Here is a 72,089-nt window from a genome sequence, read left to right as displayed (position 1 = left end):
GAACATTTTGTATTCACAATCTTCAAAGGGAAAGAATCGAATGCAGGTCTAGGATCTTTTCTCGAATATAGTGTACTTTGTAAAGCCTTCTTAAAATTCTCAGGAAAAGAGAAGAAATAATTTATAACAAAGAACATAATGTCTTGGATGAAATTCCAACTTGAATCCCTGATCTTTCCATATTGTCCTTTCATGTTTCTGCTAGTTGGGTTCATCCTCTAGTGGAGTCCTTGGATCTGATCTCGAAACTGATTTAGAGTCGCCAGGTGAATGATTTCAGCCTTCTAGTGTCTGATCGTTGTCCACCATCAAAAATAAAATCTAGATATGAACTTGATACATTTTGCTGAGGAACATAAAACTACGTCCCCGGTATGGTCGCCACTATGATATCACCTAGATTTGACCTCAGGCTGAAGGGAGGCAATTCTGGGGTAACCACAAACCAAGCTCAGCCTAGTAGCTAGCCCTACTAGGTCAGGAGAGGGTTCTCTCCACAAGGATCTCAATCAAGATGACTAGATCAGGTAAATTATTTTAGGCTAGGTATAGTAGCTTGAAAGTTTTGATTGAAATTTGTTGGTGTTTTGCCGGATCAGGAGGAGCTGGGCAGTTTAGGTCTGGGAAATTAGGTCAGAAATGCAGGGTGTTCTATGGGGAAAGGTAGGCATAGGATTTAGCACTTTAGGCTTGATGATGTGAGGTGTTTAAGACTGATGAGGAGCTAAGAAGGGCATGTGACAATCATGGATCCTTCTTAAACAGTAGAAAACGTGAAATGTTGAATGATTTCCCAAAGCAGAGCACTGATACAATGGATTCTACCTATCAAACTTGAAAACATTCAACTAGAAGCAATGGAATGAATGATGGCATACATAAAACATGTAAAAAAATGATCACAAAATAAGAAACTGTACTAAAACTCCATACCATAGGGATCCCATAAAAATAGCTGCAAATCTTATTAATCTCCTTGCCAAATTGCTTACAATGATGTACAATCAAGCTCTGAGCATCCAACTGAGTCCAACCCCTCACAAAGAGAAAGAAGAAGAAGATATAGACAAGCTTTCAACCTCCTCCCATCTTCAGGGGTCGAATCCCTAAGATGAGGAGTTGATCTAATTGATACTAAACAAGGAACAAGAATCTAGGCATCATCAACAACTTGCCTCTAAAAGTGAAAAACTGATTCATTTGACTTCAAACTAACTCCTAAAGCAATGAATATACCCTCTACAACTTTTTAACCATTATATTTACAAGCCATGACATAATTTACAATAGTAAATCATCTACCATGAGAGAGAATCTATGATCCTAGTAAAAAACTAGAAAAATAGGCATCCTGAGCAAAATTTTCACTACGCGCAGCGCCACTTTCAAGTCCCTTTTGAAGGCCTTCCCGGCATCCAAATTGAACCCAATATAGCTCATTTGAGAGGTCTTCAAGTATACTTTCCATAATACCTATAATATCTGCATTTAGAGCTCATTAGACCCCCAAAAACGTGATTCTCTCAATACTACTTCTGTGTGTCCAAAAAGTGGCAGAAAGGTCATTTTTAGGATTTTTTTTTACCTTTTGGTGGCCCAGTTCTACTTCAAAAACTTTGAAACTTGCTAGGGTGGTGCATATCCTCACTGCCTTGAATCTAAAAATGTAAGCCATTTGTCCATTGGGTTCCGCTAGGAAAAGCATTAGGCCATTTTTCTGTGTGTCAAATTTCCAAAAATTGCAAATGTTAAAATTTGCTCAAAATTTCCCCAAAATTTGTGTGAAGCCTCACCATAATGTGCTTTGTTGAGCCAAGAAGGCTTCAGAAAGAATTATAATTCTATCCTCCTCTTTCTTTCCTTTCAAGGCCCGCCTTAGCTTAGCTTTCTTTCTCTTGACCCTCACATTTCAAATCTTGTTTCGGGTCCTATAATGATAGGCCATGTGTCTAATCATCTGATTATCTCTGTTGGCCTTCCATAGTAGCTTCTCAAGGTGCAAGTTGACTCTCTCAAGCCAAGTCTCCCTATCATTTTCAATTTCCTGCTCAATAGGGGTCAAAGTAACTTGCACCTCTTCACCATTTTGTCGTTTCATCTTGATCATTTCTAGCTCCATGAGGACTTGTTTGTCACTCAATTGCTTGTTTTCTTGCTCCAAATATGCGATGACATATTTGGCCCTCTCCAAATTGTCCGCCAAAGCTTTCACTTGAGCTTCCCTTTCCCGTATGATGATGTATTTGATGGTTTCTTGATCTTGAGTCTCTAAATCAATGGTCTGAGTATCATGCTGCTCAAACTCATCATGCTCTGCTAGATCAAAGTCTCTTTCCTCCTCATCATCAAGGTCTTCCTCCTACACCTTTTCCTTCCCTTTATGTAGCTGTTGTACCTGTACCTGCTATGTCGATGAAGAAGGCAAGGCCCCTTCCACATCCTGTGGAGAAAACACTTGCCTAGCTGCTGCAAATAATCTCCTTTTGCCCCTCTGATAGGTCAAGTAAACTGGCACCTCAGCAGTTCTTGTCTCCTTAGCCTCCTCACCCGTTTTCACTTGACTAGAAGGTCCCCCTACTTCTTGAGACACTGGTGGAGGAATTTGAGGACCCCTGAATATGTCATGAGCAATAAATGTCTCCCAAGGGATGTTGAGGAGACTGAGATGATGAAGAACAAGGATTTTGATCAAGGAGTAGTGATAGAGGTTGCTCATCTGGCGGGGTATGGCTTCTTCTAGAAAAAATGAGCCATCTTCTCAATATTCTTGAACAAAAATTATGGGAGGTTTAACATCTTCACCCTAGTAAAATGAATGAGGAGCCTGATGTGATAAGTGTACGACCTGGAGAATTTGCCCTCACAAGTGAAATATTTGATGATGATTCTCATCAAGGGAACATACTTGTTCTCAAGAAACTTGAAAGGAAAAATCCTCTTGACCTAATTTCTGTATTGGTGTTTAATGTAAGGCTCATAATAGTGTTCATCAAGATCCCAGGCCTTATACCACTTCTCACCAACATTAGGAATCCTAGTGGCATCTGAAATGATGGATGGTGAAACTGTGAAAGTTACCCCAGCAAGAGTTACTTTGTTGTTTTGAAGATGAGCTACAAAGAGTCTGGTGAGCTCTGGGTGATATTGGACTCTCTCTACTTGTTCACAAAACTCATAGCAGCCAAGATATCTAAAACATGACATGACCAACTGAGAAGCCTGCAATTCCCTGAGGTTTGATGGCTCTTCTCTTATAATCCTGCCTCCCTTATGAGGTTTTCTCTGTTGCCTAGCTCTATCTACTGAGCTATCACTAGCTATGTTTTCCTCCTCATAATCATGGTCTTCTCTATCCATGTTTGCAAGGTTTTTTTTTTTTGGTGGCACACTCCTAGAAAGGGATAAAGGGAATGAGTGGGAGTCTTTTAGGAGTGAAGGGATGTACTAGGGTAGATTAGACAATGAAGGGTAAGATGTGAATTATGAGAGTGAGGGAGGGAGGTTTTGAGTTCTAATGATAAGTGATGGGAAGAAAAAAAGGGGTTTAGGTAAAAAAGGGGTTTAGGTGTTTTTTTAGAATGAATAGAGTCAAACTAGGGTTTGATTTTAATCATGAAGAATGGCGCTTATGACTTTCATATGCAAACAAAAAATGAAGGATAGGAGGGTAACTTACTTGGAAAGAGGGAAAAAGAGAGCAATTTGAAGATATTTTTTTTAAGGTTTTGAGGGTTTGTAGCCTTTCTCTTCAACGCACAACACCTTTGCCCAAACGCACAGTGCCACTCAGCCAACGCGCAACGCCAAGCTTCTTTCACCCAAACTCACTCAAATTCACCTCTTCTTCTTACTTTTAGACTCCTTGCTTGCTAAATGAACATAATGATTTTTTAAAATGAAATATGAGAGCTTAAATAGGAGTGCATTTTGATTTTTCACTTTGAAAAACCCACTTTCTAATGTTTCTTGTCTTTCTTCAAAACCCTGTTTTTAATGCCTTTTCTTGTTGTATCTTTGCAAGTGGATAAATGCTTAGTTTGACTCGATTTCTTTTGCAGTGTTTCTTTGTCATGCAACAAGGAGAGGTGCTTAGGTGTAGCTGGGATCCATTATTACATATAGAAACTTAAAATTACATAAGAAATACAAATAAATTCAAAATACTCTGTTTTCACCTCAAAACCATGTTTTTGAGGTGAAAATTACATTAGGTTAAAAAGATAATATTTTCAGTAGGTTGTGACTTTTCAAGCCATCATGCTTGATTTATTAATCATCCTCATATCCTTGCTGACCTTTATTTACATTTTGAAATAAGTTTCTTGACCTTGGTGATGAAACCCTAGACCTAATGAAATCATACCCTATGACCTAATGAAATGAACTGCAGATTAATTAAAAAAAACATAACTAAAGACTATCTGAAGAAGGATCAACAAGTATAGTCTATGAGGGAAGAGCTGAAGAGAGAACAACCATCAGTGGAACATGTTGTCATGACCTAATGGGATGATGCAAAAAATTTCAGTATGGGACTCCTAAAATGAAAATACAAAGAGTGAATTTTGATCCCTGATGGATGTATGCAGATACTGACACTAACAGATGGTGGAGTTGGGAGAAAATCCAAGCCCTAGATTCAGGATCAAACTTTGCCTTAGTATCCCCAAGACTAGTACCTCATAGGATCAAATCAGCACCTTCAAGTGAGAATTATTTTCTTTTATATTTTCCCCACTGTGTCTAGGATAAGAACATCATTGGTTGTTATACTTATCCCCCCTATCCTAAACTAGGTCCACTTGGTCCCGTGTAGTCCTGTTCCTTCGAAAACACAATTCTTCAAGAACCATCTAGGATACCAATTACAATAATGATTTTAGGGATTGGGAAGTTCCTTCACAAGTCATATCCCATCAACCCAACCCTTAAATCCCCCCTTTCTTTCCCTATAAGATGTTGCACTTTGCTTCGAAGGCAAGAAAGACTTATCTTTCTAACTCTTCTGGGAAATGGTTATTTGGGTCACTCCACATCATTTCATTCACTTATCCTTCGTTGGTGACTCCATAGTATAACGAGTCTCCTCCCATCGGTGAAATTCCGTAAATAGAAGGGAGCCTTAGTTGAGGTGACAATGGGATAAGTCTTTATTTGTTTCCCTTGGCCTAACATTTTCTCTTTAGGGATCAACTTTTGATCCCCTGCTGGTTTGAGCAGTAACATTTTGGCCCCATTTCTGTGGAGGAAGCAGGTCTTCCTCCCTAGTGAATCATTTAGGAATTGATTCATTGATGACATTCATAAAATATTCATTTGGTGACTCCATTCATTGTCCAATCCCCTAGTTTACTTGAAGGCAACAACATTCCTCCTTTAACTAGTGTTACTGCAATACGGTGAGAGCAAACTTCATCACCCGTTGGAACTACCCTTTTCCTTGAATTTGAGAAGGTCAATGATACATATCCAAAGATACCATCTAGTTCAAGCACTGACTCCGAAAAGGATCAACCCAAGATGACCAAGAGTGAAAGACATTTGTTTAGTGTCTTTTCCCCTTTGAAGTTGAGTAATGATCCCAAGCCATTACCTAAAAAATACAACTGATGGTTGCCCAAATTCAAAGAGGATTCTACTTTGATTTCCATGGTTTTATTGAAGAATTTTACTGGCAGATGTCCCCTAGAATGATATTTGATGAAGATAGGATCATGATGCTTTTTTCCTTATCATTTGAGGGACGAGCAAGAGATTGGTACCTTAGCCTTCCCCCTGGATGCATAAAATAATCCGATGAATTTGAGGACCTATTCATGAAAAGGTGGTCATGCAATGCCCAAGGGACCTTCAACATTGAAAATTTTACCAAATAACCAAGGGAAGGGAAGATGTGTGAGAGTTCATTTAAATGTTTGATAGGGTATTCAAAGATATACCTGACCATTTGAAGCCATCTCAAGCCAACATCCTTGACAAATTCATAAAATCAGTAGGTGGTCACCTCACCTATGTGTTGAGGGATAAGAAACCATCCACTTTGGTCGAGGCTAAAGAAATGGAAATGGAAGTTGAAGAAAACATATGAATCTCAAAGGTTGATATCAACGATCACCCTAGAGCCAAAGTTGAAACCAAGAAGGATAATTCCAAAGATCCGCACAAAGAAACTCTCCTTTCCATTCTCAAAAGGATGGAAATCTCCACCAACGAAGCCAATGCATGTGACAGGGTTATCATGAACAAAATCACCGCCTTAGAAAAGGCCCAAAAATCAAGCTACATCCCTAAAGGAAAGCCTTTTCTCAAAAAGAAAAGTGAAGAAGATAGGTCGAGCTCTTCTCAAATCCCAAACACATTGGCTCCAACTAATTTCGTTGAGCCAGACTCTTCATCTGAGGATGAGGAAAGTGAAGGAGATGAAATTGAAGGTGAAAAAACTGATGAGAAAGCCGATCTTGTTGAATCATTCAACATTTTGCTAAGGGGGTCATACAAACATCCTCCCATTAGTGAGGTCACCCTTAAGGAAGAGAAGGAAGAATCCATTTTTAATTCTGATAGCCAGGGAAGATTCAAAGGGGTCCAATATTCCTGAAAGGAAAAAGGAAAATACCCCTCACCTCCTAAGGAATCACCCAAGGAAGATACATGACCTAAGAAAGCCCCTCCTAAAGAATCCATCCCCAAAATTCCTCCCTGATCCAAAATGGATTTTGGATAGATTCCTAAGTCAAGATGTTCCTCACAGAGGAAAAATGAAAGTCCAAGGAAGTTCCTGGAACTAGCCCCATTGCAGAGATCGTCTCATTCTGAATCTGCTACAACTCAAATGGGAAAAAATAGACTTAGGATGCAAAAGTTATTGCAGAAAGAAGATGCCTTGTTCTTTGGGAAAAGAGGCAAAAATCCTTTAAAAATGGGAAAAAGACCCTTATAAGGGAAAATCGCATCGCATGAGGCAAAGAGGAGGACTTAAGGTTGGGTGGAAGGCACCCCCGATCAGCGACCTCCGATGATCGGATCGGCGGGTTGGATCGGAGGCAGGCGGTGTATACCCAAGGCAAAGGTCCCGGGCGATGCGATATTGTGATATGCCGATCACTGAAATCGGCCGATCGACATCGGCAGTGGCCATGACATGAGGCAAAGGCGGGACCCCCACGCCGAGCGATGTTGCGATCACCGATATCGGCGGATCGCAATCGGTGATGCCACGAGGCAAAGGCGGGACCTCGGGCCAAGCGATATCACGATCGCCGATATCGGCATCAACGGATCGTGTTGGCATAGGCCACGCCATATGGCTTACCCTAGGTCCACGCAATATTGCAACTTGCAATACATATCTAGACCTGACAGGTTTATGAATGCAAATATATAATACGTCAAGTCCACCATAAGGTCCTCTGATAGGATTTTGCAATGTTTAATGTATTTTTAAAAATACAAAAGAAAACCATGGAATGCACCTATGCGACTTGCGATGGCGATTTAAAAGGCAGACCCGATAAAAGATAAGGTGGAATTCATAATATTTGAAGTCTAAAAAAATGGCAGATTGACGATTTTTCCTGTGTTTTAGCGTTTTTCTCTGTGTAAACAGAGAACACTATTTTGGGGGATTTCAAAGGCCCAAAGGTCCTTTCCATTGTGGAACAGGTGGCCACCTCCCCTAAAGACGTTATGTAGTGATTGCTAATGCTCAGAAGAGGGATTCGAGCGGACAGAGGCCGAAAGCCAGAGAGCCCGAGAGGGAAAATGAACAGACAACGCCGATTGGCTAAAAGCCACAGAATGACAGAAAAAGAAAATAATAAGCAACGCTGAGACAGGAGCACAAAAAAAAATCTAAGCCAAAGCAGGAAGCTAGGGAAATTGAGAGAGAGAGAGCTCAATTGAGCAGAGGGAACGAAAACAAGCAGTGCAGAAAGTAAAAGCTGAAGCGCAGAGCAGCCAAGGGAGTCACTTGGAGTTCAAGTGAAAAGCCAGAGAGCTATAAATTGCAGAGAGCCAAAGAAGCCAGAGTCGAAGAGCCAGAGCCAGAGCCAAGAGCTAGAGCCAGAGCCGAGAGCCAAAAAGCCGAGAGCTTCAAGAGCTAGGGAGAGATGGTGTTCTGAGCCCATTGTTCCTGTGTAAAATAGTGGAGTTGAGCCAAGAGCTTGTAAAAGGACCTGCCATAATCCCAGAGAGCCTAGTCAAGTTGACTAGAGCTCAAGGAGACGTAGCCCAAGAGTTTTGGGTGAACTCCAAGTTAAATTGTTGTCTTATGTGTTTGTTTTACTGCTACATTATTTACTGTTATATGTATTTATATATCAGTTTCAGCACATTAATTTACAGCACCTGAACAGTTTAAAACAAATACCAGCATACACCTTAATATTAAGCACTTATTAATTCCGCATTGGTTAATCAATAAGACTTGGGAATATTTAAAGCTTTGGGAGTGGGAGAGGTTCTTGTAAGTTGGAAAAGAAGCCTAAGTGCCCCATTTTTAGATCAGGTGGTATTAGAGCTTAAGTTTAGTTAACCCCACCTTCAAGGAAGGTTATATCAGAATGCTTGATTGACAAAGCAAAGACTGCTTGTCTGAAAGATGTTTGAACATCAAGAGGCTGATTGTATGCTTATTTTATAGACTGACTATTTTTTGAGTTTGAAAAGGTAAAGGGAAAGCTACTGCTAGCTTAGTCCAAGAAGGACAAGAAGGAAGAAGGGCTGAAGGCATTCTTTTATCCCAAAGGACCTCAAGGAAATCCTTGAAGCACAAGAGGTTTGTTGCAAAAGGTTTCTTACATAAGCTCTTTATTAATCTTGTTTGAAGTTCTTTGTTCATTGGCATAATGACAACTTCCTCAAGTGTATCCTCAAATTCCTTCTCCATCACAAGACTCTTTGATGGAGACTTGAAGCAAGACTTGTTCATCATGATGGAAAAGGTGAGAGAAATGTATGAGGATGGAAGAAAGGGTAGCATACTTAGAGAGCAACCGAATTCCATGAGGGAAGAGAAGCAGTTGCTTTCCAACAGACTGTAGGAAATGGAGAGGCAACTTCGTATTGCAAATATGAACCTGAAGAGAATGCATGAGTTGGAGTCACAACTCTTTGTTGCTAAAGAATCCTTGGTCAAGTATTAACTTGAAGAAGAGGTAAACCATTCCAGTTTGTCTTCAAATTCTTCTAAGAATGCTTATATTGGTTCTTTTGAAAAACATACTAGAGGCATAGGTTCCCAGCTAATGTCCAAGATGGGCTATGAAGTAAAGGGATTGGGAAAGCATGCACAAGGTATTGTTGAGCCAATAATAATTGAGGAAATGCCTAAGTATTTGGGTCTTGTCTATGGACAAGCTTATGGAGAAAGTTCCAAAGCTGCCATGAAGACCATTAAAACAGCGCCAAGAAGGAGTTTCATTATAGGTCTGCAAGAGTGTGAAGATTGTGTTCAGGAGGAATGCAATAGCTTGAAACATCACCTGCAAGATGTAGGTGTACCAAAGCACACACTTGAACCAGAGAGTTGTGGAAACTCTAACAGCCTTGAAGAGATTGATGGTGTTCCAAACGGAGCCACTTCTTCATTTGCTTCACCTCATCTTGAAGGCAATAAAGGTGAAAGAGGCAGGCATAAATCTAGTTCTAAACACATCCCTTTTGATTTTGCAAAGCATGATAAATTTCCACATAGATATGGGAAAATAATTGCATGTTCCTTTTGTGGTTTGGATCACCATAATGTTTCTAGATGTTGGAAGAGAATGGCCACATACAAGAAACTTTTGAAGGAAAAGAAGCAAAAAGCCAAAGGTCCATTGGAAAAGGAGAATCATGTTGTCAAGAGGATGCACATGTGTTGCACTTACTGCCATAAGCAAGGGCATCTTGCTGAAAGGTGTTGGACTCTGAATCCAACAATGCTTCCACCAAAACCAAAGAAAGTGGAAAGAGAAGATGGCGGAAATGGAAAGGAAGTTTCCATAAATAATGTGTTTCAAAATGATTCACATGTTGATGCTGATGTGCAGACAAAGGAAAAACCTTTGAACTGGATTGGTAAGAAATGGTTAGAGTTCTTTTCCAATTAAGGATTGCATGTCTATTGATGCATCTATTTTCATTTCTTTGTTGATGAGATGCAAGTTGCAGGTTTCTACCAAGATGGTGAATGGAAAAGATTGAGTGGGAGACTCACTTTGTTGTTGCAACATTATATTTCATTTCAGCTTCAAAAGTATAGTGTGCTTAAGTGAAAGTTGAAGGATGAAATGCATGCATAAGCATGATGTGCATGAACACAGGGATGTTGATGTTTTCCTTGTTTTGAACATGTATGTGTAATTAACTTGAAGGGCCGATTGCTTTAAACATACATGTAATGTTGACTTGAAATAAGTTAACTTGGTCTCCAAGATGGAGATAGTGATGAAATGTTTTATCTTTTGAAAAGATTCCTAATGGTCTTTTTCTACATGCTTGAATTGAAGGGTCATTTGTTTTTAAAGGCTTGTTTTGTGGGCTTGTTGTCTAGTCCATGATTTGTATGCATATACAAGACATGGAGGTGTTCACAAGATGTGAAATCTGTTTGTTTTGTTGAAGCAGGAGGTTATTCCATCCAGTTGTTGTCTGTATGCCTGTTGTTGTTAACATTTGTTGTTGGCAACCTTTCAAACAGGTACAAATGAATGTTTTGTGGAGCAGATGAAATTCACATTTTTTTGAGCCACCTTGGATCAATGATCAATGCAGGGAAATTCAAACTACCTTCTGTGACCATTTCAGTAGAAATTCTATAGGAAAGAAAGGAGGAAGACAGTTCTTCCAGGGAAGACCAGCCCATCCAAGAAGGGAAGTGGTTAGAAACTTTGATTCGGAGGCATTATGCAAGGCAAGTGTAGGGAGGATGAAAGAAGAGGGTGAGTCACTCTCATTTACTATTCAGATTAGTATATCAGTCTTTTGGAGACCAAAAGTTCTTTTAGTGGGAAGGTGTGATCCAAAATGGATTTTGGATAGATTCCTAAGTCAAGGTGTTCCTCACAGAGGAAAAATGAAAGTCCAAGGAAGTTCCTGGAACTAGCCCCATTGCAGAGATTGTCTCATTCTGAATCTGCTGCAACTCGAATGGGCAAAAATAGACTTAGGATGCAAATGTTATTACAAAAAGAATATGCCTTGTTCTTTGGGAAAAGAGGCAAAAATCATTTAAAAATGGGCAAAAGACCCTTATAAGGGAAAATCGCATCGTATGAGGCAAACATGAGGACTTAAGGTCGGGAGGAAGGCACCCCCGATCAACGACCTCCGATGATCGGATCGACGGTTCAGATTGGAGGTAAGCAGTGTATATGATCCAGGTAGATGTTGGTGGCCACCCACCTATCCCACTTGGACCCCCACGACTGTCTCTTTCAATTTTTCAGTTTCTGTAATTGTAGCACAATTTACTATTTTTAGCAGTTTTTCGGGTCTTGAACTTCCGGAGCCATTTTGAGGCCCTAAACGATGTTTTTGGGGAAATCTGGGAGCAACATGGGTCCATGGACCGATGTTGCTCTTCCCAAAGTTCTAGTTCTCAGATAGATCTTTCTAACGAGCTATTGTATGTGTCAAAAGGAGATCAGGTGCCAAAGTTACGACCCCAGGAAACTGATGTACCAATTTACCCAAATGAGGCCCACAATTTGGCATTTCATCTTCTAGGGTTAGGTTTTGGGATGTGAAGGGTTTTCCATTGTTTCTCAACAATAAATAGGCCTTCGAGCTTCATTGTAACACAGTTCAGAGGCATGTAGCTGCCACATCTCTTCTCAGAGATAAGCTACCATCGCCCTAGCTGGTTTATTTTCAATTATGTTTGTAAGCATATTTTAGTATTTTACATTAATGAAATGAAGTATTATTTCTGCTGCATCTCTGTGTTTATGATTATCTCTGTAATTTTTTGCATTCTTGCTTAAATCTGGATCAGTGGTATCAGAGCGGTCTACTTTTTCTTTGTTTTTCTTTGCATGTCCCCAACGAGGTCGGGATATAAGGAGTTAGGGCTTGAACTGGTTGAACATTTGCAAGACTAGCCTCACAAATCCCGACGGCCTCCCATGGTGGATGAAAAGAAAGACGAGGGGGCAGGATATCCTATCAAAATCCTGCTCGAAGAAGCCCTCAAGTGACTGAGGAACGCGATGATGGATAGCTTTGCGCAGATCCTTCAGTGGCTACCCAGAGGTGACACATCGGCTTCCAACAGCTACTCTGGAAACACCACACCATTTAAGGTACAAGTTAATTTTGAAATCCCCATATTTGAGGGTCAAATAGATGCAGATGCTGTAGATAAATGGTTAAATCTGCTAGAAGGGTATTTTTTTGTTCATGAATTTTCGATTCGGGAAAAGATTGTTTTCGCTCTTCTCAAAGCAGCCCCCCATGTCAAGGACTGGTGGGAAACCTACTGCGAGTAGAAGAATGAAAGCACAGGCTCACTATTTTCAGCCGCACCCACTTGGGATTCATTCTAGTATGCCATCAAGGAGTAGTACCACCCTGTCAAAAGCTACGAGGACAAATACATAAAGTGGACCACGCTGCGACAGGGAAGGGACCAAGATGTGCCAAAGTTCACAAAAAAATTTCATACCCTTCGCACACAGTTGGGTATCAAGGACTCTAAGCTGCATTTGGTAGTTAAGTACCGCGGCTACTTACATAGATACATCCAGGAAGAGATGGAGTTCCTGAACATCTCCTCGCTCGGCATGACGTACCATTATGCTGTCAAAATCGAACAAAAGTTCAAACAGAAGAAGCGAGACTTTGGATCTGCAAATCCGAAGCCCAAAGGACAAAGCCAAGGCAGGGTGACCCAAGACAACCCGTCGAAGCTGCAAGAAAAGAACAACACCACGAAGCTGAGGAAGGACACAAGAAAGTGGTGTGAGTTCCACAAGAGTCCCACTCATAACACAAGTGAGTTTCGAACCAAACAGTCGCTGCTGGCCGAGTTGAAGGCTTCAAAATCAGATGCGTGTTCTGAACCTAATCCAAAACCCGACAAGGGGAATGGCAAAGGGGAGCATATCATTGATGCGGATCCCGGTGCCATTGTTGCCACCACCAAGATCCAAAAGAATGAGCCCGAAGACCCAGAGGAGGGGGAGCGTCTTTTCCACTCACAAATGTGGGTGAAGGGTTCGCCGCTGCAATTCATTGTCGACAGTGGCAGCCAAAAGAACCTCATTTCACCAGAGGTCGTGAAGCGGTTGGGCCTACCGACTACACCACACCCGCAGCCGTACAGTATCGGGTGGCTTGATGAAGGACGAGATCTCAAATTTCGCCAGCAGTGCCGCCTTCCCTACAGCATCAAGCCCTTCACAGACGAGGTATTGTGTGATGTTACACATTTGGATGTTTGTGGTGTATTATTAGGCCAGCCATACTTGTGGAGGCAACATGCTGTGTATGAGTCAAGGCCTCATGCTGTTATTATTTCTTTGGGTAACTCATTATACAGGATACCAGAGGTAGCCCCACCTACCGCCACCTCTTTGATCACTGCTAAGAAAGGCAGCAAGCTCATCTCACAGACTAGGAAATTTATTTTTTGTTTGGTTCGCTCCTAAAGTAAGGGGAAGATTGTCGCCACATCCATGACCCCCGCGAAGGGTTCCTCCACGCAGCAGCAACAAAGGGATACAGTCATGACAGAACACAGGAAAAACTTCTCCTCACCCACAGGGGTACCACACAAGTTTTAGGTGGGCGACAAAGTTTGGTTACATCTGCAGAAAGAACGCCTTACAAGAGCCCATCAGAAGCTCAAACCACTCCGACATGGTCCTTACAGTAGTACCAAGGCTGTGGGGAACAATGCTTTGGATCACAACATCCCTCCATTCCTTCGCCTGCACCAAGTGTTTAATGTGGACCGTCATCGACCATGCTTCCCACCATTACTAGACACATCAGAGATTGCAGAACAAGTTCAACAATTGGAGGAACTCAACGCAATGGGGACCATTTCTTCCTAAGGGGGAAGGAATGATCCAGGTGGATGTTTGTGGCCACCCACCTATCCCACATGGACCCCCACGACTATCTCTTTCAATTTTTCAGTTTCCGTAATTGTAGCACAATTTACTATTTTTAGCAGTTTTTCGGGTCCTAAACTTCCAGAGCCGTTTTGAGGCCCTAAACGACGTTTTTTGGGAAATCTGGCAACAACATGGGTCCATGGACTGATGTTTCTCTTTCCAAAGTTCTAGCTCTCAGATAGATCTTTCTAATGAGCTATTGTACACATCAAATGGAGATCGGGTACCAAAGTTACGACCCTAGGAAATTGATGTACCAATTTACCGAAACGGGGCCCACAATTTGGAGTTTCATCTTCTAGGGTTAGGTTTTCGGATGTGAAGGGTTTTCCATTGTTTCTCAACAATAAATAGGCCTTCGAGCCTCATTGTAACACAGTTCATAGGAATGTAGCCACCACATCTTTTCTCAGAGATAAGCTACCATCGCCCTAGCTGGTTTATTTCCAATTCTATTTTTAAGCATATTTCAGTATTTTACATTAATGAAATCAAGTATTATTTCCACTACATCTCTGTGTTTATGGTTATCTCTGTAATTTATTGCATTCCTGTTTAAATCCAGATCAGTATACCCAAGGCAAAGGTCCCGGGCGATGCGATATTGCGATATGCCAATCACAAAAATCGTCCGATCGGCATCGGTGGTGGCCATGACACAAGGCAAAGGTGGGATCCCTACATCGGGCGATGTTACGATCGCCGATATCGGCAAATCGCAAGCGGTGATGCCATGAGGCAAAGGCGGGACCCCGGGCCAAGCGATATCACGATCGCCGACATTGGCATCGGCATAGGCCATGCCATATGGCTTACCCCGGGTCCACGTGATATTGCAACTTGTGATACATATCTGGACCCAACAGGTTTATGAATGCAAATATGTAATACGTCAAGTCCGCCATAAGGTCGTCCGATGAGATTTTGCAATGTTTCATGTATTTTTTAAAATACAAAAGAAAACCACGGAATGCACCTAGGTGACTTGCGATGGCAATTTAAAAGGTGGAGCCAATAAAAGATAAGGTGGAATTCATAATATTTGAAGTCTGAAAAATGACAGATTGACGATTTTACCTGTGTTTTAGCGTATTTCTCTGTGTAAACAGAGAACGCTATTCTGGGGGATTTCAATGGCCTGAACGTCCTTTCCGTTGCGGAATAGGTGGCCACCTCCCCTAAAGACGTTATGCAGTGATTGCTAATGCTCAGAAGAGGGATTCGAGCGAACAGAGGCCGGAAGCTAAAGAACCCAAGAGGGAAAATGAACAGACAGCGCCGATTGGCTAAAAGCCATAGAATGATAGAAAAAGAAAATAATAAGCAGCATTGAGATAGGAGTGTAAAAAAAAAAGCTAAGCAAAAGTAGGAAGCTAGGGAAATTGAGAGAGAGAGAGCTCAATTGAGTAGAGGGAATGAAAACAAGCAGCGCAGAAAGCAAAAGCTAAAGCGCAGAGCAGCCAAGGGAGTCACTTGGAGTTCAAGTGAAAAGCTAGAGAGCTGTAAATTGCAGAGAGCCAAAGAAGCCAGAGTCAAAGAGCCAAAGCTAGAGCCAAAGCCAAGAGCCAGAGCCAAGAGCCAGAGTGAGAGCCGAGAGCCAGAAAGCCGAGAGCTTCAAGAGCCAGGGAGAGATGGTGTTCTGAGCCCATTGTTCCTGTGTAAAACAGTGGAGTTGAGCCAAGAGCTTGTAAAAGGACCTGCCATAATCCCAGAGAGCCTAGTCAAGTTAACTAGAGCTCAAGCAGACATAGCCCAAGAGTTTTGGGTGAACTCCAAGTTAAATTGTTGTCTTATGTGTTTGTTTTACTGCTGCATTATTTACTATTATATGTATTTATATATCAGTTTCAGCACATTAATTTACAGCACCTGAACAATTTAAAGCAAATACCAACATACACCTTAATATCAAGCACTAAGTTCCCCATTTTTAGATCATTCCCAAGAAAGATCCCCCAACAAAAGCCAATCCAAAAAACGATCCCCATAGGAAAGAAGATGTTAAGAAAAAGGAAAAGGGGAAGGAAATTAAACTCGACATCGAGATAAGGGTTTTTGTAGGAAAGATGACTATACATGTTCCCTTAAAGGATATTGTTAAGCTTCTTGAGAAACAATAAAAACTTAAGAAGTCTTGGGGATTCAAGAAGAAGAACTACTTGAAGAATTGAAAAACCTTCATTTTCGTTACCGAAATCCTGGGAACAAACCTTTCTTTCTTACTTTGGCTATAAATTACTTCTTCTTACATAATTGTATGTTAGACTCCAGTGCTTCCGCTAATATCATGCCTTTGATTGCTATGAAGCAATTAGGTCTCAACATCACTAAGCCATATAAAAGGGTGTGTGGTTTTAATTCCAGACATGTGGAAGTGGAAGGTATCATCAAAGAACTTAAGGATTCTTTAGTTAGGAATCTTGATATATGCCTCCTCATGAATGTTATTGTTATTGGTATTCCTGATGTGTGGGGGATGTTGTTATCCTGAAAATGGGGAGCTATTGTTGGGGGGCATGCTCAAATGGAACTATCATACGCAATCATCTAGCAATATGATGGCACCCTTTTTATCCTTTATAGGGAACCTTCTTACTTACTGCATGTGATCAAGCTTGGACCATACTATCAAACATGCGAGATTGAGAAACCTTCCCATATTCTCCCTACCCAGGAAATCTGAATCCTCAAACGGCTAATCTCTCAAACAAGCAAAAGGTGGAAGCCTAAGAAAGAATATAAGGTTGGGGATTTGGTCGCGAACGACAAAAATCCCATACCTGTCAAGATTCATGGAAAGGTTGGAGATGACTATTACTACATTTCTGAACCTAACGACGAACTTTGGCCTGAGCTGGTCAAATTAAGTCATATCACCTCCTTCTTTGAGACTTGACATTGTATCATATGCATGGTAGAGTAGGATGCATTGAATGCTGAGAGTAGGATGCATTGCATGCTTATTTCTTCATTAGAAATAACATCATATGATATTTTCTCATGGTATATAGGTAGATAACCCTATATTTTATTTGTTGATTTTATGGCCTAACATATAGCATGTGAAGTCATGAGATGCCGCGAAATCATGTTGCCTTGTGTTTTTCCATATATTATATGTGCAGGTGACAGGTATATGATAACCAATATATTTTTGGAGTTCTCGTGACCTCCCGTTTGAGTAGCTTCACCCACTTCTTCGAGAGATCACATCCCAAATGGAGTTAGATGTTACCCACCATTTTGTGGGTAATATCCCTAGGAGAAATATTTTTTCTCCAAGATGGTCCTCAACCAACAGCTAGTAGCCCCTTGCAACCAAAAAATAGCTCATTTTTCCATTTCCCCGCCACCTGAGATAGCCATGTGGTCCCTCACTCATCTTCCATGATCGTATGTTTGAAGGTGGGCCTCCCGAACCTAAAGGTGTGTCTTGTCATTTGGAAATTGAGTATTGTAGTTTTCTTATCATGGATACTTATGGGCATGGATTAATGTGGGGATTCGGTGGAAAGAATGGGCTACGTCTGTGATCTTGTCCCCTAGACTCCTTTTAGGTATTAACCTTGGTATCTAGTCCCATGGGATCTCTTTTACTGACCATTTGGCTCTGGGGATGGTACTTCATGGGAAACCCCAATTTTGGTTGCATGGTCTTGTTCCCTTTTCTACTTGTATTACCCTCTTTCCATTCATTATTACCCCATTCATCATTTCTCCCACCTGGGTCCACATAGGGTTAGCATGCCCCTTCCCCTTTCCCGCACCTTGGGTCATGGTCAACCCTAGAGGTTGATGCAACTAAAAAGAAAGATAAAATCATATATGGCCACATTCAACAGTGAAATGTACCAAAAAATGCAAAAGATGGTCGGGAAAAACACATTTAGCATGTGGGAAAAGGCCAATACATGAGCTCTCCCCCATCATCATGGCCATCACCCTAGTCCATGAACCTCCTTCATCATATACGAACCCATGATTGTCCTAACCCCTAGTGGGCAATGAACTACCCCACCTTAAAAGGGGGTATTCACTGCTATATCTTATACATCATGCTCTCACCCCTTGAGCCCCAATCAGTTAATAAAAGAAAATCATAAAAAGGCAAAATGCATATAAATAAGGGTGGAAAAATCAAGGTCGGGGCACCTCATGTGCCATGATTTCTCCCTCCTATACATTACAAAGCCGAGTGTGCCCTTCCTTCTTATTAGCTACCCTTATACCCTAGCATGTGACCCAGGGCTACCCCTTCTCGTCCCATACTTCATTCACCTATTTGTCACATGTCACCACCTTTTGAAGGATGTACCCTGGCTATATCATCCATTTTATGTATATTTTCCTATAGATTCAATAGCTCATGTAATTTTCTAAAACACAAGACAAGAATCTACTCTACTTTCAATACTGAAAACCAATAGATCGATGAAAACAATAATCAAAAAGAGGAAGATAATAAATCACACATAACACAATACTTCTCTTGGGAAAGCAACTGTGCAAAAACTTGACTATCTATATTGCTTTAATCATAAATCCAAGATGAAAATGCAATTCTTGTTCTCACCAGAATAATCCATGCACAAATATGATCAACTCTCTGCCTCACAAGCTCACTTTGGCCAACACTTAGCCAATTTTGCTGCCTGCCAAGTCCCTCTTTCCTTTCACAATTCCTAAGAGGATTAGCCCATATTTAATTAGGAAATCCTTCTTCCAAAATTGTGCAATCCAAACTTATGTCCATAACTGATTGCATGCATCATCTTTACAACTCGGAAAATCATACAACTGATAGTACACTGTCCTTGCACTCTAGACTCATCTGGGTCTTTCTCTAAATTGACATGCATGATTTCATCTTAAGTGAATCTCCAATTAGCTGGTGTAGCATTGAGGATGCACAAGTGCACCATCTCACTACTAGACCTCTACTAGTTCCTCCATTAGTTAGAACTAGTTTAATTGACCATAACTCAGTCAAACTGAGTTATCTAATTACAACTCAAATAAACTCATCCTAGACCCCTAAAATTTAGGGATCACACATACATGACTACATAATGATTTCCAACTCGAAATTCCTAAGTTAATTAAGTCAATTAAACTTAATTAACTATTTACAAGTTTCTATGAGAATATAATTTGATTTTAATTCGCAATTTAATTCAAGGACAAATTAAACTGGAATTTCTTTTCTCCATTTCTCAACACTTCCTCTCAACAAGAAATGGATTATCATCTACCCCAATCCTGTCTATGTGAAACTCAAATTTACATCTTGACAATACCTTTGTCAAAATGCCACCATCCTGCTCCTTTGTGGGAATGTACTCCAACAACATAATCCGCCTCAATACACAATCTCGAAGATGATGATATAAAATATCAATATGCTTAGACAGATCATGAAAAATTGGAATTTCAGAGAGTTTGATACAACTCTGATTATCACATAAAATCATAATTGGATCCATCTGCTGACCAAACAAACCAACCAGAATCTTCCTCATCTAGATGGCCATGTACATGTTGCTTGACTTGCAGCCATGTACTCTTCCTCTGCCAAACTGAGTGCAACCGATATTTGTTTCCTGTTATACCAAGAAACAACTGCTAACCCAATACTAAAGATCCCTCCTAATGTGTTCTTCCTGTCGGATCGACACCTTGCCCAATCTACATCAGTGAATCATTGAAGCTTCACTCTCTCTATTCGTCTATACCAAAATCCATACTAAGTAGTGCCTCATAGGTATCTCAACACATGCTTGTCCACCTTCCAATAGAGTTTGGTAGGCCTAACCATCACTTAACTAAGCTGGTTAACTGTATAGCACATGTTCGGGCATGTGTTCACCAAATACATGAGTGAACCCACAAGCTATCTGTAAATGGTATCTTTCACTACTTGATCCGAATTGTATCCATGAAGAATAATCAAAGCACCATGACTGTATCAAATCGGGACAAACTTCAAATTCAAGAGCACAGAGTGATTAGAAAAACCTCTGAACAGTGGCAGTTGGCAGCCAGCGTGGAACGACGAGGACCTCGGTCAAAGCGCGTTGACCGAGGCCCGTGGAGAATATGCAGGAGGTGAAACTGGAACCTAGGAAGCCTGGATAGGGAAAAGGAGGCAGTTTCTGATGCGCGATTAGCTTAGCACTAATCGCGCATCGCTAGGCAAAACCCCTCGAGAAGGAGAGGCCCTGAGCGCTCGATCGCATGGAAGCTGGGAAAATCGTGGGGAAAAAGCGCTAAAGGCTAAAGGCGGGAACCGCACTCCAAAAACCGGCGGTATTTTTCGGGGGCACCCTTGGGTGGTAAGCGGATTTGGCCAAAACCTAGCGATTCCACTCAGTGCCTGATGCATGGCAAGTGGAGGAGAGAGAAAACCGCTGCTCATCGCGTGCTAACAGTCGAGCAAGTCAACTGCATGAAATGTGCGAATGGCGTTGAATCTGGAGGCTCCAGATCTAACGGTTGAGGACACACCCGATGGGGAGACCAGATTTAACAGGGGATTAAGCCATGACAGAGAAAGGTTTGGCGTCCAATTTGATCGCTGAGGTGGTGGATGATTCATTTCCCGAAGTAACCGAAGAATTGAACTGACGAGGAAAAGTTGGCGCAGTTCATAGGAGGACAAGTGGCCACTCCCTGTGAGCATGATGATGACGCCAAGATAGGGAACTCCAAGCGAAGCTGCAGCAAGAGATCTGACGGAGGTGGAAGAAGAATTGAACAGTCATGAGGATCAATTGGATTTAAAGCCATGAACAGATAAAGCGGAAGACACCGAGAGGAAGAACAGAGAAAAGAAGGAAACAAAGACATAGAGAGAAAAAAGCAGAAAGATAGAGGGCCGAGCTGACCATAGGGGGCGTCGAGCACCAGATAGCTTGAGAGGTTCAAGCCATCCCTGAGAGGATCTGTCAGGACTGAGCACCACATTGGGCTCCCTCCATTGAAGACCAAAGAGGTCAAGAGCTGGTAAGGAAAAGATTATGTGCACTCTAGTGGCTTGGGGAATCCAAGGGCCACCCTGCCAAGCATTTCTATTTCAAGAGACTCAGATTGAGCTCCTCATTGTAATTATCTACTTTAAAGACACAATAAAAGAATGCCATGATCCAGGTGGATGTTGGTGGCCACCCACCTATCCCATTTGGACCCCCACAACTGTCTCTTTCAGTCTTTTCAGTTTCCTAAATTGTAGCACAGTTTACTATTTTTAGCAGTTTTTCGGGTCCTAAACTTCTGGAGCCGTTTTGAGGCTATCATGCGCGTCAAACAGAGATAATACGACCAATTCGTGACCCCAGGAAGTTGATGTACCAACTTACCCAAAAACGGAGCCCACAATTTGGCGTTTCATCTTCTAGGGTTAGGTTTTGGAATGTGAAGGGTTTTCCATTGTTTCTCAACAATAAATAGGCCTTCGAGCCTCATTGTAAGACAGTTCAGAGGCATTTAGCCACACATCTCTTCTCAGAGATAAGCTACCATCACCCTAGCTGGTTTATTTCCATTTCTAGTTGTAAGCATATTTCAGTATTTTCCATTAATGAAATGAAGTATTATTTCCGCTGCATCTTTGTGTATATGGTTATCTCTATAATTTGTTGCATTCCTGTTTAAGTCTGGATCAGTGGTATCAGAGCGGTCTGCTTTTTCTCTGTTTTTTTCTTTGCATGTCCCCAATGAGGTTAGGATATAAGGAGTTAGGGCTTGAACTGGTCGAACGTTTGCAAGACCAGCCTCGCAAATCTCGACGACCTCCCATGGCGGATGAGAAGAAAAACGAGGGGGCAGGAGATCCTATCAAAATCTTGCTCGAAGAAGCCCTCAAGCGACAAAGGAACGTGATGATGGACAGCTTTTCCCAGATTCTTCAGTGGCTACCCAGAGGTGACGCATCGGCTTCCAATAGCTACTCTGGAAATGCCACACCCTTTAAGGTACAAGTTAATTTTGAAATCCCCATCTTCGAGGGTCAAATAGATGCATATGTCATAGATAAATGGTTAAATTTGCTAGATGGGTATTTTTTTGTTCATGAATTTTCAAGTCGGGAAAAGATTGTTTTCTCTCTTCTCAAAGCAGCCCCCCACGTCAAGCACTGGTGGGAAACCTACTGCGAGCATAAGGATGAAAGTACAGGCTCACTGTTTTCAGCCGCACCCACTTGGAATGACTTCCGAGATGCCATCAAGGAGTAGTACTACCCTGTCAAAAGCTATGAGGACAAAAACATCAAATGGACCACACTGCAACAGGGACGAGACCAAGATGTGCCGGAGTTCACAAAAATTTTTCATACCCTTCACACACAATTGGGTATCAAAGATTCTGAGCTACATCTGGTACTCAAATACCGCGGCTGCCTACACAGATACATCCAGGAAGAGATGGAGTTCTTGAACATCTCCTCACTCGGCACAACATACCGATATGCTGTCAAAATCGAGAAAAAGTTCAAACAGAAGAAGCGAGACTTTGGATCTGCAAATCCAAAGCCCAAAGGACAAAGCCAAGGCGGGGTGACCCAAGACAACCCCTCGAAGCCACAAGAAAAGAACAACACCACGAAGCCAAAAAAGGACACAGGAAAGAGGTGTGAGTTCCACAAGAGTCCCACTCATAACACAAGTGAGTGGCGGACCAAGCAGTCACTGGTGGCCGAGTTGAAGGCTTCCGAATCAGATGCATGTTCCGACCCTGAGCCAGAACACGACAAGGGGAATGGCAAAGGGAAGCAGATCATTGATGTGGAGCCCAGCGCCACTGTTGCCACTGCCAAGATCCAAAAAAATGAGCTTGAAGATCCAGAGGAGGGGGAACGTCTTTTCCACTCACAGATGTGGGTGAAGGGTTTGTCACTGTAATTCATTGTCGACAGTGGCAGTCAAAAGAACCTCATTTCAGCAGAGGTCATGAAGCGGATGGGCCTACCGACTACACCACACCCATAGCTATACATTATCGGGTGGCTTCATGAAGGACGAGATCTCAAAGTTCACCAACAGTGTCGCCTTCCCTACTATTAGGCCAGCCATACTTGTGGAGGCGACATGCTGTGTATGAGTCAAGGCCTCGCGCTGTCATTATTTCTTTAGATAATTCATTATACAGGATGCCGAAGGTAGCCCCACCTACCGCCACCTCTTTGATCACTGCCAATAAAGGCAGCAAGCTCATCTCCCAGACTAGGAAATTCATTTTTTGTCTGATTCACTCCCAAAGTAAGGGGAAGATCGTTGCTACATCCATGACCCCTGCAAAGGGTTCCTCCACGCAGTAGCAGCAAAGGGATATGGTCATGACAAAGCATAGGAACAACTTCTCCTCACCCACAGGGGTACCACACAAGTCTTAGGTGGGCAACAAATTTTGGTTGCATTGACAGAAAGGATGCCTTACCAGAACCCATTAGAAGCTCAGACCACTCCGACATGGTCCTTACACCAGTACCAAGGCTATGGGCAACAATGCTTTGAAGCACAACATTCCTCCATCCCTTCGATTGCACCAAGTGATCAATGTGGACCGTCGTCGACCATGCTTCCCACCATTTCTGGACACATCAGAGATTGCAGAACAGCTCACTAGAGATCCAGCTCAGCAGAAGCTTCCTCATCTCAGGGAGGAACTCAACGCAATGGGGACCATTGCTTCCTAAGGGGGGAGGAATGATCCAGGTGGATTTTGGTGGCCACCCACCTATCCCATTTGGACCCCCACAACTGTCTCTTTCAGTCTTTTCAGTTCCCTAAATTGTAGCACAATTTATTATTTTTAGCAGTTTTTCGGGTCCTAAACTTCCGGAGCCGTTTTGAGGCCCTAAACGACGTTTTTTGGGAAATCTACCGCCAGTGATTTTTTCTATGAAAAAATCATTTTTTCCGTCATAGTCCTCGAAGAGATCTTTCCAACAAGCTATCATCCGCATCAAACGAAGATAATACAACCAATTCACGGCCCCGGGAAGTTGATGTACCAACTTACCCAAAAACGGGGCCCACAATTTGGTGTTTCATCTTCTAGGGTTAGGTTTTGGAATGTGAAGGGTTTTCCATTGTTTCTCAACAATAAATAGGCCTTCGAGCCTCATTGTATAGACAGTTTAGAGGCATGTAGCCACACATCTCTTCTCAGAGATAAGCTACCATCGCCCTAGCTGGTTTATTTCCATTTCTGGTTGTAAGCATATTTCAGTGTTTTCCATTAATGAAATGAAGTATTATTTCCGCCGCATCTTTGTGTATATGGTTATCTCTATAATTTGTTGTGTTCCTGTTTAAGTCCGGATCATGCCACCATTGAAAGTTGGACTGGAGACGTAGCCCTGGAGGATAGGGTGAACTACTTATTAATTTGTTGTGTTCTTGTATTTGCTTACTGTGTTTCTCTGTTGTTTCCCATATTTCCAGTGTCTGTGTATTTTGCAATCTGATCGATCCGTTGCCTAAAATAACATAGACACACACCAGCACATGAGTCTGTAATACCTTCATTTAATAATTTTTTAACTGAGATCACTCATATGGTGATTTTTAGATCAAGTGGTATCAGAGCTTAGGCTGTTAAGGTTAGACAAGCTTGTGTTGGTTTAGCTGTGAATGCTCACTAGATCAAAGCTCAAATTAGGAGAAGGAGAGTTGGTTGAAACTAATCCTGAAATTGGGAGAGTCTATCCTCGGAAGATAATGTCAGAGGAAGGTCCTATGGGTCTAGACCCTTAATTCATAGATAGTTTCCTAGCCATAAAGTCCATGGTAGAAGAAATGTATAAAGACTTTAGAAAACATAAGGATGAAGATTCATCAGGCTCTAAACAAGACAAAGGGGGAGATGAGTCTCACTTCCATGACCACTTAAAAGGAAAAGGGAAAGAGTAAAGCTTTCTCACACCTCCTAATAGCCCTGTACATAACAAGAAAGCATATTTGATTAAACTAGATGTTAAATTTGATCTACCTATATATGATGGAGAGTTAAATGCAGAAAAGCTGGACAATTGGATTAGCCAAATTGATGTGTATTGCAGAGTGCAAAATATCGACTTAGACAAGAGCAAGATTCAGCTGGCAAGCCTACACCTTGGAGGCACTGCCTTGGTTTGGTGGGAAGGCAGAACCCAAGCTGACATAAAAAGACATGGTAAGACTATCTTTGTCTGGAGTGAATTTGTTTCTACAATAAAAAAACAGTTCTATCCATTGGCCTACATGCAGTAGGCCATGATGAGTTGGCAGACTCTTCGATAGTTGAAAGGGAAAAGTGTGCAAGGGTACACTCAAGAATTTAGAAAGAGAGCATTGATTCTAGGAATCTCATTAGGCTCACCAGAGACTCTTTTAAGTACATTGGTGGTCTACACAGCTACATGAGGCACACCATCCTTATGTTTAATCCCACTAGTATAGATGAGGTATCTATACAAGCTACTCATCTAGAAGCTAGAGGAAAGAATGGAAATATAGAAGTTGGGGGACCATCCCAACCCACTACAAGCAAGACCAAGGAGAAAAGAAAGTAGAAGTGGAAAGCAAGGAAGGCTAACACTGCACAGAAAAGCAAGGCTTCATGCACTCATTGTAAAAAGGACGGGCATGATGATGAGCATTGTTGGATTTTGCATCCAGAGCTAAGACCTAAAAAGTTTGAGGGAAAGAAGAAGAAGACTGATGTAGCTATTCAGAAAGATTTGGGGTCAGACTCGGGAGATGAAACAACCATTGCAACCATAGGTATAAAATGTAAGAATTCTAAAGCATCTACTAGTAATTCTACACAATCTATTATTGATGAAGAATATGAGAGGAAAAGACATGAGCTTTTCCATATTCGAGTTATTTGCAAACATCAAAAGATTGATACTTTGTTTGACAGTGGCTCACAAGTAAATTTAATTTCTGAAGCAATTGCAAAGAAATTGGGATTAGCAACTACACCTCACAAGAAACCATACCCATTAGGATGGTTGAATGATAAAGCACAACTACAAGTGACTAGACAATGCAAACTCAAGTTTCTTTTGGGTTAGGATTTGTAGATGAGGTTGAGTTAGACATAATTCCTTTGGATATATGTGGAATTGTTTTAGGAAGTCCTTACTTGTATGATAGAAAAGCTATTTTCTATAGAGCTGAGAACAAGTATCTACTTGTTAAAGATGGAATCGAATACTTTGTAAGAGCTCATAAGCTCAAGAATAATTATACTCTCATAAACTCAAGGCAGATGAAAAGAATGATAAATTCATGCAAACAATTCTTATTGATGGTTGTAAAGGAAAAGAAACTTGATAAAACCAATGTATTTGAGACTGTAATGCTAAACAACAAGCTGATTTAGAAAAGGTTGTTCCAGAGTATGATTTCAAGAACCTAAAGGTCTGCCACCCAAAAATGAAATAGTACATGATATTATTTTGCAGCAAGATGCTCCATTGCCTAACATTGGGATGTACAGGTTGTCTGCTTTAGAGAATGCTGAAATCAAGAAGCAGGTGCAGGAGTTGCTCGAGAAAGGATTCATCAGGCCTAGCACATCACCATGTGGGTCACCAATCGTCTCGGTGAGAAAGAAAGATGGCTTGTGGAGAATGTGAATTGATTATCGAGCACTGAATAAGATAACAATAAAAAATCGTTGTCCCCTTCCTCGAATAGATGATCTTTTAGATCAATTGAAGGATGCTATTTATTTCACCAAGCTAGACTTGCACAGTGGATACCATCAGGTCAGAGTGGCAAAACAAGACGCATGGAAGACTGCTTTCAAAATAAAGCAAGGATTGTATGAGTGGCTGTTTATGCCTTTTGGCTTAACTAATGCTCCTGCTACTTTCATGAGATTAATGAATGATGTACTCAGACCTTTTCTTGATGATTTTGTTATTGTGTATCTGGATGACATTCTGATTTTTAATAAAACGTGGGAATAACACTTAAAGCATGTTAAGCAGACACTAGATGTTTTGAAAAGAGAAAAACTTCATGTTAAACTCTCAAAATGTGAATTTAGCAAAACATCTCTAAATTATTTGGGTCATATAGTAGGGGGTGGTGAATTGAAGATAGATCCCTCTAAAGTGGCAGTCATTGTGTTATCGGGAAAAGTGTCTATTCAGAACGACCCTATCCCACTAAGGTGTGACAGTGACCTTAGAAACAAACAGAGAAAACTACTTTTGTATTCTTCTTTATGAACTATAAACAAAGAGAAATAGGATGAACCAACCTGTGTCTTGCGCTAGTCCTTTGATCCAATCTCTCTCCTCTTTGACAGCTTCCAGCTACCTTCTCCCTTACTTGCCCAGCTTCACCAAGTTCCTGTAAGATCACAGAAGAAGAAAACTACACAAAGACATGGATTTATATTCATAAATAGCTTAGGATCAGATTTAAGCTAAACATACAAATGTAACAAACATCAATGATACACAAGCATGTAGGAGAAACTCAAATAGTTTTATTGATATAACAAGAAGATCCAGGAGGAGTTACAACCAATGATTCCTGATCCAGCATCAACCTCCCAGCAAAGAAGCCCCTCTTCACCTCCAACAAAGCATAAATCACCCAATACTCTGATATCTATCTCAAAACCAACAGCAATTCTCTGCAATGTACAAAATTCCAGCCTCTGGATCTCTGGGATGAGGGATCCATATATAGATGTATGCAAGGAGTATGAGTCAGCTTATGATTTGACTAGTGTCTTCTCTCTGTCAGTTCTTGCTTCCACTTGGAGACTGAGAGCCTCTTACTCATCCTTGGTCGAATTCAGTGAGGCAAGTGTCATTGGAGAAGATTCTGGAAGCTTCCATTGTCTCTCCACCTCGTGGAATGACTCTGCCACTTGTCATTTCCCGCTCAACGCACCCTAGTAGTGCATTTAGGTGCGTTGCAACACACCTAGCTAGTGGACCTGGGTGCTATGCAACGCACTTGGCTAGTGGAGCAGCTGAAATGATCCTGATTTGACTGATTCTGAGCAGTTTCTGGTGGAGAACTTCTGGGAGAAGCTGTAATTTGTTGACCTTGTTCCTTTAGGAGTTAGAACAACACTTTTAGGGACTTAGGAGCCCTTGGTTTATGGACTTTTCATGCTTAGAGCTGTAAGGCACAAAAATGTCTATAACACATTGTAAACTGGCCTAAACCCAAGTCTGCTACAGAAGTGAGAAGCTTCTTAGGGGAAGCACAATATTGAAGGAACTTCATTTCTAACTTTTCCTCAATTGCAGCTCCCTTACATGCTTTAACATGATTGAAGGTGTTTCAGTGGGAAGGAAAACATTAGAAAGCCTTCGACACCTTGAAAGAAAAGATTAGTACAACACCTGTACTAGCACTGCTTGATCTTCAAAGACCATTTGAGATCTAAATAGATGCCAGTGACTATGCCATGGGAGCAGTGTTGACACAGCACGGTAAACCCATATGTTATCATTCTGAGACTTTTAATCCTACAGTATTTAACTATCCTACATATGATAAAGAATTGTATGCATTAGTTCAGAATGTGAAAAAGTGGAAACATTACTTGATGGGCAAAGAGACAGTAAGACATACTGATCATCAACCACTTCAATATCTACACTCCCAAACTAAGTTGCAGCAATCAAGACATTATAGATGGATGGGTTTTCTACAACAATTTCATTTAGTCATCAAATATAAAAAGGGCATACATAATAAAGTTGCAGACATGCTATCCAGGCCTATTATAAATGCATCTACTATACTTAAGCATAATTCCGTACTACATGAAAACTACATTGAACAATATGCTCAAGATATAGAATTTAAAGATGTATATGCAACTTTGAGTCAAGGAAAATGAGTAGAAGAATTGGATTATCATATAAAGGACTAACTCTTGTACCGTTGTGGGAAACTCTGCATTCCACAAACCGAGAGATTAAATATAATTAGAGAAGCACACACTTCTCTGATATCAGGTCACTTTGGGGTAAGTAAAATAGTTGCACAGCTGCAAAGATTTTGTTATTGGCAAAAAATGATTGAGACAGCTTCTAGATATGTAAGAGGGTGTACTATGTGTGCTAAAAGCAAGCCCAGCAACAAAAAACTAGGCTTGTACACTCCATTACCAGTTCCTTCTCACCCTTGGGAAAGTGTTTCCATGGATTTGTTGGAAGACTGCCTAAATCTAGGAAAGGTCATGATTATCTATATGTTGTCGTGGATAGGTTCAGCAAAATGTGTATTTTGATACCTTGTAATAAACAGATTACAGCTGAACAAATTGCAAAGCTATTCTTTGAACATGTATGGGTTCATTTTGGGTTACCCACTTCCATTGTATCTGATCGAGACACCCAATTTGTGGGGAAGTTTTGGTCCAGTCTGTGGGAACTGATGGATACCAAACTGAAGAAAAGCACAGCTTTTCATCCACCCACTGATGGCCAGATAGAAGTAGTTAACAGGACAGTGATCCAGTTACTCAGAGGATATTGTAGCAAGCATCCTAAGCTCTGGGATGAACATTTATGTTATGTGCGGCATGCTTACAACAGCGCAAAACATTCTTCTACCCAGAGATCTCCTTTTGAGACCTGTTTTAGTTTCACACCAAGGTCTCCTTTAGATTTTTTCTTTGGTAAAGATACCACAGTTGAGGGACAAGGTGATGTGGACAGGGCAACTAGGTTCATTGAACAAATCTAGGAGATCCACCAGGTAGTACAGGAACAACTGGAAAAGAGCCAAGCCAAGTACAAGGCTAGGCATGACAAGCATCAGATGGAGCATAGTTTCCAAGTTGGTGACCAAGTGTGGCTGTATATCAGCAAGGATATGATGCAAGGTGAAGGTAAAAAGCTAAATCCTATTAGGTATGAACCTTTCAAAATACTTGAGAAAATTGGTGAAAATGCTTTTCACCTTGATTTGCCAGCGTACATGCACATCTACTCAGTCGTAGATGCAGATTGCTTGAGATTGTTTGAACCCTCTCTAATTGAGGATCCCGAAGAGCAAATTCAATTGCCTTATATTGATGACCTGCTACCTGAATATCTTAATGAATTGCAGGAAGACACAATTCTGGACAGGAAGGTGAGGACGACACGCAAAGGAGATGTTGAGTACCTCAGAATTGGACTCAAAGGTTCAAAGTCGAGCAGTGCAAATTGGATTGAGATTGGACAAGTGAGACAACAGTACCCTCACTTAGTCGATGCTTGAAAGCCAACTTTTGGTGGTCCAAAATCTTTTTCAGTGGGAAGGCCGTGATCTGAATTGGATCCATGAAGAATAATCAAAGCACCATGACTATATCAAGAGCACAAAGCAATCAAAAAAACCTTTGAACAGTGGAAGTTGGCAGCCAACGTGGAACGATGAGGACCTCAGTCAAAGCGTGCTGACCGAGGCCTATGGAGACTGTGCAGGAGGTGAAACTGGCACCTGGGAAGCTTGGATTGGGAAAAGGAGGCATTTTTTGATGCGTGATTAGCTTAGCATTAATCGCGCATTGCTAGGCAAAACCCCTCGAGAAGGAGAGGCCTCGAGCGCTCGGTTGCATGGAAGTCGGGAAAACCAAGGGGAAAAAGCGCTAAAGGCTAAAGGCAGGACCCATGCTCCAAAAACCAGCGGTATTGATTAGGGGCACCCTTGGGCAGTAAGCGGATTTGGCCGAAACCTAGCGATTCCACTCAGCACCCGATGCGTGGCAAGCGGAGGAGAGAGAAAATTACCGCTCATTGCGCACTAACATTTGAGCAAATCAAACGCGTGAAATGTGCGAATGGCGTCAGATCTGGAGGCTCCAGATCTAACAGTTGAGGATGCGCCCGATGCGGAGACCGAATTTAATAGGGGATTAAGCCGCGACAGAGAGAGGGGTTTGACGTCCGATTTAACCGCTGAGGTGGCAGATAAGTCATTTCCCAACGTAACTGAAGAATTGAATAGACGAGGAAATGCTGACCGAGTTCATAGGAGGACAAGTGGCCACTCCCTGTGAGCATGATGATGACGCCGAGACAGGGAACTCCAAGTGAAGCTGCAACAGTGTTGGGGGGAAAAGTATCCGACTCGGAATGACCCTATCCCTACTCTAAGGGTGATAGTTCCTTAGCAACAACTGAAAGTAAAGCTTTGATATTTTTCCTTTATGAAAGTACAGAGAAGGAAGAAAAGATTGACCAACCGATGTCTTTCGCTTTTGTCGATCCTGTCTTCTCTCTTTGCCTCTTGTTCCCAGCTCCTTGCTCCCTTTGCCGGCCCAGCTACACAAAGATCCTGCAAAAACAAGAGAGGGAAACTACAAGAAACATGTACTCATAACTGATGCATGGATTAGAATGAACCAAATATACAGATAAAAACAATACATGACTGCAATACAAGTATATAGGAGAACATCAAAGCTTTATTGATAGAAGAAAAAGGTTTTGAGAAGGTTACAACCATAAATGGCTCCAATCCAGCAGCACCTCCCCAGCAGCAAGAAATCTCCTCTTCCCCTCTATAAAAGCAATCACCCAATAGCACAAACTGTAAACCAACATCACTTCCTTGCTTTGCACAAAATTCCCGCCTCCCTAGACCTCATAGAAGAGCTCTATATATAGGAGATTTGGAGAAAGGATGAGTCAGCTTGAGACTGACCTAAAGTTGCCTTGTGTCCTCTCCCTCTTCAGTTAAACTTCAGTTCTTGAGTCCACTTGGAGATCCTTGCTTCCACATGGAGATCAAGTACCTCTTACTCATCATAGGGCGAATTCCTTGAACCAAGTGTCAGTTTGGAAGCTTCCTGGGCAGTTGACACCTTGCAGAATGACTGTGCCACTTGGCCAATCTCGCCCAGCGCAGGTAGCCTTCATTGGTTTTGACTTTCAGTGCAGGTACAAGGAGGAGCAGTTGACATTCAGCGCAGATGCTCAGTGGAGCAGCTGACATGATCCAAAAATAGCCTGTTTTTGAGTGTTTTCAGGTGGAGAACTGATAGGAAGTGCTGTGGTTTGCTGACCTTGTTCCTCTAGGGGTAAGAACAACATGTTTAGGGACTGAGGATCCCTGTAATTATTGACATTTCATGCTCCATGCTGCGAGGCACAAAAATGTCTATAACAGTTGCCCCCTAAAGTATGAGGCCGTTTATCGGGTGAAATGCTTTATCCAGAGGGTCCGAAGTTCATTCAAGTGCTGAGAGGTGCCCTGTAATACAATACAATACAATACATTATTTTTCATTCTGTTTTCATGATCTAGCTGAGGCGGGCATTCCCATGCTCAGCTTTATAAATACATTTTGGTACATAGAACAGACGATCGTCTGATGGTAGACTGATAATTCTCTGCTGAAATTATCATCCTTTGAGTAGGATGATCATCTGCTGCAATGATGTACATGACAAATGCTTTTATATTTCCTGAATATGTATCGCAGCCCGGATGGATGAAACTAGATCCGGGGTCTTCAAACTCGTTCGATCTTCACTCTAAGTACAAGTCGATCCATGTGAGAATTTCGCTGAAGTCGAACATGGAAAGACATCGCTTGATTACCGGTCAATGATGAAAACCGTTAACAAGCGCGAGAGGAATCACCGATAATGATAATGACCCTCAAGGTACTGCAGTACAATTCACGTGGCGTGAATAAAGGACTTGGCGTCGAACGCCACGCAAAATCTTCTGGTCGAAGGTCATTGATGTATACCTGTCACCGGAAGTGAGAAACTTGCCATTGAGGCATGCAAGCTTCAAAGTACTTATGGGGTTGTTCCTAGATCAACTTCTTGGATAATGAGCTGAAGTCGACAAGAAGCGATCCGTCAAAGGAGGGCCTTAATGAATCCCACATCAATGACACGGAACGGAGCTAATGATTTTAGTGGAGGTGAAAACAAACTGTGACATATGATTCAGGGTGGCGATCATGAATGGATGAAGGATAATGTATGGCAGTGGATGGGACATGGTTGACACTTTCAGAATGACCTCTCTTGAACATATAACGACACTGATGCGATGGATCGGTAGCATTACCCCAAAATGTGGATGGTTTGGCGAAGACCATGGTGATGAGACCGGTGAATGAAACAACCCAACCCGATGTGGTACGGAAGAAAAGTGTCATGTTCAAGAGCGACTTGCTACCATTAAGTTTTGATGTTCTCCCAATTTTTCCCCAGTCATTTCTGACCAGTACCTCTTTATTTTTGTCAAGCTTGAGGAGGATAACATATGCTTGTTCTATAACCTGCCCTTCGGGCAAGCCCATCGCTATGATTTAACGAGCTTAGCGATAGGGAAACTCGTTCTCATCTAAAGACAAGTTTGTCGCTATTTAATCATTTTAACGAGTCTAATGACAAGGAAAACTCGGTCCTTTTTCATTTTTAGAGAGTCTGAAAAGGTACAAAAAGTTAACTCCATAATTCCTTTTTCGTCATCTAATCCCTTAAGCCCGAAAAAGCATAAAACAATACAGAAGGGATGGGTGTTCGGTACTTTTAACGAGCCGAACAAGACAAGCGCTCGATCTTTTTGTGTAATAATCCCTCAGGTCCAAAAAGATTCAAGTCTAAAAGAGGGATAGCTCTTCCGGTCCCTTTAACGAGCTGGAAGGCCAGAACTCGGCAAACTTTTCATATTTTACGAGTCAGAAAAGAGCTCAAAGATGACTCGTCTTTTGAGGAACGAGTGATAAACAGGGATAGCAACTGATTCCAGGTACAAATTGGAATTTCCCAATCACGGCAGTGTCACAAGGATGGCTAGGTGAAATCACTCTTCGCAGATGTTCCTCAAAATGGGTAAACACACAAATGGAAGTGAATGATCGGCCAAATGACGGTGGAGGTGACGGTGCACAAACACGACCAAGGCTTTTATGGCTGATGAATTTACGATCTCAGAAGGTTATTTACCGGGATAGGTTCTTTTTTTTTAGATAAAAATGAGCTTAAACTCTAGAGGGAACATTGCTCACTGCTTTTATTTATTTTTTAACGAGCATGAAGACCGCGTTAAAACTGCTCGGATCTTGCGTTTATTTTTTAACGAGCATGAACCATGTGCTAAAACTGCTCGAAATACCAGTCATAAAATAAGAATGCCTCCTCTAAGGTTCCATTTTTTATAGAGCTTGCGCCTTACCAAAGCTATGCTCCAACTCATCCTTCCTTTATGTAAGTTCGGAAAACGGTTAATCTTAAAACCAGATAAATAACCGCCCCTAGCTTACACTCCAAAAGGTTTGCATGCCCCCAGGTATAGGATAGAATTTCGAGGCTGCCCCTCTTCTCCCCCACTTCTGCTCTTCTTTGGGTGTTCCCAGCTACTTGTCACCTTGCTAATCTAATGTTTAACGATACTAGTCTTCTCATTATTTTAAGGGGTCTTACGCGGTACTTGTCTTCCCGTCGGCCCAACTTTTAATGAACAGCTGTTTGTGACAAGAGAAGAACACTTCTCAAAGACAAAACATTGGTGTTATTGAAGGAGGCTTGCCTCTTTCTTATTATCCAAAGACGGTTCTATTTGCTGCCGCAAATCAATCTCTTTCTTTGGCGATGTCTATCATTAGGTTACTCAAAGATGGTTACCCTATGTCACAACAATAGAATCTCTTTCTTTGGAGGCTGCCCCTACTTATCCTTCAAAACATTTGTTTTAATGGGTGAGGCTTGCTTTTCCCCAAAGATGGTTACTGCTTGTCGCAATAAGGGAATTCCTACTTGGGCATTGCCCACTTCTTTAGACAAAGGTGAATGATTCTTTTGCCAAACACATAACTTTAACAAAAGAATACTATTCCAGAACAACCCCTCTTCCATCCACGGACGGGGTACTGACTAGTCATATTCTTCTACGGAAATTCTACCTTATACCCAGGGTTTCTTCTGCCCGAAGCAGACTAGGGTGCATGCCCCCTGGGTTCCAGTCTTTCTTTCCGAATCACTCGCACTCATCGGGAAGGAGGACTGGGGGTGGAGGCATATCTTGAGTGAACAGACCATTTAGGATTGGTATTTGACTATTTGCGATGCGAGATCCCGGAAATGAAAGTTGGTCTACGAGCTTGACCATCCTTCCTTCGTGTGGAAAACACATTACTCTAAAGAGTGAGGAGACTATCGCTCCCATGCAATAAATATAGTCACGTCCAAGGAGTAGGTTATAATCCAAGGGTCCTTGGACGACCATCACGTTCAAATTAACGGTCTTCCCTTTTAATGTAACAGGCACATTGGGGAGGATTCCTAATGGTCGACTGGTTCCTTTATCAAAACCTGAGAGATTTCTTAACTCAGGTAAAAGCGCCGGGGAACCCAGTGCTTTCCAAGCAACAGAGGAAAGGATACTCACAGACGCCCCTTCATCAATGATAGTACCAGCCATAATCATTTTATAGATCTGGACAATGATTCTGAATGGTATACTGGCTGGTAACCGGGGTCTGCCTAGTTGATTCCAATCAAAGGATACAACCAGGTTGCTTGGTGGTGGGACCGAATATACGGCCGGGTATGACCCTGATGATGTTCCTTCCTGCGATAAAGGAATGGGCGCATTTCCCTGACGCTCATCAGAGTCGGTGCTAATGAAAAGAACCTGGATGGTGTCATCCTTATTCTCTTCAGTGAGGGTGTCGCATGAAGATGACTCTTCGGCGACGGTGTCATTTGAAGATGAAACTTCTGAAGGTAGAACCGGGTCAACTGCCGTATCGACCTTTGGACTTTCGTCCGGTCTGGATTCAGTAGGTTCATTTTCAGTGACTGACACTTCAGCCGACCACTTGAGCGGGCCAGCTGTATTTTCAACCAACGAAGGACTTGGCACGAGTTTTTTGTATCCAGGAGGAAGTTTTACCGGTGAAACCAGACGATCTTCCAAAACTCTCTTCGCTTCGTCTAAGAAGGGACAACGGTGGATGGCATGACTGCCTTCACACAACTTACAGGGGAATCTTACTCCCCCTTTTTGTCTTGATCCTTCACTTTCGCTGGTTGACGGAAAGCAATCAACCTGATTGTCAGAGGTTGATGCCCCCGAATTGTGCAGACGAGGGGACCAGTCCCTTAGTATCCAGGGAATACAGGGACAATCTCTGTGGAAATGGTCTCCTCTACATATGACACATGGCGATTTAGGCCCGGTCTGTGCAGTGGGTGGGTTTTTGTCAGATGTCTTTTGCTTGCCCCCAGTCGCCTTAGGCTCCTTCTTCTTCTTTTCTTTCTTCTTCTTTTCCTTCTTCTCCTTGGGAGGCTGACTTTTGCCGGCTCTACCTTGCGAAGATGAAGGATTGGAGGAAGAGTTATCAGAAGTAGAAGGCTGGTGGGCAGCTCTAGACTGATCTAACAGTTGACTCGATTGATCAGGAACCATGGTGGCCTGAACTACATTGGTCGAGAACAGCCAAACTGGCAGGCCTATTGTCAGTCCTGGAAGCGACAATGTGGCCATATGGGGCGCACCAACTTCTCCCCAAGAGGAGAAAGGACTAGGACTTCCATCTTGTGGACTTCCTTGGTTGGGGCGTTCCATGTTCTCAACTTACAGATCAACGCGGGAATAAGAGGTGATTATGTTCCGTTTAAAATGAATTTTATAACGACGCTTTATTAGACACAACTTTGCTTTTCATGTTTTAAGAGTCGAGAAAAAGCTAAAGATGACTCTAGTCGCCTTCGATGTATTAACGAGCCCGAAGTGACAAATGCTCGGTTGGACTTTTTCAGTTATAGAGTTTGAAAAAGGCCAAAAGAAACTGCTCTGGAGATCTAGGCAGAGGGTGTGCCAAACCTTTCGCGAAACCACAGAATACGTTTTACGGTATGGGTGGTCGATCTTCGTGAATGCTGTGTTCACTGCATCGCGATCAGTAGGGCGGCCGACACGGCTTCCTAAGGATAAAGGCTTTATTCCTATAGGGGTCTCCCAATATACTCGACGGTACGCGGGAGCACAAGTCCGTATTAGTGCTATCGTCCCTCAGGAGGAATCACCCACCTTCGTAGAGATCGACAGTCACTACGTTTAACGACGCCGGAACACGTCTCTACCTTAGACCTCTATGTGTTTGCGTTATGTTTCAATGCGTTGTTATGTAAATTCAATTCATTTTAATGTTGATCTTGCTTAGCAGTTTGCCTTTAAGGATCACCACGAGATGTATATATACAACTTCCTAAATGCAATCTAAGATGAGAAGCAAAACTTTTCAATCTTTCAACTTTGAAAACCTTAATCTACTGAGGGAAAAGAAAGACATCAACTTTTCACACAGATCATAGAACACACACTAAATGCACTTTTTCCTAAATCAACATGCAAACTGTCAATAATGCACATGCACAATGCAGATATTTCTTTTCTTTATCCTTAATGTTGATGTAAGACAAAAAGGAAACTGTTGTATAACTTTGAATCTAATTTTGAGCGAAAGTAAACAAGCTTGTCCAAAATCAAAAGACACCTTAAGATCAACTTGTTTAGACACTGGAAATGTATAGATTCAAACCACAAAAATGAAAAACAAATAAACTCAAACAGCCATGAACAGTAATAAAACTAGCTCTTAAGATCACAAAGACACCTTTACAGTTCAGGATCTAAGAGGCCACAGCTATACTGGTTTGCTTTTCACAATGGGAAACTGTAACTGAAACAAGAAATACTGAAAGAACAATCACAGTTTCATCACACAACTGAGGCGGAATAATGTCAAGGAAAGTTGGTTTACAGCAAGTACAAATGACAAGCAATCAGCAGCAAAACAACAGTGAAAACAGGGCCAAGACTCAGTAGGAAACCTCAGGAAGACATAGCCTAACTGGTTCAGCGCAGGCTCTAGTCTATCAAACTGACTCTCAGCGCAGTTCCCGAAGGGAATACCTGCGCTGAAATGCAGACTGCCTTTGGACAGCCTGCACTGAGACACGAGAGTTGCGTTTACAAGGATTTCCGGGTCATAAAAAGCTCAAAAATTCACTGTTTTTGCTGAAATAAAAAGCTATAGGTCAAGTACAAGCTAAGGGATGATCAAGAGGATGAAAAGCTATCACAAAGAGCACAAGAGTCCTTGTGGATCAGCTCTTCAAATCATAAACTTGCTCAGAAACTGAGCCAGAGCAGCTGCCCTCTACTTTGCAATTGAATGACTCAATTGAAGTTCGATTTGGTGCTCTCCTTGTTTATGAGATGAATAGCAAGAAACACAATAAACCAACAAGATACAAGTTTCCCCAGCGGAGTCGCCAGTTTGTTGGGGGGAAAAGTATCCGACTCGGAATGACCCTATCCCTACTCTAAGGGTGATAGTTCCTTAGCAACAACTGAAAGTAAAGCTTTGATATTTTTCCTTTATGAAAGTACAAAGAAGGAAGAAAAGATTGACCAACCGATGTCTTTCACTTTTGTCGATCCTGTCTTCTCTCTTTGCCTCTTGTTCCCAGCTCCTTGCTCCCTTTGCCGGCCCAGCTACACAAAGATCCTGCAAAAACAAGAGAGGGAAACTACAAGAAACATGTACTCATAACTGATGCATGGATTAGAATGAATCAAATATACAGATAAAAATAATACATCACTGCAATACAAGTATATAGGAGAACATCAAAGCTTTATTGATAGAAGAAAAAGGTTCTGAGAAGGTTACAACCATAAATGGCTCCAATCCAGCAGCACCTCCCCAGCAGCAAGAAATCTCCTCTTCCCCTCTATAAAAGCAATCGCCCAATAGCTCTAACTGTAAACCAACAGCACTTCCTTGCTTTGCACAAAATTCCCGCCTCCCTAGACCTCATAGAAGAGCTCTATATATAGGAGATTTGGAGAAAGGATGAGTCAGCTTGAGACTGACCTAAAGCTGCCTTGTGTCCTCTCCCTCTTCAGTTAAACTTCAGTTCTTGAGTCCACTTGGAGATCCTTGCTTCCACATGGAGATCAAGTACCTCTTACTCATCATAGGGCGAATTCCTTGAACCAAGTGTCAGTTTGGAAGCTTCCTGGGCAGTTGACACCTTGCAGAATGACTGTGCCACTTGGCCAATCTCGCCCAGCGCAGGTAGCCTTCATTGGTTTTGACTTTCAGTGCAGGTACAAGGAGGAGCAGTTGACATTCAGCGCAGATGCTCAGTGGAGCAGCTGACATGATCCAAAAATAGCCTGTTTTTGAGTGTTTTCAGGTGGAGAACTGATAGGAAGTGCTGTGGTTTGCTGACCTTGTTCCTCTAGGGGTAAGAACAACATGTTTAGGGACTGAGGATCCCTGTAATTATTGACATTTCATGCTCCATGCTGCGAGGCACAAAAATGTCTATAACAAGCAGGCAATCTGATGGAGGTGGAAGAGGAATTGAACAGTCGTGAGGATCAATTGGATTTGAAGCCATGAACAGACAAAGCAGAAGACACCGAGGGGAAGAACAGATAAAAGAAGGAAACAAAGACAGAGAGAGCAAAAAGCAGAAATACAGAGGGCTGAGCTGACCACAGGCAGCATTGAGCACCAGAGATCTTGAGAGGTTCAAGCCATCCCTGAGAGGATCTATCAGGACTGAGCACCACATTGGGCTCCTTCCATTTAAGACCAAATAGATCAAGAGCTGGTAAGGAAAAGAGTCTGTGCACTCTAGTGGCTTGGGGAATCCAAGGGCCACCCTACCAAGCATTTCTATTTCAGGAGACTCAGATTGAGCTCCTCATTGTAATTCTCTACTTTAAAGACACAATAAAAGAATGCCACCACTAAAAGCTGGAGCGGAGACGTAGACCTGGAGGATAAGGTGAACTCCTTATTAATTTGTTGTGTTCTTTTATTTGCTTACTGTGTTTGTCCATTATTTCCTGTATTTCCAGTGTTTGTGTATTTTTCAATATAATCGATCCGTTGCCTAAAATAACATAGACACACACCAGCACATGAGTCTGTAATACCTTCATTTAATAATTCTTTAACTGAGATCACTCATAGGGTGATTTTCAGATCACTACTTCACCTGAAGTAGAATCATCCTTCCTCCAATTACCTACTAGAGGAGTCTCCATGGGTTTACTTCTCTCCATGTTGAACCTTTTTAGTATCTCGTAGGGATACTTTCCCTACAAGACAAAAGTTCCCCATCACCTTTCCATACTTCTATGCCATAAAGTAGTGCATAAGGCCCAAGTCCTTCATCTCGAACTCTCTTGCAATATCCTCCTTGCAAGGCTTGATCAACTTATCATCACCTACCAGAATCAAATCATCGACATATAAAACAATGATCAACAATTTACCTTCCACTTCAATGTGGCCCAAGTTAGCATCTGCTTCACTTTTGGTGAAGCCCAACCTAGTGAAGTAGCTATCAATCCTGGTGTACCAAGCATGGGGTGCTTTCTTCAACCCATACAATGCTCGCTTGAGTCCGCACACATGTGATTCATGGTCAAAGGTCTCAAAACCTTCAGGCTGCTCAATGTACACCTCTTCCTCAATATTTACATTAAGGAAGTTTGTCCTTACATCCATCTGTTGTATATTTTAACCCATCTATGCTAATAGTGCCAATATGATATGATCGATCAGTACCTTGCAAGGGGAAAAAAGGTCTCATATAGTCAATCCCCTCTACCTGCGAAAATCCTCAGGCAACAAACATGCCCTTATGCTTCTCTACACTACCATATGCTACTTAATTTACCTTTTAAAGCCATCGAGAGCTCACCACTGACTTGTCTTTCGGTCTTGGGACTATATCCCAAACATTTTTATGAAAAATGGAGTCATACTCCTCCACCATGGCATCAATGCAAACCGGTTGATGCACTGCCTCCTCAAAGGAAGATGGATCTGTCTCAACACATCCACTCATAAGAGCCATGTATCTAGTGTACCTCTCAGGTGACCTCCTTTTCCTATGTTGTGATGTGGGTGCTCCCACATTCTCTCTCGCATCTTTCAATAACCTGTTAGCCTCTCTAGTGCGCTTTCTCCCATCTCTGGAAGAATCTACCTGAGTAGATGTCTCCAATCTCGGATCCTCTTCATGTGGCTGCTCCACATCAATCTGAGGCTCCTCAACCTTAGGAGCTAAAATCTCCTCAACCGCATGTATTTGAAGCTCCCTCTCAAGGGAACATCGCATGGCCTTCTCCTCATTGAATATGATATCCTTGCGAACCATTGTTATTCTGTTGGTCGGCAAGTACACCCGATAGTTGTGAGGTGTATCAGTGTACCCCATACATATCCCCAACTCTATTGTTGGCTCAAGATTATTCCACGCATCTTTGGTCACATGGAAATATATTGATGACCCAAAAATCCTGAAGTGACCAACATTTGGTCTATTCCCTGAGAAAACCTCCTCTGGAGTACTCATCCCAAGAATGTGATGCAGGATTCTATTATGAAAATAAGAAATTGTGTTGCATGCCTCAGCCCACATGTGTAGGGGTAGGCCCTGATCATGCAACATCGCCCGTGTTACCCCTACATTGCTTGTGTTATTCATTTCGGCCACCCCATTCTGCTATGGTTTATGAGGTGTCGCCAACTCTCGTTTAATCCCTTCTTCTGCATAGAAGTTATTAAACTCATTTGAGACATACTCACCACCGTTATCACTCCTTAGATTTGTAACCTTCTTACCAGACTCTTTCTCAATCAATGCTTTAAATTCACAAAAATTTATGAAAGTTTGATCTTTCTTCTGAATGAAAAAGATCCAGCATTTACAAGAAAAATCATCAACAAATATAATATAATACCTATGTTTGGTCGTAGATGTTGTCAAGAATGGTCCACACACATCTGAATGGACTTGCTCTAGAATCCCCTGTGCTCGACTGTCTCTATCGTGAAAGGAAGCTTTGGTGAATTTTCCCAAAGTACACCCCTTTCATGTATCAACTTGCTGTAGCGTACCTTTGGGAAGATCAGTAGAAATATGTTGCATGATTTTCAAAGCCCCATGATACAAGTGACCCAACCACCTGTGCCACAACTGACCAATGTCTCGGCTCTACACCTTTTCTGCTTTTGTGCTCAAGGCAGCATAATCTTCTACCTCCAACTTGTAGAGATTCTTCACCTGAATCCCTATCCTCTTTATCTGCCTCATGGCTATGTGACAAAGGAACACCTTTCCTTCACTAAATATCACAGCATAGCCTCTACCCTTTAGCATGGCAATAGATACCAAGTTCTTCTTCAATATGGGAACATACATAACATATCTCAAGGTGAGAAGAGTACCCAACCCCCTCTGAAAGGTAACTGTACCCAATCCAGTAGAACTATACCTCCCATCATCACCCATCTCGATATGCATTTGGAGATCCTTCTCCTCCATGTCGTTGAAGAGCTCCTTGTTTCCAGTCATGTGGAATAAAGCTCCATTGTCTAGGTACCATACACTACCCATCATTAATGACACCATTCATGCAATGAGGGTAAATTCCAATTTGAATTGAGAGGCAAGAGACTCACCTGCCAATCCTCTTGAGGAATTCTTCTTAGACTTCTTGAGTGGACAATTTGTAGCAAAATTTCCCAGCTCATGACAATGAAAGAACTTGACTTTCGACATTTCCTTCTTCTTTCCTTCGTGACAAGAATCCAATTTAGAATGGGTAGTGTTCCCCTTCCCTTTCTTTTCTTTACCCGCTAAGGCACAATTTTCCTCATCATCAGTCTTTGATGAGGAACCGTCTTTGGTGTTCCTTCTGATCTCTTCCTGCATCAAATCTGACCACATTCATTCCCAATTTGGAAACTTCTCCCTCCCATTGATAGAGTCCTGATAACTATGCCAACTCTTGGGGAGTCCTAGAATAGCTAGGCTAACCATATCATCCTTAGAAATAGTAAACCCAACACTTCCAAGTTCATCTCAACAATGAGTGAACTTGATCAAGTATTTCTGAATTAAGTCACCCTTCTCCATCTTGATCTTTATCAATTTGTCTGATGCAGGAGCATTTGACCCCATTGAACTAAAATTCAAATTTTTAGCTATGAGAGAGGAAATGTGGACCATCATTGTAAAACAGGGGCAAGTTCTGTTAAAACAGAGCTAATTTGATGGAATTGATAAAGACTTAATTTAATGTAATTATCTGCCATGTAAATGTATAGAGAGGTTTAGGGATTTGATTGAGCGATTGTGGGAGGAAATCGTGGATCTTAGATGATCCAAAACTTTTGTAATTTCTTATATAAAGAGAGTCTGTGTTGTGAGAAAGGGGGAGATATAGGACATAATGTAGTTACAGGGGAATTTATGACTAAGGCTGAAATGCCTTAAACTGTAATCGAATTCTATATATAATAGAAATATGCGTGATGTCTGGATATTTTGTGTATCTGTATATTGTTTGCCTATAGTTCAGATGTATGTGTTGAAAGAGTTAAATTTTGTGTTACAGGTTTATTAATTGACCATCGATCAATATAAGGATCGATGGCAATCTAATGATAGTGCGAGAGCTGTTGTATGGAGTGATGTGAGTGTAAAGACGAAGTTCTAGGAACTTCGCCTTAAACAGAGTATGGTAGGGTAAATGTATGTTGAACACGAATTCTATCAAATAGAGAATGAGATCAAGTCAATGGAGGAGTCGATGGAGTAACGCAGCGGAACCATCAAATCATCTAGATTGACAGATAGTATTGGCGGGATGGGAAGATAAACTGGGAGTAGATCTGGATCATCGGATCAACAGACCCATAGATCTAACGGTCATCGCATGGTCACCAGCACCGAGGTTTAACTCTCAAAACGGACTCGAGAAACTCATTAGAAAGAGTTTATCATTTCGAAGGATTAGACCGTCCGTTGAAATATGATCGGACACATATCGCATCAAAAAGTGAACGATATTTGATTCCAAAATTGGACACGATGAGGGTTTATTCAACAGGTTTAAAACCTCGTTGAAATCCGACCATCAGGACCATCCGTTGGTTGACGGATCAGATGGTAATTACACGCGAACATGTGTGGAGGTTAACGACCTGCACAGACCCGATGTGTTTATCAACACGGGTTAATTTTATTTGAGATCTGATCTAAAGCATTCAGAGTGGGACTGACGTTCATTGGCGGGTTATGTGTTATTCCATTGTTTGGTGATTGGTCTGGTTTTTGTTAAAATCCACCAATGTAAAGGCTTCCGATGTAAGTGTGGGCTCATAACCCACAGGTCCGCATATTAATTTTTTAAAGATGAAGCTAAACTGCCTTTAGGCAATTTTCCTTGCATCAAAGTGGTATCAAAGCAGGGAAAGGTTTCATGCGAGAAGAAAGAAGATTTTGTGTGCGAAAGAAGGAGGTACAATTATGTTGAATACTGTTGAGTTTGTGGTCTTTAGAAGAAGCTGAAAAGATTGCAGCAACCTAGAGCATCGAGTGCTCCAATGGTCCACAGAAGAGAGAACTAGAGAGATTCCAAAAGACTAAGACAAGAGAGAAGATTGGTGAGGTATCGTGTAGCAGAGAATACTATTACTGTAGAGGTTTTGTTGCAGCTCACAGAAATATCATGAAGGTAGTTCCACTGAGGAGGTGGGTAGAATTTCTAAGGGATGAAGGAGAAGCATATGACTAGGAGGTCATAAAGTTTTGTACCTCGGGAGTCTGATGTAGGAGAATTTGACCACCTTTAACAAAAATTCAAATTTTGAGCTATGAGAGAGGAAACATGGACCATCATTGTAAAATGGGGTTCTGTTAAAACAGAACTAATTTGATGGAATTGATGTTGAAATATGGCAACAAGAATATTCCAATTTTAATTTGTCCTTGAATTAAAATTGAGAATTAAAATTCGAATTTAGTCTCACTAGCTGCTTGGAAAATAATTAATTAATTCATCTTGGATTAATTAGTTGGAGAAATTCAAGCTAGAAGTCTTTATGAAGTCACGCAACAATTATTCCTTAAATTAAGGAATTTTTCCCTTAATTAAGGAGATAAGGATGAGTTATAATTGAGTTGTAATTAGTTAGCATAATTAACTGAGTTATGTCCAGTTAAATTAGTTCCAAACAGTTTGAGGAACTAATTGTGAGTTCAATCAGTTAATGCATGCATGCATCAAACTAGTGTACTCCAGATAACTGAAGATTATCTCATAAATAACTCATGCATGTATATTCAGAGAAAGACCCAGTTGAGATTAAAGATAGGGACAGTGTACTATCAGTTGCTAGAATTTTCCTATAAGGAAAACTCTTGCATGCAGAAGGAATTCATTCCTTGAGATTTGCGTAGTTTTACAGTGTGTTGGAGCAGTGTGTGAGATCAGTGTCACACAAGGCAAGCGCTGGATCACCCAGGGAAAACTACACAAGGAAATAGGAGCTTGGAGGGCAGAGAGAAGGCTTTATGAGCAGTCTATTTTGTCTGTGAGCATTAGTGAGGGATTGTACCAAGAGCTAGATAGTTGTGAGAGATAAAGATATGTGTAATCCTGATATATTTCCACTTGTATGATAATACAGATAGTGGGGTTTTTTACTGAGGCTTTCTCCTGAGTATTCTTTTGTGTTTCATGTGCATTGATTCTGCTTCTAGTTATATGTGTTCTGTTTGATCTTGCTCACATCTATTAAGCTTCCGCAAGTTTGATTGTAGAAGTAGATTAAAGTGTTTTGCTTTAGTTATATTGCATTATCAGGTTAATCTATAGTGAGAATTTCTACATGGTATCAGAGCAAAGGTTATCAAAGCAGTAAACAGTATACGGAGAAGAGAATTTGAAGTTTGAAGTTCGGGATTGCAGTTACAAATCAAATTCATCTCATACTTCAGGTTGGTCAATGGCGTTCTACGGCTTAACACTCGAGTATGCCTTGGAAGGCAACTCGAATTACATAGCATGGAAAGATAGAATGGAAGCTTTATTAGAAGACAATGGTTTGAAGGATTTCATTGATCAAGAAATCCCCAAGCCAGCTGCAACTAATGCACAAGAATTGGCTTAATGGAAGAAGTGTGTAGCGAAGGCGATACAGATTCTTCTAGAGGGAGTTCGAGACCATATTGTTTCGAGTCTCCATGGAAAGGAGACTCCGTTTTCAATGTGGAAGACATTGAAGGACCTCTATTATAACAGTAGCGACTAGAGGAAACTGGCACTCAAGGATAAGCTTCGAAAATCAATATGGAGAAGGGTGATACTATTTCTACATATCTGAACAAGCTCAACAACTGCAAAGATGAGCTTGGTAGTGTGGGAATAACTACTACCAATGATGATATGGTGAGCCTTTCTCTCCTCGGTTTTCTAAAGAGCTGGAATAGCTAGCAGGACTCTGTGAATGGAAGGGAGAAACTCCAGGATTGGGAACGAATGTGGTCGGATCTCATGCAGGAGGAGCAGTCGGGATGGTTCTTCATCAAAGAATGATGATGAAGAAAATCTGACCTTAGCAAGTAAGGCAAGGAAAGGGAAAGGGAAGGCTTCCAATTCCAAATCGAATTCTTCTCATGGAGGGAAGAAGGGTGACAAATCTAAATTGAGATGCTTTAATTGTCAGGAGATGGGACATTATGCAACTAATTTCCCATCGAAGAAGTCCAAGAAGGGGTCCATAAAAGGATCGAAAGTTGAGGCATTAGCCTCTCAGTTCGAAATGGACTTTACCCTCATCGCATGCATGGTTTCATCGATGGTGGGTTGTGTTTGGTATCTTGACAGTGGAGCCTCATTTCGCATGATCGACAATAAAATTTTATTCAGTACCTTGGAGGAGAAAGACTTCAAGATGCACATAGAGATGGGTGACGATAGAAAGTACAGTGTCTCAGGAGTGCGCATGGTTGCTTTTGGAGGACAAAGGCTATGATGTTGTCTTCAGTAAAGGAAATGTGTTCCTAAGACACATAGCCACGAGTTAGACCAAGAGGATTGGGATTTGAGTGAAGAATCTTTATAAACTAGAGGTAGATGACTGTGCTGCATTGAGTTCGAAAGCAGAATTGGTGCAAAGCCAAGACATTGGCGAGTTATGGCACAGGTGGTTGGGCCATTTGCATCATGGGGCCTTGAAGATAATGCAGCAGATATCTACAGGACTTCCCAAAGGTAAACTTGAGCAAGTTGACACATGCAAAGGTTGTACCTTGGGAAAGTACACCAAGTCTTCATTTCATGATCGAGACAGTCGAGCAAAGGTGATCTTAGAGAAAGCTCATACTGATGTGTGTGGACCATTCTCAATGACATCCACTGCGAAGCAAAGGTATTATGTGATTTTCATTGATGATTATTCTCGTAAATGCTAGATTTATTTCATGCAGAAGAAGGATCAAACCTTCTCAAAGTTTTGTGAGTTCAAAGCTTTGGTTGATAAATAATCAGGGAAGAAGATCAAGGCCTTTAGAAGCGACAATAGTGGAGAATATGTCTCTCAAGAGTTTAAGGAATTCTGTGCAGCGGAAGGCATTAAACGGGAATTGACGGCACCTCATTACCCACAGTAGAATGGGGTGGCCGAGAGGAAGAACAGAACGATTGTAGGGGAAACACGGGCAATGCTACATGACCAAGGCCTACCACTTCATTTGTGGGCTGAGGCATGCAACACAACAGTCTATTTTCAGAATAGAAGCCCACATCATATACTTGGGATGAAAACACCAGAGGAAGCTTTCTCTGGTAAGAGACCAGATGTGGGTCACTTCAGGATCTTTGGCTCATCGATATATTTCCATTTGACAAAGGATGCATGGAAGAAGCTTGAGATGACATTTGAGTTGGGGATACTTGTGGGGTACACTGATACACCCCACAATTATCAGGTGTACTTGCCTACTAGTCGAAGGACAGTGGTTCGCAGAAATCTCAAGTTTGATGAGCATAAGGCCATGTGAGTTTCCCTTAAGAGGGAGCTCCAACTACAGACTGTGGAGGAACTATTTGTTCCTAAGGAGGAGGAGCCTCAGACTGATGTGGAGCTTCTGAATGCATAGGTTCGAGGAGTGGATACATCCACTCAAGCTGAATCTTCTAGAGATGGACAGAAGTGCACAAGAGAAGCTGACAGATTTTTGTCAGATGCGAGAGAGAATGTGGGAGAACCATCTTCTTAGCGCAGACAGAGGAGGTCACCTGAGAGGTACACTGGATACATGGCCCTTGTTGGGGAATGTGTTGAGATCAAGCCATCTTCTTTTGAGGAAGTAGTGCAACAGATGAATTGGGTTGTTGCTATGGTGGAGGTGTATGACTCCATAGTGCGGAACAGTGTTTGGGATGTGGTTCCAAGGCTGGAGAACAAGTCAATTGTGAGTTCTCGTTGGCTTTACAAGGTAAAGCAAGCTACTAATGGTAGTGTGGAAAAGCATAAGGCATGATTTGTTGCCCGTGGCTTTTCTCAAGTTGAGGGGATTGACTATGATGAAACTTTTGCACCTGTCACAAGGTACTCATCTATTAGATCAATGTTGGCACTATCAACATAGATGGGTTGGAAGATCCATCAGATGGATGTGAAGACTGCTTTCCTCAATGGCTGAATTGAGGAAGAGGTGTACATAAAGTAGCCGGAAGGTTTTGAGACCTTTGATCGTGAGTCGCATGTGTGCCGACTCAAGAGAGCTTTGTACGAGCTGAAGCAAGCACCTCGTGCTTGGTACGCCAGGATAGACAACTACTTCACTAGGTTGGGATTCACAAAGAGTGAAGCAGATGCAAACCTGTACCACATCATGATATAAGGTAAGCCATTGATCATTGTACTTTATGTTGATGATCTCATATTTATATGTGACAATCAATTGATCATGTCTTGCAAGGAGGACCTTGAAAGAGAATACGAGATGAAAGACATGGGTCTCATGCATTACTTCCTTGGCATGGAAGTGTGGCAAAAGGATGGGGAGTTGTTTGTGTCTCAAGGCAAGTATGCCAATGAGATACTCAGGAGATTCCACATGGATCAGTGCAAGCCCATGCAGACTCCTCTAGCAGGTAACTGGAGGAAGGAGGATGCTACTTTAGGAGAAGTAGTAGAGGCTATTGTGTATAGGCAGCTTGTGGGTTCACTGATGTACCTAGTGAACACACAACCATATTTGTGCTATGCGGTGAAGCAGCTGAGTCAAGCTATGGTTCAGCCTACCAAGATGTTTTGGAAGGCGGTAAAGCATGTATTGAGATACCTCAGAGGCACATCTCAGTATGGATTATGGTATAGACAAATAGAGGGAGTAAAGCTACAGGGCTTCACTGATGCAGATTGGGCAGGGTGTCCATCAAATTAGAAGAGCACATCAGGTGGAATTTTCAACCTTGGGTTGGCGGCAGTTTCTTTGTACATTAGGAACAAATGTCGGTTGCACTCAACATGACAGAGGTTGAATAAATGGTTGCAAGTCAGGCAACATGTGTGGCCATCTGGATGCAGAAAATTTTAGTTGGTTTGTTTGATCAGAGGATGGATCCAACTGTGATCTATTGTGATAATCATAGTTGTATCAAAATATCTGAGAATCCAATATTTAATTATAGGTCCAAGCACATCGATATCCGGTATCATCATCTTAGAGACTGTGTGGCGATGAGGATCATGTTGTTGTAGTATATTTCTACCGAGGAGCAAAATGCTGACATTTTGACTAAGGCATTGTCAAAGTGTAAATTCGAGTTCCATAGAGACAGGATCGAGGTGGAAAATAATCCCTTTCTTGTTGAGAGGGAGTGTTGAAATGTGGCAACAAGAATATTCCAATTTTAATTTGTCCTTGAATTAAAATTGAGAATTAAAATTCAAATTGAGTCTCACTAGCTGCTTGGAAAATAATTAATTAATTCATCTTGGATTAATTAGTTGGAGAAATTCAAGCTAGAAGTCTTTGTGAAGTCATGCAACAGTTATTCCTTAAATTAAGGAAGTTATCCCTTAATTAAGGAGATAAGTATGAGTTATAATTGAGTTGCAATTAGTTAGCTCAATTAATTGAGTTATGTCCAGTTAAATTAGTTCCAAACAGTTTGAGGAACCAATTGTGAGTTTAGTCAGTTAATGCATGCATGCATCAAACTAGTGTACTCCAGATAACTGAAGATTCTCTCATAAATAACTCATCCATGTCTATTCAGAGAAAGACCTAGTTGAGATTAAAGACAGGGACAGTAGAATTTTCCTATAAGGAAAACTCTTGCATGCAGAAGGAATTCATTCCTTGATATTTGCACAGTTTTACAGTGTGTTGGAGCATTGTGCGAGATCAGTGTCACACAAGGTAACAACTGGGTCACCTAGGGAAAACTGAGCAAGAAAATAGGAGCTTGGAGGGCAGAGAGAAGGCTTTATGAGCAGTCTATTTTGTCTGTGAGCATTAGTGAGGGATTGTACATAGAGCTAGATAGCTGTGAGAGCTAAAGCTGTGTGTAGTCCTAATATATTTCCACTTGTATGATAATATGGATAGTGGGGTTTTTAGCTGAGGCTTTCCCCTGAGTATTCTTCTTTCTTTCATGTGCATTGATTCTGATTCTGGTTATATGTGTTATGGTTGATCTTGCTCAAATCTATTAAGCTTCCGTAAGTTTGATTGTAGAAGTAGATCAAAGTATTTTTCTTTAGTTATATTGCATTATCAGGTTAATCTGCAGTGAGAATTTCTACAATTGATAAAGACTTAATTTAATGTAATTATCTACCATGTAAGTGTATAGAGAGGTTTAGGGATTTGATTGAGCGATTGTGGGAGGAAATCGTGGATCTTAGATGATCCATGACTTTTGTAATTTCTTATATAAAGAGAGTCTGTGTTGTGAGAAAGGGGGAGATATAGGACACAATGTAGTCGCAGGGGAATTTGTGACTAAGGCTTAAATGCCTTAGGCTGTAATCAAATTCTGTATATAATAGAAATATGCGTGTTGTCTGGATATTTTGCGTATTTGTATATTGTTTGCCTATAGTTCAGATGTATGTGTTGAAAGAGTTAAATTTCGTGTTACAGGTTTATTGATTAACCATCGATCACTATAAGGATCCAAGGATCACTATAAGGATCAACAGATCCATATATCTAACGATCATTGTGTGGTCACCAGCGTCGAGGTTTAACTCTCAAAACAGACCCGAGAAACTCATTAAAAAGAGTTTATGGTTCCAAAGGATCGAACCATCCGTTGAAAGATGATCAGACGCATATCGTGTCGAAAAGTGAACGAGGTTTGATTCCAAAATCGAACGCCATGAGGGTTTATTCAACGGATTTAAAACCTCGTTGAGATCTAGCCATTAGGACCATTCGTTGGTTGACGGATCAGACGGTAATCGTGCGCGAACATGTGTGGAGGTTAACAGCCTGAGCGGACCCAATATGTTTATCAACACGGGTTCATTTTATTTGAGATCCGGTCTAAAGCGTTAAGAGTGGGACGGACGTTCATTGGCGGGTTATGTGTTATTCCGTTGTTTGGTGATTGGTTGGGTTTTTGTTAAAATCCACCAATGTAAAGGCTTCCGGTGTAAGTGTGGGCCCATAACCCACAGGTCCACGTATTCATTTTTTAAAGATGAAGCTAAATTGGCTTTAGGCAGTTTTCCTTGCATCATTGTCCTTTAGTGCCAACTTCCTATAGTCACTTCTATTATGAAACAGGTTTTTCGATGTCTTCCACATTGGTTATGGAGTTTCCTTGCCAAGGAAACTCAAGAAAATGTGGTCTCGAATTCCCTCAAGCATAATCTGCCTCACCTTCACCACACACTTCTTCCATTCAGCCAGATCATTAGCATCTGATGTTGGTGGCTTATGAATGTCTTGATCAATGAAATCCTTGAGGCCATTGTCCTCCAACACTATATCCATCATGTCCTTCCATGCTATGTAATTAGAGTTGTCCTCCAAGGCGTACTCGAGTCTCAAACTATAGAAATCCATTTGTTGATCTTGAAGTATGAATTGCAAATTCGAATTTCACCTGTAACCCCAAACTCAAAATCTCTTCTAGTATACTGTCTACAGCGCCGATACCATGTAGATTTTGTTGTAGATTCAACATCTCACGCAATTTTCTAAAACACAAGACAAGAATATACTCTACTTTCAACAACGAAAACCAATAGATCAATGAAAACAATAATTAACAAGAGGAAGATAATCAATCTCACATAACACAATATTTCTTCGGGGAAAGTAAATTCTCAAAACCATGACTATCTATATTGCATTAATCAGAAATCCAAGATGAAAATACAATGCTTGTTCTCACTAGAACAATCCCTGCACAAGTATGATCAAATCTCTACCTCACAAGCTTGCTCTGGCCAACACTTAGCCAATTCTGCTACTTGCCAAGCCCCTATTTCCTTGCGCAATTCCTAAGAGGGTCAACCAATATTTAATTGGGAAATCCTTCTTCCAAAACTGCACAATCCAAACTTAGGTCCATAACTGATTGCATGCATGAACTATACAACTTTGAAAATCATACAACTAATAGTACACTTTCCCTGCACTCTAGACTCAATTAGGTCTTTCTTTAAATTGACATGCATGAGTTTCTCTTGAGTGAATCTCCAGTTAGCTGGAGTACCACTGAGGAACTAGTTTAACTGACCATAACTCAGTAAAACTGCGTTATCTAATTACAACTCAAATAAACTCATCCTAGACCCCTAAAATTTAGGTATCACACATACATGACTATAAAAAGACTTCCAACTTGAAATTCCTAAGTTAATTAAGTCAATTAAACTTAATTAACTATTTACAAGTTGCTATGAGAACATAATTTGATTTTAATTCCCAATTTAATTCACGGACAAATTAAATTGGAATTTCTTGTTTCCATTTCTCAACACTTTAGAAGTAGAAACCACCTAATAGGATTATTGGTTAACCCCATTTAGAGTTTCGAAGAAATTGGCACATCCCAAAGCCCATTATGGAAGGGAAAACCATTATGAAGTCCCCACCTATGGTCCATGATTTGGTAAGCTCATTTACTGGATTTCTCTAATGACTTGTTGTACTGGAAGGCTAGGGGATGCATTGGATCTTATGAAAGATTGCAAATGGTCTCCATTTTGGGTTTGGTCTCCCTATACAGGGTCCTAATCCTTCAAAGGGATATATTGGCACTTGTAGGGTGTGCATTGAGTGTCATGGGCCTCCACAATAGTAGACAACACTCCATAGATCCCCACAACCATTTAGAGATTACTCGTGGTTCACTTGTTGGACGAGGAAGATGCACCTGATCCATTATGCACAGCTGGCCCTAGATTTACACCATACACTTGGAAGATGATCCAGGACTTGCACGATGATGTGGCATCACCTATTCCATCATCCTAGCCCTTACAGGCGATCTATAGGCATCTTTGATCTGTTTGGAGACCCATGAGGACACTTGTGTGCCCCCACATGTCATTTGGAGCACCACAGGTTATTACAAGGGGCCAACACTTTTGAGGGTCCCATTATTCATTGTGGCACCAATGGGACCTCATTAGGCCTCTTAGAGGGCCCTACGATATGCATAGATTATTATTTGACCTCTTGAGAGGCTTACATTTTCATTTATGAGATATTTTTGTGGGCTTGTCACCAAAAGTTGAATTATTAGAACATTATTTTATTTTTGGGGCTTGAGTAGGCCAGGGAAGCTAATTCGAATTCCTAAGTTATGTATAAATACAAGTGAGATGAGCTCATTTTCTCATCATCACTTTGGATTGGATCTTTTCTGTCTCTTGAGATTTTCACACTTTTTCTAGAGGATGAATTGGTGCTTTATGGATGAATTTTGATGTGTGGACATTGGCCTATCTTCTCTTGGAGCTTCACTCTTGTCAATTGTGAATGGTTGGTATATTTTGTTACATGTAAGTATATTATTTTAAAGCTATTCTTGTTTTACTTTGTCATATACATTGGACTAAGATTTTCTCTTTTCTAGGGCTAATTTTTGCATGCATTTACTGCTTAAAATTGTGGAATCTTTTCTCTATTATATTGTCTCTGAATGTATGTGCCATGTAATATGAATGAAATCTCCTAGGGGTAATTCCATCGAATAATTTGACCTTGATAAGCCATTTCCTTTGCACATTGCAGTATAAAAGCTGCAAGATTGCTTCTCCTTGACCTAGAAGGTTCAGCGAAGTGATCTTGAGGCCTCCTTCACTAGGAATCAAGAAATACTACTCATATTCATCATAGACTCCATTCTCCCAAAGACTAAGGCACTAATCTACCAAAATGTGGTCACAATTGGGAAGTTCCTTCACAATTCCTTCACAATTCATATCCCATCAACCCAACCCTTAAATCCTCCCTTCCTTTCCCTAGAAGACGTTGCACTTTTCTTAGAAGGCAAGCAAGCCTTATCTTTCTAACTCTTCCAAGAAAGGGATTGTTTGGGTCACTCCACATCATTTCATTGACTTATTCTTCGTCGATGACTCCATAGTATATCAAGTCTCCTCCCATCAATGAAAGTCTATAAATATAAGGGAGCCTTCGTTGAGGTGAAAGTGGGCTAAGTCTCCATTTGTTGCCCTTGACCTAACATTTTCCCTTTAGGAATCCCCTTTAGGTCCCCTGGTAGTTTGTATGGTAACAAACATTATTTACCTAAGGACGAATCCTTAAGGGTTACGTGCCTCTGGTGCAATAGACAAAGGAATTTAACAAAATATGATGACTTGTGAACTCAAATTCAATACAAGAGTTTATTTCTAATAAACTTGTTGTAGCAAAGAAACCATTTTTGTGGCTAAATTAGAACATATCGATGCCACAAAGTAACCAAAAGATGAAAACAGGACAGAGATAGGGAAAACTCGGAAAATTCATAAATTCCAACAAAATAGTTCAATTCAAACATACCTTGCAAGAGTAGAGTTACACCAATAGCTCTAAATTGAAACCAAACAACAAATCCCCCGTTGCTTGCCTCCAAAAGCAAAGAAAACTAAGAAAATTTTGCAAGAGTTCACATGCAGAGAAGACTAGGTGCAAGAACGAAAGAATGAAACCACAAGAGGCTAAATTTCGCCTAAGAAAAGGTGGTGCATGGCTCGAGAAGAGACGAGTTAATGCAAGAGTAAGGGGTGGGTTGTTGTGTCAACTAACCAAATTCTAGCTCAAAAATAAAAAAAAAGATGAACCTACAAACATGCCATGTGAATGTCCAATGAAAAATAAGCCTCGTAGGATTGATCTAATAAAGGGGCATGCCAAGTAAGCCCATATCATGTCAAACTATATTAAAGCATTCATGTGAGATTTTATGGACGGGAAAGGACCGGATCTGGGCAAGATATTTATTAAATTTTTAGGCCATCTCTCGTATGCATCCTGGTGCCGGAATTATCAAATAAAAACGTCTCAAAACTTTAATCGGTGGAAAAACTATGTGATCAATAGCTATGCTTGTCTGCCACGTAATGGTGAATTACCGTGTTGCACCAACCACCATATAAAAAATGTTTGCCATGATGGCTTTATAACTTCTTTTATCAACCATTCACAACCTTCGAAACCCAAAGTTATGTAAACTACAATCGTCGAATCAACAATTGCACATACAAAACATATCACGTGTAATATCATAATCAAAGCTTTGTTAAAAAATGTTTGCCATGATGGCTTTATAACTTCTTTTATCAACCATTCACAACCTTCGAAACCCAAAGTTATGTAAACTACAATCGTCGAATCAACAATTGCACATACAAAACATATCACGTGTAATATCATAATCAAAGCTTTGTTAAAAAATGTTTGCCATGATGGCTTTATAACTTCTTTTATCAACCATTCACAACCTTCGAAACCCAAAGTTATGTAAACTACAATCGTCGAATCAACAATTGTACATACAAAACATATCACGTGTAATATCATAATCAAAGCTTTATAAAAATTCCAAGCATGTGGGAGCCATCAAAATTTATTTTTGGACCACTTTAAACACATAAATACAACCAACATCATAACCATTGCAACATGAGTTTACAACATAAACAATTGAAGACTTCTAGATAATGGTTGTCCCTGGATCAAGGATAAAATGGTAACCATGAAATGTTATATGTAAATATGGTTTCCAACTAACACCATCATGCATCCCTCGTTTAAAATTGTATCTCATCAAATTCCTTGCAAAGTTCTTGTCGTTGGCCCATAGAAGCATGAATTATGATTGTCACTTTAAACATAAAAGGATATTTTCATACATCTTGTGACTTAGACGATTATGTTTTACGGTCCCACGTACTAGGGTAGTTAAAATATTTAGGAGAGGATAATTAATTTAATCACAATGGTTTACGAAATATTTCTTATGGTTGAAAGTAGTCAACAAGGTTCAACAAGATGTGCATTGCCACCATCTTGTAAAAATACCATCAAGGGGGAAAGAAGCATCAAAGTTGTTATTTGAATAGGTAGAAGTGAATATTGAGATATCAAGCAAGATCATTTCAAACAAGGACACCATATTTTTCAATGCATTTTGGATTACAATATGGGAAAAGAAGGACAAAAAATTGAAGAGGTCTATATCATTCCATCCACAAACAAAAGTATTCAATAGGACTTTGGTATAACTTTTGAGGGGTTATAATCAAAAGCCTTTGAAGACCCACAACGGAAATTTGGTTTACAACATTGGTAAGTTTCCATTTAAACTTGTTTTGGATATTTTCCACCTTCATCTTTGGATGTAGTATATGAATAACAAGGAGGAGTGACAAAGGATCTCACAAGGGATGCCTAAAGGGCTGAACAATTTGTTGAGAAAATTAGGTAGATCCATTTGCAAGGACATGAGACATTGAAGAAGTCAAAAGTACAAGGCTAGGCAAGATCAACACAGAATAGAGAAGTCATTTAGAGTGAGAAATAGAATATAGTTGCACTTGAACAAAAACATACTATAGTATTTTAGAAATTAAAAAAAAACAAAACAAAAACAAAAACAAACTTTTAGAAATCTTAAAAAAAAAATAATATCTTACTTATGTAACTTCTCTTTTCATATAACTTTAATTTAATATCATCAACTTCTAAAAAAATATATATATATAAATATCAACAAAGACATAACTATAAATATTAACACATAAAACATACACACTTTAAATATAATAATAAAATTATAAAAAACTTTTTAAAAATTACATAAACACAACTCATTCTTTATATCCATTAATTTTTTTTACATTATTACAACTCATTAAGAAGTGAAGTATCCAACAGCCAATCAAAATGTATCAAATGAAAATCGTTTTCTTCCCTGACAACTAAACATTCGACATGAAAATTTCGATGAAAAAATAATTTTGATTTTTCATTTTAAAAGTTTTATTTTAAATATAAATCTTCCATTCTCAAATATCATCATAAATTCGATTTTCCATTTTTATACTTCACATTTGAAAAAGAACTTCCATCTTTCTCGATTCAAAATATTTTCAAATTTACAAATAGGTGGCAATAACTTTTCTTTTTTTTTAAATATGAAAAAGGCAGTATATTAATATCCAAAATATACTCCGTACATATTCATATGGATGGATTGTAAAATAGGCCATCAAGCCCATCTCAACTCATCCAATATATAATATATACAAACAACATCAAGATATGTGTCACTATGCACAAGGTAGGAGCATATGAATAGAGTGCAATCATACAACCGAATTGTTCTGATTGAATCAACAAAAGCATCTAAAATGTGTGAGATTGTTATACAAAAACACAAAAAATATATATCATTGTTACCTAATAAATTTTTGAGAATAATCTATCAGTACCAACATATGATATTTCCCAGAGAAATATTAGCTATTTTTGTATTGGAATCACCCTTATGTCCACTATGTGTTCACCCAGTTTGATTTCTATGTGCATCCCATCTAACTGATCTTGTAGCTCTCTCTTAGATAGTCAGTGAGCATTTCGATTAAAGTCCCGTCTAATATGCTCAATCGTCGAGTCTCTAAAAGAGGCCCAAAGATGCTCAATTTCGCTAAACCAGCCATGGAGCATAGGTTAGTTAACTTTTGCACATCCTAATACATAGTCAATAATAATCCTTGAGTCCCCAATATGTGAATAGTAGGGATGTTGAGATAGCTAGTGAACCAGAGAAGATCCCATAGGGCCATTGCTTCAGCTCTCATATTTGTACAGCTACCAGAACCAGTGAACCCAAAATTCTTATTCCTAAAATATAGTAATCCAAAAACCACATCCACATCTATTCTTTGTATTACCCTATCAAAAAAAACCCACCGGGTAGTCCACAAGTGGATAGTGCAACATTATGTAATAGCATTGTCTAAATTGAGCCATTCGAAGGAAGCTTACATAGTTTTCAAATTACAAAAACTCATACATACATTTCTTTGCAAAATTGTATCAAGAACAAACCCTGAATGAAGGGCAAATTGATTCATGCTCACATAAATAACGTGGTTCCAAGTAATACCCTTATAGACATGCTTGCCAAGTGGGAGAGTACAATGGATGGTCGGCAAAGTTTCAGTTAAATGCGTCAACGAAACCTGTTATTGTGGACTGTGATGATTACAACTTCTTCAATTTTTTTTTTCAAGACGAAAAAAGCCAAATTGTATTATATAAGAAATATAAAGAGTCACAAATATTACATTTGCATAAATATCTGAGATAGGTCCATATAGGTCTGTCAAGAGGAATAAACACAGCACAAAACCTCCAGAATAGATGCCCACGACAAAGGCATTGAAGAGACTGTACTCATAAGGGCATCTTTACATATACAAGTTCACCATATGCATCATTTTATAAACAAAAACCATGGATATGTCTTTAAAAGAAACAGGCATACCTGAGGAACTGTTCTAATGAAATTAGAAAACTGGAAGAGAAAAATCCTGGATAGTGAAAATTTTCTCTTCAGAAGATACCTGCATAAACCAAAAACCCGGAGCCGAAAGAAGACCCTTTTTTGACAAAGAGTCTGCCTGCTGATTTTGAGCCCTGTTGATGTGATGAATAGAGCATCCCTCCAATCCATCCCAAAAAGATCTGATTCTGTCCAGCCATCCGACAAGGTGGGGCTTGAAGATGTTGTTTTTCCTGTCCACATAGTCCACCATTACCTTTGAATCTCCATAAATCGATACGGACTGAATGTTTAGAAAGGAACAAAAAAATAACAGGCCTGCAAGAGCCATCGCTTCTGCTTTGTTGTTGGAACCCCTCCCGCCATTCCAGTGGATGAAAAATTGACTGCTTTCATTTACAAGAATATAAACCCCACAACCACAGAAACCCCTCTGTTCAGCTCCATCAAAGAACGCCCTTGGGAAAGATGATATCTCCTGTGGAGAGGCAATACCTACTTCTTTTTTTATCATGAGCGTCTTTTTAGGGAGATTATCATATATGGATACAATATTGGAAAAAATATCCAGATAAGTGGATTTCCTGTCATTGAAAATAGAATTGTTTCTCCCCTTCCAAATGCACCAGAGGATGATAATAAACAAAAGCCTCCAAATATCTTTTTGTTTACTCCACCAGAGAAACGCATTAGAAACTAATGAGTGTGACAAATGTTGGAATCCATACTAGTTCTCCAAAGACTGCCATAATTGCTGCGATATCTGGCAATTTAAAAATAGATGACTGTTTGATTCCTCTGTTGACCTGCAAAAAGTACAAAACCCAGGGCCATGCCATCCCCGCTTCACCAAGTTTTCCCAGGTTAAATTTCTGTTGTGGAATAACAACCAGGCAAAGTATAACATTTTCGATGGGCATTCAGCTTTCCAAAATATCACTGGAAAAATAGTAACGCGCGGGACACCCCCCATCCCAATTAGATTCTGGTAAACATCTTTTACACGAATATTATGTTGGCATTATGATACAAGTATTGTCCTTGATGGCAACTCACACAGATGACAGATCATATTGTAGCAGAGCAGTAGCAAAAAGTTGATGATCAGACTACAAAGAATGTAGAAAATGAAAGGCCCGCAGGTTCCTATTCACAAAGATGCAGCCTTAGGCTGGGTCCGCAGGTGCACCGTTCAAAAGGTGCGGACATGTTCGCAGGTGTTCCGAACAAAAGGTGCGGACCTAAAGTTCACAGACTTTCATGCAGAGAAAAGCGCACGCACGTGGGAAAACTTACGGGTGATCCATGGTATTTAGTCCGACATTTTTGATCCTATGGTTTTGGTCCGTGGTTTTGCTTCTAAAGTATTGAACCCAGGTTTTGGGTCCCTTGTATTGGCTTTCTATGGTTTTGGTCCATGGTTTGAGTAAGGGCTTGTCTATAAAAAGGAAAGGAGATCATTTGGCTGAGCACTCATGTGTTGAATATCTTAAGGAGAGCAAGATCTGAAATTTTGGTGATCGGTTGGTGAGTGATAGCTAGATCTGAATCAAGGGGAAACTTGAGTATTATAGACAAATCTACTGATGGGTCGAGATCTCCTTGGCGCATGATCAGATCTATAGATCTGATAGTCTGGGGTATGCTTGAAGTCTGAAAAATTGTCTATACCCGCAGGACCACAAGTGCAGACAAGGCGCAGGTGCGGAGACCCGCAGGCTAGACACGACCACAGGTGCGGAGAACCGCAGGCCAGAGACGGCCGCCGGTGTGGAGAACCGCAGATTAGACACGGCCACAGGTGCGGAGACCCACAGGTCAGCCACGGCCGCAGGTGCGGAGATCCGCAGTTTTCAGATAGCGGAAGAGCGGATGTTCGCAGATGTCTATTGGTGAAGTTGCGGACCCTGCTTGAAATTTGTTTAACTGCCTTTGTCTATTCTACAGTGTTCTGGGTTCATAATTGGTGTCTGGTTACTGTTACTATTTTTCTGGTTACAGCATTCAGAGAAGTGTTTGATTGATTCTATATATTGGGGTTTCAGTGATTCAGTTTTGAGTGATGTAAAGATTGATGTTGGTTGATTGTGTGCTTCAATAATATTGATGGGTCCAGTATGAAAATGGGATGAAACGTGGCTTTCAGATTATGTGTTGTGCTTCAGGAGTATCCAGTCTGAAAATGTATGAAACGTGGTACCCAGAGGAGAGAATATTGTAGGCTGGCGCCTACGTACTAGTATCTTAGCTAGTACAAAAGCTAAGGGGGTGGTAGCTCCCTTCCAGTAGCAGTTGGAAAACTTTGGAGCATGTCAGCAGGTAGCAGCTTGTGTACTAGTAAATGGATCGGCTAATACAAGAACTATGGGGGTTGTAGCTCCCTTCAAGAGAAGCTGAAGAACGAAAGAAGGTTGTAGCCTTCTGTAGGTAGAACCCTGCGTACTAGTATAAGACTGCACCAGTACAGAATCATTGTAAAAGAAGTTTCTTGTTAAAAGGAAGATTGAGACGACTTGCAGCAGGTGGTTTTCACCCACATTGGGTTTCCACCTTACATCATGGTGTTCATGTGTGCTTCTTGTGTGTAATGATCTATTCTGTTTTACTGCTCCTGTTTACTGTTCTTATGGTTAATAATGTTCTGATGCACTCATTAAGGATCAACTAACTGAATCATAATTTTACTGGATATACGCTTGTTTCCTTAACTAAAGTCGAGTATATGAATCTTAATATGGAAATGAAAAAGTTATATTGATGTGATAACACTGATTCACCCCCCCCCCAGTATTATTTCCAACAATTGGTATCAGAGCAGGTCCTTTGGTTGAAGCTTGATCGCTTGAAGGAGATCTGTAGGACAATGGGAAAGAAGCTCCAGAAGAAAGTACCTAAGAAGAAGAAGACATCTCAGAAAGACTATGACAGTGGGAGAATTGATTGGGGAATATGTGGAAGAAGCACTTCAGATTCAAAATCATTTCAGAATGAAGATGAGCAAGAACTATCAGGTATGAATTTGTTATCCTCTGGTGATACAGTTATCTATCCATTTGAAGATGATGAAAGTGGTAACGAAACAACTGAATTTTCTCTTATGGGTGAGCAAGAAAGGTATCAAATAGAGGCAGAATTTAATAGGCTTACAGACAAAATCAGAGATCAACAAGATCTGTTGAACAAAAGGGAATGTGCCTTCAAAGAAGAAGCTACCAATCTAAGAGTTCAACTAGAGGAAGGAAACAAGGTAAGGAAGGAATTCAAGGACAAGGTAATTCAATGTCAAAAGTTGCAGGATGAAGTGACATCATTAAGAAATGAAGTCAATGAAAGGAGCACAACAATCAAGAAACTCAGAGATAGATCCAGTTATTATGAAAGGCTTGAAGCTACGATCCTCTCGCTAAAAGAAGATCTTGAAGAATAAAAAAGGCGGAATAAAGAACTACTCCAAGCTCTTGAAAAACAAGAAAATGAAGTTCTTGATCTAAGACATCAGTTGGAAGAAGAAAGAAAAGCTGAAGAAGACAGGAAGAAGCAGTATCATGAAAAGGAAGAGCATCTCCAGGTTGAGGTAAATATTCTAAAAGATAAATTAGAAGAAAAGGATAAGCTCTTACGATTTCAGGATAGTACTAAGATTTTGGATGATATTCTTAGTAGTCAAAGGTCTCCTGCTATCAAAACTGGTCTTGGTTTTCATGAATCTATTGAAGGTGAATCTAGTTTAGAAAATAAGACAAGGAACTCTAATGCAAAATCTGAAATGCTCAACAAGGAGATGACAGGTCGACCCCATCAACAGCCAAGGAAAGAAATTCTTCAAAGAAAATCCTTTACTCCTCCGATGAATAGTGTTGAATGTTATGTATGTCATAATTTTGGGCATGTTGCAGCCAGATGCAGAAGAAGAATGGTTCAAGACCATCACACAAAAAGATCATCACAGTCCAGGTACTTTAAGGGATATTGTTTTTCTTGCAATATGTTTGGTCACAAAGCTGTTGATTATTACAGAAGGAATATCAAATATGTAAGATGTTATGCATGTAACAAGATTGGACATATAGCAAAGGAATGCAGGAACAAAGTACGGGCATCACACCAAAAGGAGAAAACATCATCACACTTGAAGATATGAAAGAAGAAGGAAGTACAGTCAGAAAGATGTGGCACAGCACAACATACAGACATAACAGACTCAGTGGAAGCTGGAAGTGTAAAACTTCAATGTTCTCAATCTCATACGCAAGTTTCATAAAGAGAGGTCGTGTATATACGCAAGTTAGACATTGCACAGTTGTGTATATGTCAATTTGAAGAAAAGCAGTAGGGACAGGCTCAGAAAATGGGTCTGATATGATTTAGTCCATTATTTGCTCTGTTTGATAATAGTTACAATCTGCTGATGATGTGTGAATATATTGACACTTGTACGATGTTTTAAAGTGTTATGATGATGATGCCTTGATACTTCTTGTTGATATATGCATGATCAGATTTGACAGTGAACAGTTGGCACAGGTTCAGGGGGAGCATATGCTTTTAATAATGCATTGTTGGCATTATGTTTAGTAGTTCTTGGTGATGAGACTTATATATTGTTGTCATATGATTCTTGGGGTTACATAGTTGATGTTCAGATCAGATTTGTGGTTGATTCTCTGATGATGCATATATGGTGCATGTTGATCTTCATAAGGATAAGGAGAAGTACAAATCTTGAATACACATCTTCATTACTTGATAATGAGTCTTCATATGCTGCAAATGTTTTGTCTCTATGTCTTATATCTCTTTTGTCAAGGTCATGTAATGGCCTATCTTGGTTGCCCCACTATGCCTGGAATGGATAATGTAAACTTTTGGTGTATCTCCACTTGTTTGGGTGGATGAGTCAATATTGGTATATCCCCACTTGGTTTGGAGTTGTATGTACGAGTCTTAGGTGATAGGAAGGTCTCTTATCATGTATGAAGTCATGTTCTTTCTTGTAGAACATCTTTTTGCAGACCTTACTTACAGTCAGGGGGAGCATGTTCAGCACACTTCAGCGGAAGAAGAGATTTCAGCAGGTTCTCAGGGGGAGTATGGTCAGTGGGATGGTTATCAAGGAAAGAGAATATCTTGGTCCGCCCTTTGCCCTTGATGTCAAAGGGGGAGAGTGATTTGGTGTTGTTGCCATCAAGTCCAAAGGGGGAGATTGTTGGCATTATGATACAAGTATTGTCCTTGATGGCAACTCACACAGATGACAGATCATAGTGCAGCAGGGCAGTAGCAAAAATTTGATGATCAGACTACAAAGAATGTAGAAAATGAAAGGCCCACAAGTTCCTGTTCACAAAGATGCGGCCTTAGGCTGGGTCCGCAGGTGCATCGTTCAAAAGGTGTGGACATGTTTGCAGGTGTTCCGAGCAAAAGGTGCGGACCTAATGTTCACAGACTTTCATGCAGAGAAAAGCGCACGCACGTGGGAAAACTTATGGGTGATCGATGGTATTTAGTCCGATGTTTTTGATCCTATGGTTTTGGTCTGTGGTTTTGCTTCTAAAGTATTGAACCCAGGGTTTGAGTCCCTTGTATTGGCTTTCTATGGTTTTGGTTGATGTTTTGAGTAAGGGCTTGTCTATAAAAAGGAATGGAGATCATTTGGCTGAGCACTCATGTGTTGAATATCTTAAGGAGAGCAAGTTCTGAAATTCTGGTGATCGGTTGGTGAGTGATAGCTAGATCTGAATCAAGGGGAAACTTGAGTTTTATAGACAAATCTACTGATGGGTCAAGATCTCCTTGGCGCATAATCAGATCTGTAGATCTGATAGTCTAGGGTATGCTTGAAGTCTGAAAAATTGTCTATACCCGTAGGACCGCAAGTGTAGACAAGGCGCAGGTGCGGAGACCCGCAGGCTAGACACGGCCATAGGTGCGGAGAACCGCAGGCCAAAGACGGCCGCCGATACAAAGAACTGCAGATTAGACACGGCCACAGGTGTGGAGACCCGCAGGTCAGCCACGACCGCAGGTGTGGAGATCCGCAGTTTTCAGATAGTGGAAGAACGAATGTTCGCAGATGTCTATTGGTGAAGTTGCGGACCCTACTTGAAATTTGTTTTAACTGCCTTTGTCTATTTTGTAGTGTTTTGGGTTCATAATTGGTGTCTGGTTACTGTTACTATTTTTCTGGTTACAGCATTTAGAGAAGTGTTTGATTGATTCTATATATTGGGGTTTCAGTGATTTAGTTTTGAGTGATGTAAAGATTGATGTTGGTTGATTGTGTGCTTCAATAATATTGATGGGTCCAGTATGAAAATGGGATGAAACGTGGCTTTCAAATTATGTGTTGTGCTTCAGGAGTATCCAGTCTGAAAATGTATGAAATGTGGTACCCGAAGGAGAGAAGATTGTAGGCTGGCGCCTACGTACTAGTATCTTAGCTAGTACAAAAGCTAAGGGGGTGGTAGCTCCCTTCCAGTAGCAGTTGGAAAACTTTGGAGCATGTCAGCAGGTAGCAGCCTGCGTACTAGTAAATGGATCAGCTAGTACAAGAACTATGGGGGTTGTAGCTCCCTTCAAGAGAAGCTGAAGAACGAAAGAAGGTTGTAGCCTTCTGCAGGTAGAACCCTGCGTACTGGTATAAGACTGCACTAGTACAGAATCATTGTAAAAGAAGTTTCTTGTTAAAAGGAAGATTGAGACGACTTGCAGCAGGTGGTTTTCACCCACATTGGGTTTCCACCTTACATCATGGTGTTCATGTGTGCTTCTTGTGTGTGATGATCTATTCTGTTTTACTGCTCCTGTTTACTGTTCTTATGGTTAATAATGTTCTGATGCACTCATTAAGGATCAACTAACTGAATCATAAGTTTACTGGATATACGCTTGTTGCCTTAACTGAAGTAGAGTATATGAATCTTAATATGGAAATGAAAAAGTTATATTGATGTGATAATACTGATTCACCCCCCCCTCTCAGTATTATTTCCAACATATTATTCATCGCCTTTGAAATTTTCCAGATTATGCAATCAGATCCCGCCGTGCGGAAAATACCGCAACTTCTGAGGCGTGTCCTAATGGGCTCCCATTGCCTAACAATATCCTCTGGCATTTTCAAGGATTATGTGTCTTTCCAGAGTGGGATCGAACCTTGCCAACTATCTATCAAACTTTCCCAGAAGAAAAAACCTTTTCTGTGAAAAAAGATTAATAGAGATTCCGGCACATTAATTACCTCGGCGCCACTCAGAAACTGGTCAATTCCAATTAGGATCTTATTGCCTGATTGAAAACGCCAGGTTAAGTTTTCCAAAAAATATCTTTCCACCTTATGAAGACTTAACCAAATAGACGAGCCATAAGAGGGACCAATTCTTCCTTCCCTAAACCATAATGCAAAATCCTTTCCACCCAGATATTTTTTTTGGATGGTGTCGCTCCATGAACCCTCACCGAAAATGCCTCTCCACAATGACTTACATAATAGAGCCTTTCCGAAAATCTGCAAGTTCAACAGACCCCACCCTCCCATGCTCTTCGGAACAGATATATCTGATAATTTTGAGAGATGGTATTTCCTTTTTTCCGCTTGGCCTCCCCATATAAAATTCGTCGTAATCTTCTCCATTTTTTGAATAATGCTTGCAGGGAGGTAGAAAAGATGGGCCCAGTATACTGCAAGCTGGTTCAACACTGATTGCGCCAAGGTTACTCTTCCCACCAGCGATAGACATCTGTATTCCCATAAGGAAATCTTCTTGTAGTATCTATCAATAACCCATTGCCAATCCCCTTTGGAATAACCGTTTGCTTTGATCTGGTAACCCAGATATTTAATTCCATGTTTGATTGATTGTGTCTCAACACCAAAAAGGGAAGACAACCAATCAACTGCTTCTTGACTGATATCGTTGTGGTAAATTATTGACTTTTCCCTGTTTATCTGCAACCCAGTAGCCTTCTGAATTTTTTTTAGGATATCATAAAAACACAACCAAGTGAGCCTGCATAACATACCAAACAAAATAATATCATCCACAAAAAGATTATGGGAGATAGATGAATTCCTGCAAATTTTTAAAGGGCGGCATCTGTTCTCCTTTACTGCTTTGTTGATATGGAGACTGAGCGAATTCATTGCCCCAGCTTCTTCAAGTTACTATTTTGTTAAGCAGACATTGTTACTCTTTGGCCAAATGCAAAGAGCCTTTTACAAACCCAATGAATTTAGCAACTAGGTGTGGATGTGTATGGGGAAATTATAAGTTGCAGGTTTCAGCCTGACGTTTGTGGTGGCTAATTCCTTGGTAAACACATCTGCAAAATACGAGAGCAAAGAGATTGTCCGCAAATTGTTTGGCTAAATTTCTGCACCAAATGTGATCTCTTCGGTGGCCACGATAGTAGGATATTCAAAGGTGGGGAATCAAAATGACTATTTGAAGCTCTTTCGGAAAATACCTCAAATCAATATATTTGCGTGGATGGAAATGATCACAGAATATGCAAAAAATGGGTTTAATATGACTCTAAAACTATTTAATGAAATGCCTCAACACAATCTTTTGTCATGGAATCCGATGAGTGCAGGATTTGCATAGAATATAAATGATGAAGAAGCTATTGAAGATAATGGAGAATATCCTAGAATAGTGTGAGTTGGTTCACGTGACCTCAGGATAGGAATTAGTTTCTATTTCTTAGGTTATTGTTCTAACTTCCCTAAAACCATGATTACTATATAATGTGTGATGTACATGAACAATGTAGAGTATTCTGTAGAGCCAGACTCTCCTGGTTCAGACTCTCTTTCGTAGAGCTGACCAATGGGTTTTATTTCTTTTAATACAACATTGCCATTTTTATCATGGTATCAGAGCGTCAGGGCTGAGGAACCTGTACGCTGAGAGGAGGGTGCGACTAAACCGAAATCATTGCAGGTTTCAGGAGAATAAACACGACGATTACCCAATCATACTTAGCGACACCGTCTCAGATATTAGGTGTATAACTACGATGACGTCTCAGATAAGTGGTGTACATCTGTGACGATCGTGTAAACAAAAAAAAGGCTCTGTGGAGGCTGAGAGAAGGCTGCATCCTGGAGAAGGCTGCAAAGGCTGACAACAGGAGGTTGTCTGGAGGTTGTGAAGGAAGCCATAGTGATCTGTGAGGGTGCTGCGAGATCAAACAACATTGAAGTTCAGTGATCTGCGTTTGTCACAGGTCTGGGGTAAATCCAACATTTTTTTTACCTGTCAAATTTGTTTTAATCGCCAAGATGGATAATCAGATGTTTGAAGCATGCTTGAATGAGCATAATAAGCTCGATGGCTCCAATTATGTGAAATGGAAATTCAAGATGCAGACTCTGCTAGAAGTGCAGAGTGCTTGGACGATTGCAAATGGGGATGAACAAAAGCCAGCGGTTGGATTCGCAACAGTCACAGATTGGCAGACATTGGTCATACAGTTGACGATACAGATCTTGTAACAATTACCATGAATGGTGTGACCGATGACTACCAAATGTTCATCACTGGGATAAATGCGAGAGAGAAAATCCCGAAGTTTGAAGAGCTGACAGGAATATTGATGCAAGAAGAAGAAAGAAGATCGACTCTGAAGCCCCAGAGTGCCGATATTGCATTGATGGCGAAGAACTTCTTCAAAGGGAAAGGAAATCCGCAACAGCAAAACGGAGGACATTCACAGAAAAGACCGAATCAGACCCAAGGTATGCATCCGAATAGAAACAACTCTGAAATTAAATGTTTTTATTGCGGAAAACTTGGTCATATTGCCAGGGAGTGCAAGAAGAAGAAATATCATGAAGAACAACAGAAGCAGAAATGACATGCAGGTCATCTCGCGAATGAAAATCATGTGTAGAATTTCAGATTGTTTATGGCAGATTTTGATGAGAATGTTGATGCAGACATCTGGTATGTAGATTCGGGAGCATCAACACATATGACAGGGAACAAACATTGGTTCGAAGATTTTAAAGAAATCAACGAAGGAGCACAAATTTACCTAGGTGATGATAGAAGTCATTAGATCAAAGGGTGTGGGAAAATTTTTGTCATTCTACCTAATGGTAATGTAAAACAAATTCATAATGTCATGTATGTGCCTGGTGTAACAAAGAACTTGATTTTTGTATCCATGATCACAGATCAAGATCTTAAAGTTGAATTTTTAAAATCTAACTGTTATATTAAAGATCTGCTAGATGGCATGAAGACAATTGCTACAGGAATCCGAACAGGAGGTCTGTACAAGTTGGATGTAAAACCTGCACTAGTTCGAGCCTTGATAGCTGCGAGTTTGACTACAGAAGAGCTATGGTATCAGAGATTTGGTCATATCAACTACAATGATTTGTTGTTACTATAGAAGAAGGAAATGGTAAGAGATATTACTATGCTAAAACAAGTATATAATGATTGTGATGCGTGTACATTAGGAAAAATGCATAGAGAAGAATTCTTTGTTCAAGTAGAAAAGAAACATAGGAATATACTTGAATTAGTGCATACAGACCTATGTGGACCCATGCAAACAAAATCATTAGGAGGTGCACTATATTTTTTATTGTTTATTGATGACTGCACAAAGTTTTCTTGGGTATATTTCTTGAGTAAGAAGAGTCACACATTTGAATACTTTAAGCAGTTCAAAAACATGATTGAAAGGCAAACAGGGAAACAGATAAAAATTCTCCGGTTCGATCAAGGGGGAGAATACAGGAAAGATGAGCTTATCAGGTATTGTAAAGACCATGGAATATTGCAGTAGTTCACAGTACCCCATACTCCACAACAAAATGGAGTAACTGAAAGAAAGAATAGAACACTGGTGGAATGTGCTAGGAGCATGTTGAAAGGTAAGAATCTTTCGAATGGTTTTTGGGCTGAAGCATTGAATACTACAGTTTATTTGAAAAATAGGAGTCCTACAAAGAGTCTTGAGTTTAAAACTCCTTATGAAGCATTATATGGATTTAAGCCTGCAGTAAAACACTTGAGAGTATTTGGATATAAAGCATTTGCCCATATTCCAAAGGGAGATAGAAGAAAACTAGATTCGAAAGACATCAGATGTACTTTTATAGGGTATTGTTCACAACATAAAGCTTACATATTATTTAATCCCTCTACTCACAAGATTTTTGTTAGTAGAAATGTCATATTCCATGAGCAGGATCATGAATAATCTGATAAGCACAATGAGGAATGGGATATTCCGTACTTGGTGGAAGAAGAAGAAGAAAACAATCAGGATCAACAACAAACAAAGGCAGAAGATGAACAACAGCGGCAGATACATCAACAGTGGGAAAAAAAAGAGAATGATGATCAAACAAGGTTTGAGGCTACCCCACCTCTCAGGAGATTAGGTAGGAAAGTTCAATTGCCTGCAAGATATAGGGAAAATGCTTTTATAACTAGTATGATGAATGTCATTGAACCTTCTAGTTATAAAGAAGAAAATGAATGTAGAGAATGGAAAATAGCCATGGAACAAGAATATGAATCAATAATCAGGAACAACACTTGGGAACTAGTTGAACTTCCTAAAGGAAAACAAACCATAGGTTGTAAATGGTTATACAAACCGAAGATCAATGTAGATGGAACCATAGAAAAATTAAAATCTAGATTGGTAGCAAAGGGGTATTCACAAAAGGAAGGTATAGACTATGAAGAAACCTTCGCCCCTGTAGCTAAACTAAACACTATCAGAATGTTAATTGCTTTAGCTACTAAGAAACATTGGATGATACACCAACTAGATGTAAAGTCTGCATTTTTAAATGGAGAACTAAAAGAGGAGCTTTATTTAGAGCAACCTGAAGAGTTTGTCCAGAAAGGGAAAGAACATTTAGTCTGTAGATTGAAGAAAGCACTTTATGGACTAAAGCGAGCACCCAGGTCTTGGTATGAAAAGATTGACTCATTTTTTTTGCACGCTGGCCACAACAGAAGCAAAAATTACCCTAATCTTTACACCATGCAAGATGAACAAGGGCGAATAGTGATGATTTCTCCGTATGTAGACGATTTGATCATTACAGGTGAGGCTACATATCTGATCAAAGAAATCAAGCAGCAGATGTCACAGGTATTCGAAATGAAACACCTTGGTGAATTAAGATATTGTTTGGGTCTTGAGATCTGGAGAGATTCAAGACAAACATTTTTTTCCCAAGGAAGGTATGTCAAAGGCATGTTGTAGAGATTTAGGATGGATCAGTGTAAGCCTACAGCAGTACCATTACAACAAAACATCAAACTGCAGAATGAAGATGGCTCAAAGGAGGCAGATGTGACACTTTATAGATAGCTGGTTGGGAGTCTAATATACCTAACCACCACTAGACCAGATTTGGCTTATGCAGTCAGTGTGCTAAGCCAATATATGTCCAAGACACTTGAAAGCCATTGGAATGAAGCGAAAAATGTTTTGAGGTATCTACAAGGTACTGTAGATTATGGTATTATTTGCACTGACTCTTCTGATGTTAGATTGACAGGATTTGCAGATTCAAATTGGGCTGGAAATGTAGATGATCGCAGATCCATAACAGGTTATGCATTCAACATTGGATCTGGGGTGATCACATGGAGCAACAAGAAGTAGAACACAGTCTCCTTGTCCTCGGTGGAAGCAGAGTATCAAGCCATGTGTGCAGCAACGTGTGAGAAAGTTTGATTGCAGAGACTTCTCTAGGATGTCGGGGAAGAACAGATAGACGCAACAACAATCAGAGGCGACAATCAGAGTTCAATCAAACTTGCTAATAATATGGTATTCCACAAAAACACTAAACATATTGATACACAATTCCACTTTGCCAGGGAGAAAGTGCAATCCGAAGAAATCCATTTGGTATATTGTAATACATGTGATAATGTTGCAGACATTTTCACTAAGGCTCTTGGCAGGATTAAGTTTGAAATGTTTAGGGAGATGTTAGGAATATTTGTGAACCCCTTCTTTATTAAGGGGGAGTGTTGAAAATAATGGAGAATATCCTAGAATAGTGTGAGTTGGTTCACGTGACCTCAAGATAGGAATTAGTTTCTATTTCTTAGGTTATTGTTCTAAC

The sequence above is a fragment of the Pinus tabuliformis genome, chromosome 6 (assembly GCF_031772625.1).
Source record: "Pinus tabuliformis cultivar Carrire ecotype Pingquan chromosome 6, CPIR1, whole genome shotgun sequence".
In the NCBI taxonomy this organism is placed as follows: domain Eukaryota; kingdom Viridiplantae; phylum Streptophyta; class Pinopsida; order Pinales; family Pinaceae; genus Pinus; species Pinus tabuliformis.
The sequence above is the reverse complement of the archived record's forward strand: the minus strand, read 5'-3'. Positions refer to the sequence as shown.